Here is a 72,089-nt window from a genome sequence, read left to right as displayed (position 1 = left end):
CTGTTTACAAAACCTCAGCCTCTGACCCATTTCTATGTGCACACTCGGTGAAATGCCGGTGCTGGATTGGGTTTGGGTTTCTGCGCACTCAGGACCCCACTGTGTCATGAGCTGGGCTTGTCCAGTATCATGTCTGGACTAGTCGATTCAGGGGTCAGCTGGGCACAGAACTCCCCTGCCCTTATTTTTTTTTTTAAATCTCCATGCATCCTCATTGGTCAAGACTCCCCACGAAGGCTGGCACTCCTGTGTTGCTGAAGCTGGTCCACATTAAACCCACCTTAGAAACGTGAACCTCTCCAGCCCCCAGGATCCTGATGGGTGACCTTCCCATTGAGTCAGTTAATGTAAGAAGTCTTTGGACAAGGAATGGTACGGTGCTTGACCAAAGGACTTTTGATGGCATTTCCGGGTGAATTGGCTTGGGTAGACTACTGACTAATGGATTAGTAACAATAATACAAATGATGATGATGATGATGATGATGATGATGATGACGACGACTATATGTTATAAAGCTGCATGGTAATAATACCAGCAAGTTCTGTCACTTTTAAACATTTCCTACATGCCAGCTACTGCATTTATCCCTTTTCATACACTGGCATTAAAAACCGAAACACTAGTCCTGTGAGGTTCCCATTTGACAGGCAAGGGGTCCAAGGTTCAGAGAGGTTGAGGAACTCCTTGAAGTTAACACAGCTCGTCCAAATTTGAATCCAGTTTTGTTTGATTCCCAAACCTCTGCTTTTGACTCCTGTACCATATGTATGCTTCAAAGAGTCAAAAACTGGGGCAGCCTGGGAGGCTCAGCAGTTTAGCACCAACTTCGGCCCAGGGCGTGATCCTGGAGACCCGGGATCGAGTCCCACGCCGGGCTCCCGGTATGGAGCCTGCTTCTCCCTCTGCCTGTCTCTCTGCCTGTCTCTCTCTCTCTCTTTCTCTCTCTCTCAGTCTCTCTTTGTGTCTCTCATGGACAAATAAATAAAATCTTAAAAAAAAAAAAAGTTGAAAACTGGAAACCACCTAAGTGTCCATCAATAGGGGAGTGATGATATCCAAACCATGACATAGTAAGTAGCTGCTTAAGAACGATGCGGGCTTGCATGTTGTGCTATGGAATGATTTTGAAGACAGCAGGCAAGTGAGAAAAAGCAAATTCAATAAGATAAGCAGAGAAGAGTTTCATTTAAGTAACAGTCCATGCACGCAACAGGCCTGTGGAGCATTACATGGTCATGCCTGGGGAGAGAAATAGGCCCAGGAACTTGTGCCACCTGGGGAGTGAGCTTTGCTCTGGAGAGGGAAGTGAATCTGGGGGCCAAGCGTTCTTTGGCTTGATCTGCATTTCTGAGACTTTTTAGATGAACTTGGCTTCCTGCATTCCCCGCATAATTTGAGAGGAAACGTGTCCTGGAGTCAAACAGGAGTTTGACTGTCTGGGTTGACATCCTGGCTCTGCCATTATGAGCTGTGTGACCCCAGGCAAGTAGGTCACTTATCTGTAGGTTTCTACATCTGTAATATGAGAATAAGTGCCAGGCATTGAAACACCCCCACCACCATCAAAACAACTACTACTATGATAATAATAATATATATACATATCTCATAGGATGGATATAGGGCTTTCCCATCATGGCACCGCTGACATTTTATGCTGGCTGATTCTTTGTTTGGAGGGGCTGTCCTGTCCAATTTGGATGTTTAGCAGCATCCCTGCTTCTACCTACTAGATGCCAATAGCACCCCCTCACCATAAAAATGTCCCCTGAGGGCCAAAATCACCACAGTTGAGGAGCACTGGGTTAATGTGATGGTGACATGAGTTAATCCATATAAAGTTCTGATGACAGTGGCCGGCACAGAGTAAGGCCTGGATCACAGGGAGCTCCTGTTGACTCAAGGAAGGGAGAAGATGAATGGGGTGACTTTCTCATCTAGCCAAGCATGGGTATAGGGGAAGAATTCTGGGCTGGAAGTCGAGGTGCCTGGGGTCTGCTTCCTCCCCTGCCCCTCAGTGTTGGGGAGCTTCTTGGTCACCTCTTGGGGCCTCAGTTTCCCCATGTGTGATGAATTCCCATACCCAGGGAGCCCTCCTCTGTCTCTCAGGGCAGGAGGCAGCGAGGGATCAGCCCCCTACCCACTTCCCTCCCCGGCCTAGGCTGCCGGCTGTCTGGGAATCCTGCTCAGACAGTCGCCCCCTCCCTCCCTCCACAACTGGGGAGCAGATGCTGTCCATGAGGCTGTTGCCCAGACGCAGGTGGTGCCACCTGCCACAAGTTCCTTGATTCTTGATCGTCCTACAATCACTTTTGGCCCCGAAACAATTTGCCGGGTGAAGGGAGAGGAGAGCCTGGAGGAAAGGGAGGAATAAAGGGAGGGAGTGGGGGGTGGTTCGGGGTTAAGAGTGGCCTTTGAAGTTTGCAACCATCTTATATAAAACATCCTCAGTCATTCTCCATTTGGATGATGTCAGGAGAGCACATTACCATCCCGAGATCAAATGCAACAGCAAGAATCACTTGTTGCTCACCAGGCTACAGTCATATATCAAGTATTCCAGGCACACGCAATTCGTAACTTTCCCCGAAACAGATTGATATTTTCCTCTTCCACTTTCTGGGAAGAAGACATCTGACTTTGCTTTGAGCTCAGTTTGGGAGGCGGTGGGGAAATTAAACCAGCGCCCATTGTCTTTGCACGATGCTGGTCATGCAGCTGACAGCTTGATTCTACTTCTCTCCTTTGTGTTCCCTTGGCGATAGGCGGTTTGCTATCAGAGCCACGCAGAGGACAAGAAATCCAAATTATTTGCTTAGGCTCTCCAGAATGTGACCCCAGTGATGAAGAGAGCAGGGAGTGTTGTTTATGATTTTCTTTTTTGAATCTCCTTCTTATATGTTCTTGTCTTTTCCTTTTTGATGATCTTGAACTTGGATCTTCCTTGTGTAGAGGTACCTGGGTAATTAACTCCTTCCTGAAGATACAGGATAACTGGTGGGGATGGTTTTTGGTTTTTTCCTGGTTTTGCCCCCCTGAGAACTGCAGGTTGTCAGCACTGGAAGGCCCCTTATGAATCCCCAGGGGCAGCCCTTCTGTGTCTACAGATGAGGAAGTTGAAGCCCAGAGAGGGAAAATGATCAGCCGAGGTCACACAGCCTTGACTTGCCCTCGCTGGACGCCACTTTTCTTCTCTGCAGACAGGGATAGCTGTTAGAGCTCCTTTCACGGAGGCGGGTGTTGGAAGCCTCGGGAGAGTGGAAGGCCTTCCAGCAACTGTGATGTGCTGCCCAAAAGCAAGGCACTCAAACATCCTGGTTGGGAATGGTTGAGGGGCTGAAATGATGAACTGAAATTGAACCGGATTTACCTACTTTTCTGCTTTCTGGGTCTCTTCCTTGTTCTACAAATCTGTGAGAACTGCCTGGAGTCTGACTTGGAAGCAAATGAAGGCAGATTTCTGCAAATCTTTTGTGAGCTGGGGTCACCACATGTCCAGTGGAACGGGGCAGGCGGGGAGAGTCAGAGGCAGGTCGTGGTCCCTGAAAGCAGCATGAGGAAGAGCACAGGCCAGCTCTGACCTCGTCCCAAATGCTTCTAGCATCGGTGTCTACAACAGTCTCCTTACCGAGAGGGACGGGTCATTGATATCAGTCCCCCTGTGCCCTGCAGTCACACGTGGGGATAATATTTGTTGCAGCTCTCGAGGCCGCCTAGCACACAGCAGGCAGCAGAGCTCAATGGTTTGCGTGGGCTCTGCAGCCGATTGCCTGGGTTCATACCCCCAGCGTGGCTGGTTACTAGCTGTGTAAACCTGGCTAACCTATTCAGCGCACCCCCCCCCTCAGCATTTAAGTGTTTTTTAGAAATGATAATTTAATGCACATATAAAAGAAGACATGCAACATGCAAGTCATGAATCTCTGAGAACTCACTTCCCAACCTAAAAAGTACTCCTTTCCCAGGATCTTTGTGTCATTGATGGCCCTCTTTCCCTTATAAGGGTTCCCTGCCTCCACCACAAAAATAACCATGATCCAGAAACGTGCCTACAGCTCTAGTTTTTAAAAACAAAAACAACTTTTTTTTATTATTTATATATGCAACCCTAAATAATGTATAGCTTCTTTTTGCTTGTGGGTTTTTTTTTATTTTTGGTTTTTGTTTGTTTGTTTGTTTAGTGTTAGAAAGCTTGTATCATACTCTAGGAGGTCTGTGTAACTTGCTTGTTTTTTTTTTTCCTGCTTGAAATTGTATTTCTAAGACTCATCCTTGTTTTTGTGTGAGGCTGTGTTTCATCTATTCCCTTTGCTAGACACTATCCCATTGCCTGACAATACTACAATTTATTTATCCAGTCTCCTTCTAATGCACATTTGGGTTTTATCCATTTTTTCCCCGCAATTATGAATAGTGCTTCTATGAACATTTTGGTGTGCGCCTTCTCTTGCACACATGTATGAGCTTCTACAGGACAGGTCCACAGAAGTGGAATTGCTGGATCTTAGGAAATGGAGATATTCAACTTTATGGGATAGCGTAAATTATTTTTTCAGAATGCTTGCACCCAAATCCTCCATTTTTCATTTGTAATGTAGAGGCCAATCTCATAGGGCTGGTGCCAGAATTAAATGCATGCAAAACACATAGAACATTTATTTAGCACAGTGCCTGAACATGGACAGGAGGTGTTCAGGACACAGTATCTATGACTGGTTAGCTCCATTCTCCAGCTGAGTTGGGGAAAGAACTTACCTGTCTTCAGTAGCACATTTTTCTGCTACTCAATCTGAAGACTTTACTGGAGCATGCCCTGTGACTCTCACTCGAGGGCTCATAAACCACTGTGAGTTTTCATGTCCACACAGTCTTGGTGGATACTATTGCCCAGTGTTTGTCCCATGGAGCTCTCTTTCTCACTGCGCATCAGTTAGAACAGCCCCTGCAGGTAACTTCCCAATAGACAGACCAGTGCTTCTCAAATTTTAATGAGGATCTTCAAAAATGTAGACTTTGATTCAGTAGGTGTAGGGCAGCTTGGAGATTTTGGATTTCTAACTATTACCAATAGAGGTTGACACTGCTGGTCATGGGCAGTAGGTGGGAAAAAGGGACACCCAAGCTGAGCCCTGGTGGAAGGCCTGGGCCAGCCAGGCTATGGCACCATGAGATATGGCCAAGCCAAAGAGCAAGCCCTTGCAAAGGAGCAGCCTATGGGTTGGTAATGCCCATGACATTGTGTAGGATCAACTGTTCCTCCAAGAATTCTTTCAATGACTTTATAAAGAGTTGCTCCAGGTATTATTAGGAGGTCATCTGAATTGGGTGGCCGTAACTGTCTGGTGTGGTCCCTACCAGGACGTTCCAAAGAAAAATGTAGGGAAGCAGCTTCCTGCTAGTCAGGACTCTGGTATTGGGTGTGACTCTCATTTTTCTCATCCATTCTATCTCGGAGCCCAGGAAAGCACTTACCCGACTTAACTTCAACTCCTATGTCCTGCCCAGGAATTCCCAAGCTGACCGGCAAGGAGCTAGTGTAAGGGTTGTGCAAATGTATGTCTAGGAACACCCTTTTTCTCTTACCCTGAAGCTACCTCCTACCCTGACTCGAGGTAAAATAATAACTTTGCCTTTCTATTTTTTTTTAAGATTTCATTTATTTATTTGGGAGAGAGAGGGCACAAATGGGGGGGGCAGAGGGAGAGGGAGAAGCAGACTCCCTGACTGAGCCACCAAGGCACCCTGATCACTGTGCTCCTCAAAGCCAAGAACTTCTTGGAATATTCTAAGCACATCACATGTCTTCAGAACATACATGTGACAAAACTCTTGTTCTATTGTGAGTTCAGCATGTTGGGCTTTCAGAGATTTAATTCTTTTCTTTTCTTTTCTTTTAATTGAAGGCTGATCCTTTTTCCTCAACACCATCTTTGCTGTTGACAGCCAGACACCCAGGAAAGCGTGCAAACACAGTTATCCACGGCTGATTGCCAAAGATATTTATCACTTTTCAGCACTCCACGTGACTCCTAAATGAGACACCCAAATGCACCTAAATGAGGCACTTTTTTCTTCCTGTTTGAAGTGAAAATTTCCAAGCAACATCTGACGTCAGGATAACGATGACTCAGATTTTCTGACACTTAAGCCCAGATCCACATGTCCAAACATCTCAGATGATGCTACGTGATATGTGACTTCAATTCTGCATCTGACTCCAACACGATGCTCACCTTGGGGCATCACCAAAACCCTTATATGGTGCTGTGGTTCTTGAGGTCTTACATAAATGCTACCTTAGCGAGGGTGAGCAGAGGGAACTCTAAACTAGAATGGAAGAGCTCAATTCTAACCCAGAAATGCCAACAAGTGGCTGTCCTATCCCAGGTACTCTCCTCACCTCTCTGCATTGCAGTCTGGTCATTCGAAAAATAATCAGCAATTTGCAAACATTTTGTAAAGCAAAGAACCCTTTGGCCAAACAAAATTTTAGATGGAGTAAGTATATAGGAGGCCCAGATTTCCACTTGCTCTTCTCTGATTCAAAGAAGCCCCTATAGTCACTTAGAGAACCACAAGGGTTCTATGGAACACAGTTTGAAAACTACTGAACTAGTTAAACCCCCAAAGTCCTTTTACCGTTGATGGTCTATAAACCGTGCTTTCAGACTTCTAACCTCCAGTACAATGAGAAAATAAATTTCTGTTGTTGAAGCCACCCAGTCTGTGGTCCTTTGTCAAGGCAGCCCTATGAACTAATATATTAAAGGCAGGGGGATCAGCCCTTCCCATACTGGTCACCATTTTGAGGAATTCTATTTACCCCACTGTATAATGACTAGAGAACACTGTGTATTGCCTCTCAGAGGATCTGAATCCATGTTCTTTACAGGGGGGATGTATCTCCTCTTCCAAGGAATGCATCCCAGCCTTTGGAGGATAAATGGCATGTTCTTGAGTTTGGCCATGTCTGGTCAGGGATCCGAGTACAGCAGGCAGCCACAGGCATGGTGACGGTAGGCATGGTGACCAGAGTCTCAGGAAGACCTCCCTCTGGCTTTTGGTCTGTGAAGGCCTGGCCACAGGAACATTTGAGACCTGCTGTTTTGAGACCAGGTTTTATTTTTTCCTGATCAAATTGTGCTAACCTAGCGCCCATAGTAATAATAGTCATCAGTGGTAGAGCTGTGTGAAACTAGCAATTTTCACTTCACAGGAATTTGTCTGAGAAAATAACAGTTTTTCACCTTTGGAAACTGCCATTTGGTTTCATGAAAAATTCAAGGTGAAAAGAAATGTAGGAGAATATTTTCCATGTCTTAAACTGGATTTTGGCAGAGGTGGGAAGCCTCTTCAATCTCGGTGGTGAGAGGGTCCACCATGGCATGGGACTGGAAAAGAAGTGAGGGGTGGTGGAAGATGAAAGGGGTGTAGAGCATCCACGTGGTACCACTGATGTCCTTCCAAGAGCCTCTCTGGAGAAGGGGTAAGGCAGGAGTGGCACCAAGCTCTGAGAAGACAAAGAAGGACATAGGACTTTGAGACAAACCACTGTCTTCTTTGACATCTTGCCACGAATCCTTTGGATGAAAAGGTTAAGCTTATTTATCACCTAATTTACAAAGGTCCCCTACACTCAAATCTCACTGATTGGCCATTTGTATCTGGTTTATGCCTCTTTGGGGTTTTAAACATACGGGGTTGGGCAGCCCGGGTGGCTCAGTGGTTTAGCGCCGCCTTCAACCCAGAGCGTGATCCTGGAGACCCGGGATTGAGTCCCATGTCTGGCTCCCGGTATGGAGCCTGCTTCTCCCTGTACCTGTGTCTCTACCTCTCTCTTTATGCCTCTCATGAGTAAATAAATAAAATCTTTAAAGAAAAAAAAATAAAGAAAAAAATAAACATACACTACGGGGTTCATTCATTCAGCCACCTATCTAGTTTCCCTAAGTACATGGCACATGTGCAGTCACAATAGACATTGTGCAGGGGTGTGTGTGTGTGTGTGTGTGTGTAGGGGGTGGGAGGGAGATGGCAAACTGAGGGCAAGGTATATAGAGGTAGAATAGGATGTTACATCTTTATACTTGTGGAATTGGAAGTCTGATAGAAGCAACAGGGCTCCTGTTCAGGAAATATCTGGCAGATCAAAATTCAAAGCGTAGTTAAAAATAATTGTCTACTGAATTTGTCAATATGAGCCTGAAAACTGTAACTGCTCTTCTGAGAAACTGTCCTAAGGAAATAATCAGAAATGCAGTCAAGGACATCCGCACCAAGATCTGCTCTGCAGACTTATTCATAATAGCGCAATGGTATCCAAATTTGGTACCAGCCTAGGCTGTAACAGTGAGAGGGATTGGTTCACTAAGTGATGATCCAACCCATAGGTCAGTAATCTATGGCCCTCAGGCCAATCTAACTCTCAGTCGGTTTTTGTAAATAAAGTTTTATTGGCACACAGCCACGACCATTCCATTATGTATTGTCTGGGGCTGCTTTGGCACTACAGTGGCAGAGTTGAATAGTTGCCACAGGGACCACATCATGTGCAAAGCCTAAAATATTACTATCTTGCCCTTTAATAAAACATGTTCTGATTCCTGATTGAACCATATGAAAAAATGCCAGGCAAACATTAAAAATGATATTAATAAGGACTTTTTTTTTAGGACTTTTTTTAAATTGTCGTGAAAAAAAATGCGTGTCATAAAGTTAGGTAAAAAAGTAGGAGGTGAAATTTTGATATTAATAATAGTAACTAACATTTGTTAAGTGTATATGAAGTTCTCAGTACTGTTAAAATGGTATTTATAAGGACTTCTTAATAACAGGAGAAAATGTATAGGGTATAATACCATGCAAAGAAAATCAGGATATAAAGTGTTGATATTAGCAATAATCGTATTTATTAGGCACATGTTAAACTCTAGGCACAGTGCTCATCACTTTATGTATCCTGGAGACCTGGACTCGAGTCCCATGTCGGGCTCCCTGCGTGGAGCCTGCTTCTCCCTCTCCCTGTGTCTCTGCCTCTCTCTCTGTGTCTTTCATGAATAAATAAATAAAATCTTAAAAAAAAAAAAAGAAAGAAAGAAGTAACTTACTTCCAGGAACTACCTGGTTAGGGAAGGAGCCTGAATTCAAAGATGGGTGTGTGCCTCTACACAGAGAAAGGTCTAGAAGGAAATGGGGCAAAATATTAGCATGTGTATGTGGGTAGTGGGAGGAGAGCCATACAGTCAAGGTTGTGGCTGGAGGTAACCGAGAACTTGGACAATCACAGCTCCAGCAAGTGAGGTGTGGCTTGCTCGTGGACTGGAAGATCACGGGGCGCGGGGGGAGGGGGCAGCCAGTGCTGGGTTGGAAGCTCTCCAACCCCACAAGAAACCTGCCTACGACCAGCCTGAGCATGGGAGTTTTGTCCTCGGGCTTGTCACTTGTGTCTCAAGGTGGGCCCCATCTTGTGCCCCACTTGGTGGGTCATTTCCTGCAGAAAGAGGGGTCAAGGCAAAGAAAGGCCTAAAGGTGCAAGTTGACCAAGTGGCCCCTTTATCAAAGGATTTTCCTCTAACTTCTCAACAGTAGCTGTCGCTTGTGCCTCCTTGGCCAGAATGGGGTCACATGATTATCCGTGGTGACAAAGGATGCCAGGAAGGAAAAATTTCCAGCCTGTCACACTGCGATTTTTGAATGAAATTGGGATTTTGTGAGGAGGGAACAAGGGGAGAATGGATGATTGGGAGTCAACTTGCAGTGTCTGCCACATGGATGGTCACTAATTTATCCTTCATTCTTTCCTGAATTTTCCCTAATAAATCTTGCTGAATCTGAAGGCATTGGACTGAGGAGAGGTGGGGGCTGGGGGCTAGAAAATGATGGGAGAGGCATGGTTGTCTTAGCCGTTTGGGCTGCTATCACACAATACCATAGACTGGGTGGGTTATAAACTAAGGAAATTCATTTCTCACAGTTTGGAAGGCCAGGAAGTTCAAGATCAAGAGCCAGCAGATTCGATGTATGGTAAGACCTTCCTGATTCTTGGTCGGCAGACTTCTGTGTCCTCCCATGGCCGAAGGTGTGAGTTCTACGGGGTCTCTTCTTATAAGGACATTAATCCCATTCTGAAGACTGTGCCCTCATGACCTAATCACCTTGCAAAGGCCCTAATTCCAAATACCACCCCACTGGGGGTTAGGTTTCACCACAAGAATTTGGGGGTGGGGGCACACACAGTCTATGGCAGGCAAGGAAATCAGGGGAGACTTTGAGGAGACACGTTGATTTTACGAGGTGACTGGTGAACTAGGGAGCTTCCAGCTTCCTTTGTTATGCAAGGGAGCCTCAAATTTTGGGGGCGTCTATGAGAGAAACCCTAAGACGGTCTGCTCCATTGGCTTCTCCCGCCCTATGTGAGAGTGTGGAGCACTGGGGTCAGCCCTGTCTCGGTGCAGGCCTGTGGGCGGGGCCACAGCACAAGGACTCAGAAGGCCACTGAGGCCCACCGAGAGAGCCAGGAGTTCAGGAGTCCACTCTGGCAAAGATGGCTTTGGGGACGGAAGTGGGTAGACTTTCACATGCAGTGAACAAGAGAGAGGGCCTTGGAATACCCAAGTTCAGCAAGGTCCTCTGGTGGAAGCTTCTGGATTTGAGTCAACTCTAGGTGCTTGCTTTGCACGTGCACCTTCAAGACGGCATCCCAGCCCCTTCCTACCAGATTTCAGCCACCTGTGCCCTATAGACCCTTTTGCATTGAGGTGTAAATGGCTGTTATTAGACCCTTTCTTGAAAGCAGGTGCTGAAAGAGCAAAGGTGGGGGATGAGGAGGGAGAGCCTAGAAGTTGTTGCTTTTTGAGGGGTGAGAGGCCTGGCTCTGACACTCGCCAGTGGTGTGACTTAGTATTCCCATCTGTCAGATGGGAATGATGGCTAACGAAAGACCAGAGATGGAGACAGCCTGAGACAGCCCGATAAAAGTAGGCACCAAATACGTGTCCGCTCCCTTCCATCCTTTGCCTGAAGGGAGCAAGAGTGGAGGGCCTGATTGTGGGGATAAGGGTCACTGGTCCCAAACTCAGCAGACTTCCCAAGGGCTGACCTCACCGATGAGCTTCGCATTCCTTTTCTTTCTCAAAGCACCAGGTCATCCGGGCTCACCACTGACTGAGGGGGCCCTGCAACCTTGTAGGCCAGGACCCACCTCTGGAGGGTAGGGGGATCTCACAGTTCCGGTGACATGGCCAAGTAGCAGCTTGGAACACCCTGGTTGGCTGGTGTTGGCTGGGCGAGCCCCGCTGCCTCAAGGCTGCCAGTGCAGGTGAGCGAGACTTCGTGCGCTGTCAGCGAAACTCGAGGACTCTTCTCATCGCCCGGGTCTCTCATTCATGCAGAAAATGAGACATGATATCAGAAGCACATGGGGCTCAGAGGTATTAGGCGGCCTTTATGGGCCTGTCAAGTCCTGGCTCTGAGGGGCGGAACCTCCTTTATCTGATACCTGTAGTAACTTTCTGATGATTAGGGTTCCTGGGGCCCCAGCCCCGACAGCTTTTCCAGGACACAGTAATACCTCCCCTAGATGGGGCCAGGAAGCTGGTCCCTTCTCTGGGGTGGCCAAGTCTGGAGGGCATCTAATACGGAGCTCTCACCCCTACTTGGTCATCATCCAAGTGTGTAACAGTCTCCCAGAGCGTGGATATGTGGAGAGTGCCCGCTCTGCCACTGGGTGGGGTTACACCCCATCAGTCGTCCTGCTCCTGGCACATCCCCTGTAGACGAACATATTGATCAGGACACGTTTCGGGCTCTATTTCCTGCTTCTCCATCTCAAACACTGGGGGCCCAGCCTCCCTGGGACCTAAGGTTGAGAAAAAACAGCCATTGGGAATGATTTCTGTCGGAGTCCCATGAACCTTATCAACATAAGTGCTGAACTTGGCAATGTGAGTCCAGGGCAACAGTCGCTTATGGGGTTCGCCTGTGTGCCGGGGTGGGATCTGACCTGTTTTCTCTTCTTTTAAGACCCTTAACCACTGAACAAGGAGATGTTTGTGCAGAGGGTACCAAGGCTGCTCTGAAGGGGTGGGGGTGCTGCACTGCATTCGCCCAGAGAAGGGGTACATTCGCACACAGCTGGGGTCCTGGGTGGCACTCTGAGATGTTAGCACAAAGGACGTTACCTGAGGAAACCCTGGTAGCTAAAATCCAATGTGCACGCCTCACCGTAAAGCCCTTCTGTCAGCAGCAAGCAGAATGACAGGTCACTCTTAGCTTTGCCTCCACTTCTAAGATACTGTCTGTTGAGCTCCACCAGCGTGCTAGAAAGATATGCTCTTTAATATGACTTCTTAGTTCCCAGGTATTTTCAGATTAAGATAGTTTGACAGATAAAGAAGCTGAGGCTTGGAGACTCTGTGTAGCTTGCTGTTGTTGGGGGTCAGGATTCGAACCCAGGACTGTCTGACCCCAAGGCCAACTTATGGGAAGTCTTGGGCTGGCTGCTTTCCAGGGTCCCTTGAACATACATGGCTCACCGATGATGGGTCCACCTTTTTAAAACACTATAGATATATGTGTACATGTGTATATGGATGTATATATAATTGTGAAACATAACATACATATAGGAAAAGTACAAAATTCATAAATTTGCATGCCAATGAATTATTGTAAGTTAACACTCATGTAACTTCCACGTAGGTTCCGTTATGCACACCCTAGGAGCCCCCCACGCTCCCTCCCAACCGCCACCACAGCACCCTTGTGCAGCTGTGAACCCTATTCTCTTAGAGGAGTTACTTCCCTGCTTTTTGTTTTGGTTTTATCACCTAAGCAGATGTACCTAAGCAGCATAGTTTTGTTCTGCCTGGTTTTTGAACTTCACAGAGCTGGGATCATACAACATAGATTCAGCTGTGTCTGGTTTCTTCTATCCAACAAGGCATTTGTGAGGCTCATCTAGATTATCAACAGTTTGTTTATTTTCATGGTGCTGCACTGTTTTTTTATGTGGCTGTTCCACAATGTACTTGTCTACTCCTCTAGCGGTGGACCTTTGGGTTGTTTCCAGTTCAGGTATTACAATGGTGCTGCCGTGAGCACTGTTACACCTGTTCCTGCATCTCTGTTCAGTATAAACCTAGAAGGGAAATCTCAGCATCATGGTCATGCAGGCCTAACCTTAGTAGATATTGGTGAAAGTCATGCCCATTTACACACCCGGCAGCAGAGTGTGAGAGGTCCAGATGGACCACAAATTCACCAACACTTTGCACATCAGTCTTTTTAACTGTAGCCATTTTGCTGGGTGTGTAGTGATGTTCCACAGTGATCTCAGACATAATTTTTTATGATTCTATTTGTTCTGGAGGAGCACAGATTAGTTTTCTTCTAGTAGATGGGACTCCCGTGATATCGAGCGAAGCTTCTAGAAAAACTTAGCGGTTGGCCAGCATCCGGGCACTTGGTATCACTCCGGTCTACACACAGGAGGAGACGGCTGTTGAGGATTTCCCGGGCTGAGCTCCCTGTGACTCGAAAGGAGAGTGGGCTTGAGAAGTTGTCTTGTGGAAACCGATGTGTCTTGTGGAAACTGATGTGGGTGTTTGGGCTTTGGGATCAACAGTCAGGTGAGCACCTGGGCATGGGTGACAGCCTGGCTCCTCTGCTGGCTCTCCACCATCGCTCTGGCCTTTCCTGTCCTTTTCTTTTCCAGATGCCCTCAGTTCCCTGAGATTTCTGGGGGCTTCCACCAGGCAGAGCTGATACCTCCTTGGCATCTTTCTGGGCTTCAGTTTCCCTAGTGGAAAACTGGGCTCCTTGGGGGTACTGATAGGTGAAGACACATGCAAGCCCCGCCTCCATGCCCGGCACAGAACAGGTGCTTGGTTCTTGCCTGGGCTGAGGCTATGATGTGGCAACATATATATATGTGATGCAAACTTTAAGGCCCACCCTCAGGTGCCACCCCCGTACCTGCCTGACCCCGAGATGAGTGCCTCTGTACGTTTTCATCCTAGGCAGCTCGCTTACCTCCTCCTAGTCCGGGCCCTGCTCAGTGGTGCGGTGCTGCTGATCCCCGGACCCCTGCCTCCTGCAGAACCTACTCTAGAGAGTGCTTTTCCAACTACTCATTATGAAACTTCAGCGGATTCTAAAGCAAATCTGCAGATGTTGTGCACGGCTCTCACAAAACAGGTAGTGGAACAGGCTAGAACATATTAAAGTTCATCCTATGTAATAGGGCCAGGTATTGACTCAGGAACTAGGGCTCCATTGTACATATGCATGGGCGTACCAGGTCATGGTGTAAAATGCATCGCTCACCACGGGTCACAGTAAAAAGGAATTTTGAAAAGTGCCACACAATCACCTCTACACCATTGACGGTGCCCAGAACACCTCCCACTTCCCCTCTGCCCTCCCCTTACCTTGTTACCCCTGCTTCTCAGGCCTCCCCACCTGAGCCCCCTCCCCTCTGAAGCCCGCCCTGACTTTCCCAAGCAGAGGCCGTTTCCTGCTGCTTGGTGTTACTGCCATGCCTCACACACAGCAGGGCAGGGCAATACTGACAGCAGAGCCCGACCTCCTGGGTTCAGATCTCAGCCTGCCTCTTACTAGGTATGTGATTGGGGCAAATCATTTGTGCAGCCCGTGCCTCAGTTTCCCCATTTGTAAAATGGGGATGATGATAGTGATCCTTATCTTATGGGATCGATATAAAGGATCAAATGAGTTAATACATGAGGAGTGACTGGACCAGCCCCTGGTGGGCTCTTAGGTGCTCAGAGAGGGTTCACAGTTCTTGTATTTACAGCTTGGTCTCTGGCCTAGTGGTCATTTCTCTGCTTTTTGCTGATTTGGTGTCCTGTCTGCCTGTCCCCCTGGACTGTAGTTCATGGCAGGAAGCGTCTGTGCCTGAGTAGTGCTCACAACCCCAAACTCCGGGCCCGGGACACAGGAGGTATAACCCAAGCCTCAACCTTCTTGATCTTGAGTTCTTTCCACCCAGGATACACTGGGCAGCTCAAAGTCTGCCTCCTGTCTGTCTCTCCATGCTCTGGGTCCTGTCCTTGAAACCTCTGTGCACCTCAGTGATGGTCACAGCTTGGCACTCTTGGGCCATGAGCCTTGGCAGGCTGAGGGGCCTGGAACCTCTGGGGTGTGAGAGTGAGGCAGAAACCCACAGGCTTGTACGCCCTGCGACTCAGTCACTTGATGCTGCACAGCTGGGCCAGACTTTACTGGAGAGATGGGAATAAGTGACAGGAATTACACCAGAAGGGGAAGATGCCCAATTCATGGGATTCCCACGAAGATTCTCCAAAAGAAAGGCACAAAGGTGACCATCACCACAGGTGTGAGCTCTTAGCAGGGGTGTCCCAGTCCTGGGGGCTCTCTCTGTCCTAAGAGTCTGCCTCTCTTTTGAACCTTCTAGATGACTTTCTACCCAACACTAGGGAAGCTCCATACTCTGCTTGGAGGATTGGCCTGGCCCTGGAATTCATCCACTCCTTTAGACAACTGGTCTTCAAGCTTCTGTAATCCCTGAAGTTCATTTCCAGAAGCTGGGTGATTTGGTCAAGACTGAAAAAGACAAGTGTGTATGGATGTGCATACATGTGTGTGTAGGTGTGTGTGTGTGTTTGGGAGAAGACCAGAGGGACTTGAACGGGACAGTTTGGGATGGAGTTGACCACACTAACTCAGGTCTTCTTCCAGATTTCCCAGTGGGAATGGGGTGAAGGGATAGTTCTTCCCAATCATCCAATGGACAACTGGTGTATCATCCCCCTCAACCCCCTGAAACTAAATACAAGTGCAAATGAACACACACTGATACACACCCACACTGCAAACATAACCACAACAACATATGTATAATAGATGCACGTGTCACACATACATCTCTACATATGCAAGGCCATACACATGTAACCACATGTACACAAACGAGAACATAAGCAAACCACACATACATACACACACACTTACTTATGTCTCTTTCAATGACAAATACTAATTCTCAGAGATCAAACCGTCTAGAATATACTAAGGAGTAAAGACATCTTCCCAAATGCAACCTTATCCTCACAGGCAAAAGCCTTTAGAGTATTAATCAAGGTGGTCTCTTTCCTTTAATCCTTCCTTGGCCAGTCCCAGGCTGCTTGCTCCGATCTGCCTGTGTAAGGAACTGGTGCCCATCTTCGAGCCAGCTGCACTTAAAGCTTCACAAAGACGAGGTGGAAGTTTTGAAATGAACTCTAATTTGCATCTTAGAACAACTCATCTCCTGAGCAGGGTATTCTCCTGAGAGTGGAAGAGAAGGAGGCAATATGTGGATTTATGATTCTCCTGTACAGGCAAAACCCTGGGATTTCTGCTTCTATTACACAGATAGTCATTAAAGCTTAGATGAATAAATGAGTGAATGAATCATCACAGAGATTTTGGAATCCAACAGACGTGGGCTTGAATCCTTGCTCTGTATTTGTGTGAACTTGGGCAAGGCACTTAATCTTTATGAGCCTAAGTTCCCCCGTCTGTAAAACAGACATAATAATACTGCAATAAAGATGAAGCTGTTGTAATAAAACAAAGAAATGTCAAAATACAGTGGCTCAAAAGAGGATATGTCTACTTCCCTCTCATGTATTAGCTCTGGGTGAATGACTGAGATTGGCAGGCAGTTCTGTTCAAGTGGTCATTCCAGGACCTAAATTCCTTCCCTCTTGTTGCTCTGCCTCCCCTGGGCCACTGTTCTCAGGCACATAATCAAAACCAACATGCCGGGATGAGAAGGAGAGAGGGGTAAGTAAGCAGCTTGCCTTTGGAGTGAAAAAAAAAGGACACAAAAATGGCACAAATAGCTTGCAGTAACATCCTATGTGTCTAAGTATAGTCACATGACCACACTACCTGCAAAGGAGCCTGGGAAATGTAGTCTGACACATGGACACACATCCATGTGTCCAGTTACAATTTTCTTTCTATGGAAGAAAGAGAGATTACTCTTTGGTGGATACCTAGTTGTCTTTCCACAAATAGCTATGTTAGATGGCTGTGGTGAAGACTAAAGCAGGTAATGTGACTAACCTGCAAAGCACAGGGCCTGACATACAATCATGCCTTGAGAAAGGAAGCTATTATTTAATGATTTCAAAGGAATTCTTTTAAAATGAATGTTATACTCATATAATCGGGATGCCCATTTTCTTGGTCCTTTGGTGGGACAGAGTGGTATGGAAAAAAATAAAAGGGTCCAGCCACAAATGCTTAGACAAGACTCAGGAATATATGGCCCAGAAGGCAAAAGCCCTTGTAGGATATGACACCTGCCTCAAGTCCATCTCAAGGTGGAGTCTTCAAAGAGTATATATAGACAGCCTAGAGATGTTGTTCAGATAGGAGGGTATGAGGATTTGGCAACTGCAGGAAGCCACTGTGAAGAACGTCCGGCAACGTGAATTTGTTCTCATGCCCCCAGTGAGCACTGCTTGTCACAATCAGATGTGAGTTTTCAGGAGGCTGAGGGAAAAAGTCAGCAGGACATGTATGTTCATGGGGAAGGCTGCACAATGTAGGGGGATACCCATGTTCTGGTAGTTTCCTTGCTGGGCAGATCGCCTCACCTTTCTGAGTTTCATTTTTGCCCAAAATGGGGACCCAAACGATTCTTCCTCTAAGGGGTGGTTATGAGGCCAAAGCAAGATAATGGGTGTGCTGTAAACTCTGAAAGTCTCTACAGATGTGAGGAATTAGGGTAATTAAATAAAAGTGGGGGAAATCCATCACCCGCAGTCAGGTGTGTCCCCAGACCCACTTGGGCTCATGTGGTGGGTGGGTGGAGCCCGCTTACCTGTCCAAGAGAAATGCCTTCCCGTCCCCCCCGGGAGTGGCAGCAAAGATGTCAGTCTTAATCAGAACTTCCTTTCTGGGAGCGGCTTCCTCTGTGTCACAAACTTGGCACAGTTCAAACCTCTGCTTCAAGAGTTATTTTCCTTGGGTTTCACAAATCCTCTTTTACCCGGAGGAGACAGAAAGCTCCACATTTCTTTCCACCTGGAAATCACCACGGTTCTAAGGCTGTCCTTGTTTCCCTGCTAAAGACATATTTGTGCGTCTACACCCCGCAATTTTCCCATGTAACTTTCATTAAAGTTAATTGGCGTCATAAGATTAAGGCAGGCAGCAAGAGACAAAGAAGTCAGCGCCAAATTGTGGCTGGCCAGGGTGCCAGGAGAGTGACAGGCTTCTGGGGGCACAACACCAAGTGGGAGTCCCAGGCTTTGCTTTGGGGGTTTCTGCAGAAAGGGCTGCAGAAGTGCATTGTGGGAAGAGCCATGGCTGGAGGTTCTTGTGTGAGGTTAAGACTGGAGACTTCTCGCTTAACGCGAAGTGGCCTGGAAGGTTTTTGGACCCCTTTCTCTTTTTTATGGTGATTGGGAATAGTAACTTATACTACAGTTGTGATAGCAACCATTTATTGGGTGTCTACTGTGCTCCTCTCTGGGGTGGGGGCTGCTTTTGCACTTGGAGTCTCTCTGCAAAGTCTGCAAAGTCTCTCTTGACTTTGTGAAGGGCATGTCTATCTGTGTGTTATGGATGAGAAAGTTGAGGCTCAGAGAGGTTTCACTATTAGCCTGAGCTTACACAAAGAGTAAAGAGCAGAGCTAGTGTTCTAGTCATTGTCATCTGACTTTATAGCAGGACACTGGACTGAAAGTGTGGTGGGTAGGAAAGCTTTCCTGCCACATCATGTGGAGAGACCCTTCTAGGCCATCTTTGGGCTGGCTGGACATCTGGGACCCATTCTATGCAGGGCTGACACTTGCAGGGTCTGTGAAAGCTTAGTACTGGCCTGGTGCTCCCAGTGAGCCAGGGCTCAGTTTCCTCTACCTTCTGCAGCAGGCAGTGGGCTCCCTGTAGCCCAGAGTCCATGAAATCCATCAGTTCCAAACCCTTTTGCATACAAGGACCCGTTTAATGTAAAAAAAAAAAAAAAAAAAAAAAAAAAGCAAAATATTTTTAGTATCTGTTAATTGAAAAAAACCAAAATGATAAAAAAATGATGATACTCCCGATTTAATAATATTTGGAAATATTTCTGTATTTTATTTATCACACCTATGTAAATTAGTAATGATGCAGATAAAATAGACAATTCCCAGGGAAAATACAAATGGCCAATACATATATGAAAAAATGATCAATCTCACTAGTAATCAGGGAAATGCAAATTAAAACAACAATGAGAATCATCTCACTCATCAGATAGGCAAAATTAAAAGTTTGATGCTATCTAGCATAGTCGGGTGTGGGGAAACGGTTACTGTTATCTATTTTCTGTTCACGGGAATATAAATCAATGCAGCTAGTTTGGAGGGGGGTTGTTAAAATGTATGTGCCCACACATGGGGTGCGCGCGCGCGCACACACACACACACACACACACACACACTGGTGTTAAGCAACTTAACTTCTTGGTGACTCTAGCACACAAGATGAGATGAAGAGTAAAGCACTATATGGAATAGCAAAACATTGGAAATAAGTTAAATGTCTATCAATGGAGGGATGATTACACAAAAAATGGAATGTTTATATAATGGGATACCATGCAGCTATTAAGTGGAGTTAGCAGTTCAATATGTACCGTGGGGGAAAGAACTGTTGAGCAGAACAAACAAGGAAGCTACCGAATGCTAACCCTCTCTGTGATATTATCTGGTGGCCACGGGTAAGTCTCACACATATTCAAGTGGAATCATTGATGGAAGATCCCAGTTGTTGCACTTTTAAATCCATCCCTGTATTTGAGTCAAGGTCATGCTCCCCATGGGTTGCTCCCCTGCAATGACCGGATATGGGTTGAGTACTAGAACAAAGCTGTTCCTGGGAGAGATGGGACTCCGTCATCGGCCAACTTTGCTCAAGGACTCCCTTCAAGGCCATCTAGCCTGCTTCCACCTACCTTTCTCTTCTTCCTTCCTTGACCAAACTTGCACTGTGGTCTGATGGTTTTCCCAGCATTCCTCCTAATTTCACATCTGTTTCTTTTCTATCATGCCTGCCCCTATATCCTCTCATACACGGATCTCCTTTAATGAAAATTGTACACGCTTAGCCCTATTTTGGTGTCTACTCCTTGGAATACCCACTGCATACCATTAATGCAGTGGTTCTCAAACTTCAGCATGCACTGCAGTCACCTGGAGGACTTGCTAAAACCCACATTGCTGGCCCCATCCTTGGAGTTTCTGATTCAGTCTCTCTGGGTTGGGGTCTGGGAATCTGCACTTGAATGAGTTTCCAGGCGATGCCAATCAATTGCAAAGGACCACACTCTGAGAACTACAATTTAAAAAAATATTTTTATAGGTTGTCTGTGTTTGTAAAGCAATGAAAAATATCTGGGAAGCACCACAATGAGGCGACACTAGTATCTTTCTCTGGGATGGTCAACGGGATTCAATAGGATTCAATGGGATAGAAGCATGTCGTGGCGGTTAAGAACACAGCCTGGGTTGAGATCCCAGTTTTACAACATGCTAGCTGTGTAACCTCAGGCAGGCCCTGAACTTACCTGGGCCATGAGTTTCTTATTTGTAAAAAGTTTATAATAATAGCAGTAATCTTCAGGGTTGTCTGAAGGAAAACAGAAGTTAATACATGTAAAGTACTCAGAACAGTACTTCAGACAAGTAAGTACACAGTGTTATTTTGTTCTTTTAAAATGAAACAAATGGTTAAGGGGTCTTTATTTTTTTTAAATATTTTTTAATTGGTGTTTAATTTGCCAACATATAGAATAACACTCAGTGCTCATCCCATCAAGTACCCTCATCAGAGCCCGTCACCCAGTCACCCCCACCCCCCGCCCACCTCCTCTTCCCCCACCCCTTGTTCGTTTCCCAGAGTTAGGAGTCTCTCATGTTCTGTCTCCGGTTAAGGGGTCTTTAATTCGGAAAATTTTGCAACACGAGTTGGGCTCATTACTTGTATAATTAAACATTTTCCAATAAAAAGTAGAAAAATAGTTGTGCATATATGTGTCCGAGGCATATCCTGTATTCAATCTGTATGCAATGTTTTGCTAACAATTAAACATGGAGATTTCTTGCAAGATTTTCACCTATCCTCTACCCTCTGAGGACCCCAAGCCCTTAAGTTTTGAACCTTCAAATAAGGCAACGACCATCCCCTTATCAGCCACATTAAAAAAAGATTTTATTTATTTATTCATGAGAGACACAGGGAGAAAGAGAGAGAGAGAGGCAGAGACACAGGCAGAGGGAGAAGCAGGCTCCCTACAGGGAGCCTGATGTGGGACTTGATCCCAGGACCCCAGGATCACAACCTGAGCCAAAGGTAGATGCTCAACCACTGAGCCACCCGGGCATCCCTGTCGGCTACATTTTTAAAAACTAGTGTAATCCACATAGAAGTCAGTCCCTATATGACTCAATCTTTATAGGATCATATTAAAGGAGCACTATCCATCAGCCAAAGCTAATTACAAAAGAATTCCAAATTTGACCTACATCATCACAGAAATGTTAAGGGAGATCCACTGAATAACCTCAATGACAGGTCTTAAAATGCCCCTTCCGCTGCCCTCTCCCCAGGGAAAGCCTGGGACGGCTTGCATGTTAACGGTTAACAGTGTTGGTCCCTGTCACACTAGATTCATCAAGAAATCAGTTTAATTAAGCCTGAGTGTTAACGGCCCTCCTGTTTTTAAAGCGAGCCTCTGCTACTATAAAAGGTTCCCTTTCCGTGGGCACATAATCCTATTTGAACATTGAGCTGTTGGCCATTAGGCCTTCCTGCATTGGGGCAGATTATCAAGTGAATCATGTCCTACTCAGGCAAAAGAAGGATGATTGTCAGGGGGGTGAAAAGTTAGAACAATCTTTCCTTTTTTCTAAAATTTTTTTAGAGATCCCTGGGTGGCGCAGCGGTTTAGCGCCTGCCTTTGGCCCAGGGCGCGATTCTGGAGACCCGGGATCGAATCCCACGTCGGGCTCCTGGTGCATGGAGCCTGCTTCTCCCTCTGCCTGTGTCTCTGTCTCTCTCTCTCTCTCTGTGTGACTATCATAAATAAATAAAAATTTAAAATAAAATAAAAATTTTTTATACATTTATTTAACCTTATTTTAGACACATTATATTCTGGATCTGAAGGTGGAGGATATACATATATGATCTTATTTGATCCTTGCTACTCCACCTATGAATTAGTAAATTATTTCCATTCTTCAGAGGAGCAAACTGAGGCTTAGGCAAATAAAAATTCACGAAGGTCCCTGAGCTCAACAGCGGCTGAACTTCTGTGATGTCTTCACTATAGTAGCTCTTTTGCTGAACTAGAACAAGCTCACCTATGCCATTCACTCTTCGTATGAGGTCGAGAAAGTTTCCTAACACCTCTGAGCATCGGTTTTCCTGACTGCAGATAGGATTGTAAATACCTAGGGGATGGGATTTTTGTGGAAATGAAATTAGATTATAGATGTGTTGTACTATCTCACCACTTATACACTGTAGGTGTATTGTGAGCCTTACAGTCTATAGGTTCACTTTTAAAAAAGGAAAATCAGGACCGATTTTGTAGATGAGCTTGATGTGGGACTTGATCTCAGGACCCCAGGATCACAACCTGAGCTAAAGGATCCTGGGGTCCTGGGATCAAGTCCCACATCAAGCTCATCTATTTATTATTCATTGCAGCTCCTTTCTAGCTTATTTGTATTATAGATGCTATAGAGCTAAAAACAAAATTAAGTTTCCCAGATTCTCTTGCAGCTAGGAATCTGCGTATGATCTGAATTCCACCAAGTGGATGTGCCACCTGGATCCTGGAAGTGAAGAGAGCACCAGAAGTTGATGGCCATGTACAGGAAGACCACATGTGCTGTCACGTGCAGTGTAGGCATCTGGGTTTGGAGCTGGCTATGGTGGAGGTTATGGAGTTCATTGTTCGATAGTGTAGGTTCTGATCAGCAGGTTTGACAGTACAGCAGTCCCATGGTATGGTGGTGGTTTCTTCTAGCAAAGAGATACCTTGGCTACAGTATTTCTTGTAGCATTCAAATCTGGTTCTCTAGCCCTCCTAGAGGTTCTGTGGACTACTTAATCTTCCTTAATAAATCCCTTTCTGCTTAAATTAATAGAGCTGATTCTGTTGTCCAGTAATAATATTCAAAGGCTGACATAGCAATCAGCGAAGTGTTGTAAATGTCAGTTTTAGTGTTCAAGTTGTTCATTGTCATGTGGCCAGCTCTCTGCACGAATATAATTTTAAATACCTATTATGTCTCCAAGTTGCCTTATCAAGGAAAAGAATAAGATTGATGAGGAACAGAGATAGTTTCTGAATTTTCTCTTGATTTTTTTTTTTATATAAATGATCTTGACAATCTGTAGTGGTTTCAAACTAATGGTACTGATTCACTATGAGATGTAGACTGCAAATATAACATGGATATTATAAAATTTAAAAACCAAATTATAAAATAATAAAATAAAAACCCAAGTTACAATTCTACAAAAGAGTGAAGGACGTTTCTATGTCCCCAAACAGCAAATCATATGTATAGTTAATCTTTCATATAGTTCTAATTGCTGGTTTCAGTGAAAAACCAAAGTCTGATATTTGGACAAGACTGACTAACAGAGATTCTCTGTGACAAAGACATAGTGTGAAACATCTCACAATAAGTGAGGGCAAAAGAGAGAGAATGGGTTACGCTGTCAATCAGCCCCGGATCCCAACTATGCCACATCCTGGGTGGCCCTGAACAAGGACAGACTATCTACATGGCTTAATTTACCTTGTGAGAAGAATTAAGTGAGACAATGTAAGGGAATGGGCTCATTGCATAATAAATACCCAACTCATGGTGGATCCCTCTTCTTGTCCTCTTACCTATTTCTGTAAGTAGAGAGATACAACACAATCAGTTGCTACACTTCTGAAATGTTGTATGTGAATTGAATCTTGGAATATCCAAATCATCTTGACATATACACACACACACACACACACACACACACAAACACTTGCAGTTGTGGAAGTTTTTTGTTTTGTTTTATATTATTTTGTTTTTAGCTTCAAGGAATTTAAATAAATATATGCTAAGCAGTGGACCTTCCACCTCTACATGTCTGGAAAGAGTCCTTGTCACTGTGTTAGTCCCAATCCGTAAGCCTTCACATTGACTCCTAATTGGCACCTTTCTGCCCTGCTAATCCGGGAGGCCACAAAGTGAATGGATTGGCCGATGGAGTGGCCCCTTGAACAGATCCCCCACTCTGGGTCTGGGATGCTTGGAGGAAGGACTGCCTGCACCATATTTCTTCCTTAGATAAACAGAGTTAAGTCTCTGTCATTGTCTCTACAAGGTATTTTTAATGGCACCGCTATGAAGGGAACATTCTGAAGGGAAATAAATAAAAGAAAGAGAGAAGGTCGGGGAAAAAGTCATAGAGATGACCACATTTTGCTACTTAGAGGTTACCCTGATTTTGCAAAACTCCGTATTTCCCATTTAGTTAGCTGTTTCTACGCTGGAACAAACAGCTCTTTCTAAAAAATAAAAGCTGAGTAAGAAGCTGGCTGAATTCTTAGGCCCAAGTTTTCCATGGGTTAGGTTAGCTATAAATTAACCAGTCTGCAAAATATATAAATAAATGAATTGCTTTGTTCCGAGCTATCTCCAGTAGGGCTCTGGCTGCTTGCTATGAAGCCTGGTGGACGTTCCACTGCCCAGTGCTTTTATAAATACTAATGAGTGACATATTGAGAAAAATTGTACCTACAAAAGCAAAGACTTCTTCCATGCAAATCAGGCCCCAATTCCCCACAGATAAGGATCTTTTTGATGGAACACATGCAAAATCTCCAGCTCTTAATTCTTTCATTAGTATTCCAGGCAGATGGCTGCCAAATAACAGAGAAAACTGTCTGAATTGCTGTGTCTGAAACCTAATATTGATTTGTTTAATAGTGTCAGGAAGTCAAAATTCACAAATCTCCTGTCGATTGTTTATGAGGCAGTTAGCAGAGAATTGGTTGCCCCTGCTTAATTAATAACTCATTACTGAAATTTGATTATATGCTTGAATGCTTTAAATGGGTTCTAACACGGCGTCTGCAAAGTGGTGTAGTGACAAGGTAAGGCGGCTCAGCAAGCTTCCCTTTTGAGGCTTCTGCCCTTCAAATTTCCCAACAGTCATACGACACAGGCCTCTTTTGACTTTCCTTCCCTGGGCCATCCTCCCTAGGGTTAATATGTCAGTTTAGAAGGCGATCTGGGGCCCTATGAACTGAAGAGAGGCTGGGTTTGAAATGTGAAGTGGAGACATTTCTAGAAAAAACACCGGACGTGAGCCTAATATAGTGGTCACTCAATCAGAAGGGGCATTTATGAGATATTGTCTGTGAAGCGTACAAAATCTACAGGAAGGAGCTGTGGAAGGGCACTATTAACCTGTGGGAAGATCGAAGATGCTCTGTTAAGTGTTGCTGTGGCCCAGAAGAGAAATTCAGGATGGCTAGTTGCCCCATGCAGATAGCAGGGCAGGAGGGCAGGGCCAGGGCCCAGGAGGTCCCGCATCCTCCGGCCTCGTGCTCTGCGGCTGGGAGCGTGCAGGGAGGCTCTGTTGGCCGTGGCCCCATGGCAGGGACACATCGGGGAAGATCAAGAGCCAGTTGAGGTAACATCAGAGCCTATGGGGGTCTCTGCTCTATCTCTTGATTAAGATAAGGAGGTGACACGGGAGATGACACGCCTGAAGGCTGGGTTTGGGCAGCCACAGAAGGCATGTCCCAGCCGTCCGACTACTGGCTCGGCCAGGGGCAGGCTCTGGCTGACGACAGTTCTCTGAGCTCTCTCTGCTTTTGTTTCAGGTGCAACCAGGCTGGCCAGATCTGGGGGTGCCAGCGGCAGCAGGGGATTCCGGGCCTTGCCCGGGTGTAGCAGCCTGCCAGCTGCTGTGGCAGGGCACGAGTAGGGGGACGTGCGGGGAGGGGCGTGTGCTGCTCACCGAGGCATTTCCCTTTAGTGGGTAATGGGGGTCAAGTTCCGAGGCTAGCCCATGAAAGTTATTTAGCTCACAGTGGATTAGCACTGTTAACTGGTGTCTGTCTGTTGAAAGCACAGCCGTTCGGTTCTAGACAAAATAGGACTCTGCGGGCTAGCCTGGGGCCTGGCCCCTCCAGAACGGGATCGCCTCATTTAAGAACATTGTTATTCTGGAAAAAAACGAAAGGGCACATTCTGAATTCCAAACAACTGATTCACAAGTAAACTTAGAGAAGCCAACCCTTTGTCATCAAGGGCTGCCTGTTTGCGAGGCCACACGGGGCTAGAAAGGACCATCTGCAGGCATCAGGACAGGCTCACAGACACCCCGTTGGGCTGGGAGGCTCCCCAGGGAGGGGACAGTCTGGTTGCTCGTAGGAAGGTAAAGAGCCGCTGAGGGCAGATGTCTGTGAAACGCTGAGTGAAGGGACACACAGGGTGGCTGCGAGGTTCTGGGGTGGTGGTTGGAGAGAGAGGTCACGGCCAGCTGGTAGGGCCAGAGAAGGCTTCTGGGAGGAGGTGGGCACGGAATAGGGCCTTGAAGGGTGGTCAGATTTCATGGTGGAATGCTCCACCGGGCAGGCACAGGAGTAGGCTGGTCAAAGGTAGGTCTTGGGGACGGCAACTGGCCAGACCAGCTGGAAAGGAGGGTAATATGACCGGCCTGTCTCCTGCCTGTGATCTTAATTGAACCAGTCAAGCTTTCAAAATGAACAGTTGATCATTTGATTAAGAAGGGCCTTTGACTCTTTCAAGACCCACGGAGACTGATTTTTATCAAAGTGGATCAGAATGGTTTGCATGGAGGAATGCTGACCAGATTCAGGAGGGGGTTCCGTGCCGCTCCCAGGGGAGCCTGGGACTGAACTGCTCCTGCTCACGGAGTGGCCCTCGGTCTGGTGGGTGTTGGGGAGAGGCCGGAAATTGCCATCCCGCTCGGGGTGACTGAGTCCCTGAGCACCCGCTCCTCCTGCCAGCCACAGCAGCTTTATCAAGCCCTGCTTCAAAGGTAAGACCTGGGTTTCTCCCAACAGCCTCCAATCAGGAATTCTCCAGACGGCCTGGGCTCGGCTTAACCAGCTCCAGGGTGAGGCAGGTTCGCTGGTGTCTGCCACAAAGCTGATTTGTCAAAGTGCTACTAAGGATTTTTTCGGTTATCCAAAAAAAAAAAAAAAAATGGAGTCAACTTTTTTAAAGTTCTAATTTATTATGCTTGATTACGCAGCTGGAATGGGAAGGTAGCTGCTGTTTGTAGTTAAATAACTCCTCACAATTTCTTAAAGAAATGATCTTCAAAGCTTTAACGGGTCAGTGGCTCAAGTACAAAGGAAAGATTGATTTTCATCCTCCCACCCTTTGTTCCCAGAGTTTAAAACAGACACGTTTGGGTAAATTAGTTTGTCTATGTTATTAATGGAAGAAGTTATTAAACTCCCATAAATATACGGTGGTATCTCGCTGAAGACGCCAAATTTGCTTTAAGGAAAAAAAAAAAAAAAAAAGAAACCCTCAAAAAGAAAATGTGGAAAAGCCCAGAAGGGCCTATTAGTTATTTTAAAATTTCATTTCTAGATATGAATTTGGATCAGGAAGCTGGAGAAGAAGTCTGGCTCCAGACATTTCCCCGAGTAGTGGGATAAATGCCCAAGGAAGGAGACCCCACACTTTTTTTTTTTTTTTTTTTTGAGGAATCACTGAATTTAATGGAAAACATTCAGAGGCTGGATTGCAATAGGAGTAGGGGTGCATGTGGGTGGGAGGGCGCCGGAAAGGTTTTCTTTCCACCAGGAAGGGGATGATAAAGGACTAGCCAGCTCAAAAACTGGAGGGGCTGGAGGACATTTGATGGCTACACAGGGGGACCTATGTTTTTGCTGCTCAAGGGACCTTTTGGGAGGGGTTCAGAGAGAACTCACTTGAGTGAGGGAGGTAGCCCCCAACCCAGATTCTGGGCCAGAGTGTAAGGGAGAACACGGTCAGAGGGCTCGCTCTTGGGGGACCCTGCTCAAAGAACTGGAGGTTCAGGGCTCCAGTCAGCTTATACAGGTAACCCTGCCCGCCTTGGGTACAGCTCTTCACAGTTTAGAAACTCCTGTGTTCAGTGTCTCCTTTAAACCTCACAGCGCCCCTGGGAGGGATATTGAACAAAGCTTGTGATTCTGATTTTGCAGGTGATGAAAGTCAAATGTAAAACATTCCCACACCCCTGAGTAGAAAAGTAAAATAAAGAAAATCATTTGAAAAGTAAAGCATAAAGAAGAAAAACAAAATCACCATCAGATGATATTTACCATTTTAGATTTTTTCCTTTTGGATTCTTCTCCATTGCCACACACACTCACATGCAGGTACATGCATGCACAGTTGTACACACTCACATGCAGGCACACACATACACATGCATGCATACGCACATGCAGGTACACACACATACATGCTCACGCAGATATACACATACACATGCATGCACACTCACATGCAGGTTCACACACACTTGCATGCAGGTATTCACACATACACGCTCACATGCAGATACACACATCCACATACGTGCACACTCACATGCAGGTACACACACACATGAATGCTTGGTGTGCCAGGCACTATTATAAGGGCTGGTTACATGTTAATTTATTTATTCCTCAGAACAACCATATCAGGTAGGTACTACTATTACCTTCATTTGCAGATAAGAAAACAGAGGCTTGCCCGAGGCCTCTCAGTGGCAGGTGAGAGGTAAGGTTTGAGCCGGGACAGACCCTACCACCTGCCCCGTGTTCTTAACCACTCCGTCCTTGGCATTCTTCTACATCCGTGATACAGGTGAAGCATGCCACAGCTAAGGTTTTGCCTCCTGTCTTTTTCCCCTTCAGTATTGCCCTGTGAGTGTTTCTGATGCCTTCACAATGGACTACGTGATTTTCAGGGCCGCACCACCAGAAGGAGTAGTTTTGGCTAGCTAGAGCCAGCTATCTAGTGTGGGGGGTCCCACAAACCAGGACTGGAACTGGGGTTTGCGGGCTCATAGTTCAGCACTCTTCCCATTGTGCACAGTGTGGACATAGTCACAAAATGAAACAGAATCGGAAAGCAGTCAGGGTGCGTTATAAGATTCAGAAGTGACTCTGCAGGGGCTACTGAGGCAAGATGGACAGCCCTGCGGTAGGACTATTTTTCCTGTCACCTAGGGTCCCTGTGTGAAAAACTGAGTTTTTAATTCAAGACTAGGAAGAGCTCTGTATTCCCCCAAGAAGCTAAAACACTTCTTTGCTTTCCTCCTTCATTCCCTTTTCCCTTTTGCCACCAGGAGGCTCAGTGTTCACTCTGAAGCCAAATTAGGGCAACTATGTGATCCCATATGACCTGCATACGCCTCTTTTGCTATCCCTAGTCTTGATGGTCTACTCTTATTTATATTTTCTCTGCTTCTGTTTACATGTCGCCATGACAAATGTTACACAGTTTCCTCCAAAAGCAACCTCCCTTGTGCAACCTTCATCTGCTCAGGACTGGCATCTCCACCCTATGGGGGGAGCTGAGAATAATAATCTCGGACATTCTAAGTGAAATAAGTCAGAGGAAGACAAATACCACATGATTTCACTCATATGTGGAATTTAAGAAACAAAACAAACTAGCAACGGGGGAAAAAGAGAGAGAGCGCGACAAACCAAGAAACAGACTCCTAACTCTAGAGAACGAACTGATGTTACTGAAGGGGTTGGGTGAGGGGATGGGGGAAATAGGAATGGGGATTAATGAATACACCTATGATGAAGAAATAAAATAAAATGATAAATAAATCTCAAACATTCAATTTTCTGCTGTGTCATTCTTTATAAAGCTCACAGACACAATCCCAATTAATCAACCTCCCAAGCATCCTGAGGGGGAAAGAATGATCATGTTTAGCCTCCTTTTAGAGCTGAAGATATTGAGGCTTGCAATAGAAGTGGCCAAGCCAAAGCCACATCCCACCCCTCCCTCCACTCCCTGGGACTTCTCCGAAAGACACCATGGAGCCTCAGCACAGAAATGAGAATTTCTTGCCCTTCCTCTCTCCCAGCTCACACTTCCCTGGGTGTGGGCTTTCCTCATATACACCATGTGTCGTGCTGCTGGCGTGTGAGTTGACTGGAGGTATCACACTGAGGAACATTTTTCTATTTTGAAGGTTGGATATTTGCTTTAATGAGTTCTGGTGAGTGAAACTGGCTTTCCATTTCCAATACTAATGTGAAGTGTTCTTTTACAACAAACGTAATTAAAGTGATTAAGAAAAAAGCAAATCAATGTAAAGTACAATTTTGAGTAAATAATAAAGGCCAGCCACATGGAAATGGCCAAACCGGTGGCATGGCCTTATTCTCAGCTCGCTGCCAACGTCTGGCCACATTTGTAGTTAGGGTCCGAGTCTCACAGATAAGACTCTAGAAGGCCAAATTGATCTCCAGATCCATTGGAATGAAGCCCCAATATGAGAATTTCAGGCCAGCAGCAAGTGGGGTCCCTTAGGTCAAAGGCAATCTATGCTTCAGATCAAATATCCAAGGACCAGGTAGTGTCAGGAAGTACAAGCTAGATGCCTCTTGGCCACCGAGGCAAGCCAGTTGATCTCACCGCACCTCCATTTGTTCATCTGAAAAATGGGCGATCTCTGCCTGGTGAGGTCAGAGTTGAGGCTACTTCCCCGCAGATGGCTCACACTTGCTTCCCCAAAAGTTGCAATATTTCTCCCCTTCTTCCCTCTCAGCAGGCCCAGTAGTTGCAAAGGGCCAAGAAGAATGAGCTGTGTGAGGCACTGTGAGCTGTGTACGCACCCTGCATGCCTGGGGGAGCTGTCGTCTGAGCCTCAGTTTACTCATGTCTATAGTGAAGGGGGAGAGACTAGGTCAGGTCTGGCAAATAAGTAGGAGCAGCGTGGAGCATTGTGCGCAGAATTTCGAGGCCACACCAGGGCTCTGGAAGCAAGGACCAGTGAGTGACCTGTAGCCTACAGATGACGGCGTGATTGTTGACATGGAAACAGCCCCCACAGGCAGGATCCTCGGGGCCACTCAGGTCTTGGGACCTATGACCGTGGTCTCTAATTCCAGTTGTTTCTAGTTGTTCTAAAGGCAGTTTCTGGAGAAAGCCTGCCCACCTGTCTTCCCTCCTTCCTTCCTTCCTACTCCCTTTTCCTAGTCCCGTCTCCATGGTGATAACGTGATCTCCATCTCTTAGGAAGGCTGCTGGGCTCATAGGAGCCATTTGTCGGGAGCATGCAATCTAGAGTACACTCCGAGACACCGGGGAGATCGGAAGGCCACTCTCCATAATTCCCCTGGGCCCACGGTTGTAAGCTGGGGCTCTCCTGCAGAACGGGCATTACTTAAGATGGGAGTTCTCGAACTTTACCAGGCAAAGGATTGTTGGAGGAGATGGATGGGCCCCACTTTCAGAGATTCCAATTCAGGAGGGTTAGGGCCGGAGAATTTGCATTCTAACTGGTTCGCTGGTGATGTCGATGCCGCAGGTCCGCGGACCACACGTTGTCCATATTTTTGAGAAGCCTGACTTGGAGCATAGGTGCTTGACAGTTCACACGGCTGATTGACAACATATTGGTCCAACATTCTAATGGAGCCTTACGAAAAGCCCAAGAGGCCTGGAAAGTTGTTATCCACGCTAAGCTGAGGAACTGACACTCAGAGAAGTTAAGTGATTAGCCCAAAGCCACCCAGCTGCGGGGGAGAAGCCCTTTGCCAGCTCCCAGGCTCTGCTTGGCTCACCAGACGCGGAGCCTCTCAGCTCAGGAGCATGTTCAGAGCTGAGCTGGTCTCTCTGGCTCAGCAGCAAAGCTTCCTTCTCAACAAATGCTTCTTGCCCAGATTAAAACTCATTCTTTTTGCTTTAAAACACACTTCAGGGCAGCCAAGAGGTCAAGGATTTGGTGTAAGGAATTATTCTAGCAATTCTTTTGTCTAAATTTTAATTAATATTTTAAGGTTTTAATTATTTTGATGTATTAATCATTTTTGATGTTTGAATAATCAGATGTGCATTAGAAGCTAGATATTTTCTCTGTTCTACACCCTTGAGATGGATATCTATTTTTAACACATCAGTCTATCACTCAGTACCTTCCATGCACTGAATTTACATGGATGTTGTCAGGAACGTGGTAGGGACTGCTTTGTATAATTTAACCTCCCTAAGCCTCAGTTTTCCCATCTATAAAATGGGACACAGTAATAGTGCTCTCATAGTAGGATATTTGTGAGTGTTAAGTGAATTAATGCATGTTAGACTAATTGGAAGAGTGCTTGGCAAGTCCTGAGTGTCTGTAAATAGCAGCTCTTCATTTTTTTATTCTCTGGGGGACATTCTGCTTTTTGACATCATTTTTCTTTTTTATACCTACCCGCCAGGGTGCTCTTTTTAAGTATAGGCCTCTTTCTTTCCCAGCTTTATCCCTCCCAGTCTTGCTTGCACACAGTAGGACAAAAACCTACATATTGAATGAATGTGGAGTATAAAGTGTATAGGGATCTCTGGAACTCACCTCCACAGAGCAAACCCATAAAACCCAAAGTACTGAGCACTGAAGCTCTGTGGAGTTTGCTGGAACAGCCCAGCTTGGCCATGACCCAGCTTCCAGAATCTCACTTCCAGCTGCATGGAATGTATTGTGGGCTCTGCAGCACTGCTCCAGACCCCAGGCCCTACAGGGTTTCCAATGCGAGTTCCACTCTGGGTTTGGGAAGGCCTGGAATCCATGGATCCAATAGGAAAATGGAAGATAAGTTGGGTGAAGACTCACCCAGCCCTGCTGGCTGCTGATGGGTCTGGGAGGGACTGGCATGTGCTTCTAGATTTCTGGCTATGAAAGGAAAGAAAATAAAGGCAAGCATCTTGGTGGATGTGGGAGGTTTTGTGGTTTGGTCCGAAATGAGAACCAAAAGTGGGAATGAATCTCAAGTCCAATAGCCTCTGATTTTTAAATAAAATTTCTCATTTGTCAGCTGCTCAGCAAGCAGATATTTCATGATACTCAGGGAGGGGTGATAGGAAGAGCACAAGAGCACAGTTGACACTTGCCAGGTTGATGGGTTTTGGGGTCTCTAGCAGAAGTTCTTACATAGCCCTGAGAGATAACCAGTCAACCAAAGCAGTGAAGATTACAATATGAGTAGTTCTTAGGCCATAAGAAAAACCATCCAGCTTAGAGGGTGTGTTATAATTAGCACCTGCTGTGAAACAAGCCATTCCCAAATATAGTGACCTAACCACCACTTATTTATGATTTTATGGATCAACGGATTCGGTTGGGCTCAGCTGGGATGTTCTTCTTTCCTGAATATGCATGCTCATGTATCTGTGGTGAGCTGCAGGTCACTGAGGTGGCTTTGCTTCTGGATGTTGGCTGGCTATTAGCTGTGCATTGGGGACAATTGGGCCATTTATTTCTCATTATCTAACAGGATAGCCAAAGCTCATTTAGGCGGTAGTGTCAGGATTCGAAAGGATGCGATGTCTCAAGACATACTCTCAGAAGTGGTAGGTTGATGGTTGCCTCTGCCACATTTTACTGGCTAAAGCCAAGTCACAAGACCAGCTTAGATTTAGAAATACACTTTGCAAAATACATCCTAGCTCTTGAGGAAAGGAGCTGCAAAGTCCCATTGCAAAGGAGGAATGGATATGGCGAAAGGTGGAAAATTGGGCCCAGTTTAGGAAGCGCTATAGGGGGTAAGGGCTGGTCAATCCATAGCTATCAGGGAGTGAAGCAGATAAGGAATCCCATGCTGACAATGAGACCTGCTGAGCATTTGGAAAAACCAGGCACTCCACTGAGCTTCCTGGATGACTATGGGGAGCAGAGACATCTCATACAAGGCTAATAAACAGGCCTGTGTGGGATGGTGAAGGGTGTGAGGTTTGGATCCTGATCCACTGCTCATGAGCCATGAGGCTTTGGTGGAGTCAGTGAGTACATCTTTGCCTTAATCTTCCCATCTGTAAGATGGGATCACAGTTTTCGCCTCATAGCATTGTTGTGAGGATTCAAGATGTAAGTGGCCTGGCCTGTGGTAGCTCTCGAAGAACAGCCGTAATCGGGAGTAGCATAAAATATCAGTCAAGCAGCCAATAACAGCTTCTATGTTGAAATATAATGAATAATTAGAATTTCTTCCTAGCTAATGAGACTGGAATCTCTTACCCTAGAAGGCAGAGTGGCATCCCAGGTTTATACAGGCAAAGGCTGGCATCTCCACGATGCAAATATTAATTTGGCTAGCAGAACTAGCCACTAGCCACGTCGAGGCCTCCATGGCCTCAGGCATATTCCAGGGCTCTGTGGGGCCTGGAGCCTCTGTTCCTCACAGCTGGTACCCACTGAGCTCTGAGTGACCCACTCAGCCCGAGGCCTGACCTTGACCCTGCACAAAAGGCCAGGTATAGTGAGGAGAGGTCTTCCTGACGGGGCGAGGCAGCCTCTTGATGGGCTCAGGGAAACCTCTCTGATTTTGTGCTTAGGTGCTGCTAAATGCCACTGTCTCTGGGCGGGAAAATATCAGGACCGAAACAGCAAATTACGTAGAGTTCTAGACCAACAGTCTTGAACATATTCTGTATCCGCACTATCCAAAATGGTAGCCACTGGCCACATTTTGAACACTTGAAATGTGGCTTGTGCAACAAGAAACCTAATCTTTCATGTTAATTATTTATATGGCCATTTGTGGCTGGTGGTTACCGTATGGGACAGGGCAGTCTAGATGGGTGAGCCTCTGAGTGGGTTGGGGGCATGGTCTGGGTCTGTGTTGGGAGCTCCAGGCAAGGGTCCGGGTGAGCAGAGGTCCTGGTGGAGCCTCCAGGCATGTTGCCTACGTTCCGCCTCCTTATTCCTGAGTAGGGCTGAGAAAAGAGCGAAGCTCATGACTGCAGAAATTCAGAATCCAGTCCAGGCTTAGCCTCTTGATCCCCCTGGCTCTGTTCTGAGTGGCCCATCGGAGCTCCCAGAAAGGCCACGGTTCTGTGTATTGCCTCACCCTTTCTTGCGCCAAGGAAAACCAGACCTCAGCTGTCCAGTTGAGGAGAGAGGAGGGGACCTCCCAAGGAGGAGAGAAGGGGCCTTCCCATATGGGGGTTGCTTTCGAACAATAGGGCCTGCATGGTCCAAAGTGGTTTTTGAAGGTATACGTTAGTTCTTGCATGCAGGCACACAGACACACAAATATATGTGTATACACACACACACACACACACACACACACACACACACACAGAGTTTGACTTTTGAAGAGTTGGGACTGGAAGCCCCGGTGTGCAAAAACTGGAGGTTTTGCTTCCGCTTTAATTGGGTTCAAAAAGATGACAACCTAAGTCTGCCTCCGGGTTTGCTCTTGAAACTCACACTGGAATTTATTTCAGGACCTTCCCCCAAGTCACAGCAGAAGCACTGCTTGCACAACCAACGGATTTTGCCTAGACTTTTTTTTTTTTTTCTAATTGCCTTTCAACTCCTGCAGGAATAAATGGCCCAAACCAATCACGGTCTTTGTACAAAAGTGGGATGCAAAGGCTGCTCTCTGCCCACCTCACCAGTCTCTCAATCCCCTGATATTTCTTTAAGTTGGGACTGTATCGCAGGCAGGCGTTGGAGTGTCCTTTAAAGCGTCGAGTCTTTCCGGATCCTTCGATTAATTGACTGTGGTGGATACCAGCGGCTCCCGCATGGGCTGTTTGCAGTGGCGTGGGCAAGATTCGTTTTCTGCTATCACCATGATTTACAAGGCTCACATAACCATGTAACGACTTGGTGATTACATGGAAAAGATCGTATAAATACATAGTAATTACAAGTTCATGCAGATTACTTGCTATATACATTTGAAGTTGCCGAGGAGTTCAAAGATTAATTAGCCTGTAACTGGCAGTATTTAAATCATTTTTTCTCATAAACGAATACATTGAGGCGGACTTCAAGGCTGGCGAGGATGGGGATGTGATGAGTATGATCTGAAAAGAAAAAATGAAATTTGACAGGCATGGATTATTTAAAGCATGCATATGTGAGCTGAGCAGCCACTGCACTTTGATGCAAATCGTAGGGGAAAGAGCAGGGGGATGGTGTGTAGAGTAAGGTGCTGAACAAAGTAAGGATTTCCTGCTGGCGACTTGAAATTTAAACAAATAATCATTTAAATGGCGGCCCGGCATTACGTTCCGAGTTGTGTGCATTAATGTCAACATCTGGTACCAACATTTTGACAATTCTATTAAAATGCCCCAGCATTCCCTATCTAACACCTGTTAGCTCTAATTTTCTTTCCTGAGAAGCACACCAGTAGACAGGGTAGATTCCAAATCATTTATCACTTTTAAAGTGCTTCCATATGCGTGTTGGACCCAGCCTGGCCCTAGGCAAACGTTTTCTGAATGCATTAAAATTCAGGACGATTTTTTTTTTTTAAGTGTAGACACCAATGTTTCATTGAATTCATGTCTGGTAATTATTAGCTTAAATTATGGCTCACACATGACTTGACAAAGTGGACCATGAATTAAAACACACACACACACACATATGCACGCACGCACACACGCACACACCCGAACTCTTCAATAGATGCACCCAACTCCTCCGTTGCTCGTTATTGAGATGTCAGTCAGTAATCATTAGGCAAACACTCTTCATGGAGGGAACTGCTAAGAGGCCCAGGAGTCCCAAGAGACGATCTAAAAATGTCAAAAATGTTACAGTATAAATGAATGACACCAACAAGAGAACATGTGTTAGAGATGCAAGCAATTAGTTAATATATTACAAGTTTCAACCTCTGAGCAAAACAGGCAACAAAAATTTCCGCTTGACAAAAGCCTACAGATAAGATCAGGTTAATTCACAGACAATACAATCTCCCTGAATTGGAACAACCCTCCAGCAGGCTGGGAGGGAGGGATGATCGGGGGATTCAGGGGGTGTGCAGGGTTGGAGCCCCCAGACTAGGTCCTGCTTTGCCTGGAAAAGACTGGCTTGACTACTGAGCTCTCACAGTGGAGAAGTGGGGTCTGACATGAAGGAAGATATCCTGTGCTCCATGGATCCGGCTCCCGAAGCTAGCTGCTGGCTCCTTGCTGGAGCTTCAGAATGAAATTTAGAAGGTCGAAAGACATCATATCGCTGTTTTCAAAGGAAAAGAGGTGCCTGCAAAAGGTGACAGGGGTGGGGGATGTTATATGGGCAAATGCTTTCTCACTGCTTTTCAGAGACGTCAAAAACTAAATATTGTATGTTGCGTAGTTTCCCTCTTTCACTCCCCCTCTCTCTGATTCTCTCTCTCTCTCTCCCCCCATATATATGTATATATGTATATACACTACACATACATACTAATACAAACACACACACACATAGAGAAAAGATGTTTGAAACAAAAAAAAAATCCTCCCACATATAGATATAGGCATCCAGAACATACGTTTCAAGCAAAAATACGCACGATGTGCACTTGGACTGAGGATCTGAATAGGTCCCTTAGAAATCCCAAGGAAACATTGAGAACACAAGAAAAGAAGGAATGAAAACCTGAGTTCACCAACTCTATAAATGTAAAAAAATTTGTAGATAGTTAAAAATGTCCGCCCCTGTACACACGCACACCTACACTTTCACACTTCCTCTGTTTACTAAATAACATTTCAGCACAGTTTTCATCTTATAAGGAAAGTGTTTGAAACTTGGAATAAGTGCACTTAATTAAAGGAAGGCTGTGAAAATGTGCACTAATCTGATATGACTAATAGCAAAGTGCATGAAATTGCTAATTAGAATTTCATTAAAGGTGCTGCTTTATCAGACTGTGAATATCACAACCTTTAAAATTCTTTCAGGAGAGCTTAATTCCTTTTCAAACAGAAATATTCTTTAAAGACATTTGATTTGTTCTGAAGGAATTCATGGCTTAGGCTGGAACTTAAAATGTTCCCGATATTCCACGAGGTGATATCAGAATAGGAATATAGATCAGGGACTTTGTTTCATTTGCCTGATGAATCCTTTCCTCCCCCATCTCTATGGATTATTCTTCAAAACCCCAGTCATGAAAATAGAGTTGAGTCCTTGGTTTGATCCACTTGTAATTTGTTTTCTGCTGAAGCCAAACGGTTCTTCTCTCTCTCTCTCTCTCACACACACACACAAAAGGAAAAATTACTTACAAATTTTTAAGTCACTAAAAATCAAAGTGAACATTTTAATTTTCACACTCATTAAAAAAATAAAAGGGAACAGACAATAAAATATGTTTTCTTTACAGGAAAAGGCTACTCGTTAAACAAAAAAATCAACTAGCAGCTTTCACTTTAAAAAACAAAAAAAACCTCTTAAAATACCGATAACATTTCAATCACAAAACTGCATTTTTGAAAATTAGGAAAATCCAGTGTTAGCAATAGCAAATGTGTTTTTACTCCTTTTCTGACTGGCTTTTCTAGGTTGTAAGTTTTCTTATTTCACACTTTAATTATTCTCTGCACTAAATCTACATTTCAGCTACTTTTTTTTTTTTTTTTTTTTAACCACTCAGATTTTAAAAACTCTACCTTTCTGGTCGTTCATCTTTACTAATTTCAACCTTATTTTCCGTCACTTCTCTTTATTTTCATATGCAGAAAGTTGCTCTAATATGTTACTCTCCCTGCGCAGACACAACTCTCCCTGTTACCAATTGTATTTTTCTATTTGCTGTTTTTCCTGCTGGTTCCAGAGTTCTTACAATTAGTAACTGGGTTCCTTTTAATATTCAAGCTTGATTGAACAGTTACATTTTGTTACTGAAAAACTATTACTGCTAATGGAAACTACAGCTCACTCAAAGCAGCAGTTTACTTTTACAGAAGTTGTTAAAACCCAGCCTGGCTTCAAATTTGCTGAACACACAGGTTCGCAGTGATGTAATTTTGCAGAATTGAATATTTTAAGTACACTTGAAAAACGTTGGCTTAAAAGCTAATCACTCGTGTTTACCTGATGACCGTAATCTGAAAGGGGAGAAATGAGAACAGAAGTAACTTTATTGGAGAAGCAGTGTGATTTCTTTGGACATTTAAACAAATCTCAAGTGAGTTAATTACAGTTTGCTCTCCTTTTAGCTCCAGCAGGAGGAATTTTCGTGGCGTTTAGATAATTTATCAACTGGGCTCCCTAACAGATAAAAGGTTGCGTTTTCCTTTCCAACATTTGGGAGGTACATTTATGCAATAAATGCGACGATTTTAAAAGATCGGTCTAGACTCAAATGGATGAAAATTATGCTCGTTAACTGTAACGTCTGGAGTCCGAGGTGGGGTGTCAGCCGTGCCCATCCGAGGGCCACCGCAGTCAAACAGAGCTGCTAATTCGAATGTTTTAAGTTTCGAATTGAGAAATATTGTTCTAATATGGCAACAATGGGGCTGTTGTCCTTCCAAGCACTCTGCGACGCCCGGCTCCTCACAGCTCGTTTTATGCAAAACGAATGGCAGGTAATTGTGATTTAATTCTTTTCAAGTAAATTACAGTGAGTGCGTGACACAAAGCCGCGGCGGACCCTCCTTTCTCTGTCAATAGTTGAATTAATGATGGCAGGAGTAAAAACAGCAATTGTGCACAACAGCCCTCCCCGGCGTCCCCACCCCTGCCAAGGGGGGACCTGCCAATCAGGCCGCGCCACCGCCAGGCCCGCCGACCTGCGGGTGCAGAGGCTCGGGATGGGATGGGACGTCCCGAGTCGCGGCGGCGCCCGGGTCACGGAGCTCCGGGGGGGCCCCCTGGGCTCGGAGGGCCCCCCCCGCACCCCGCCCGGGGCCGGCCTAGGGGCAGAAAGGGCCTCCCGGGGGAGGCGCCCCAGGGGCTCCCGGAGGAGGCGGCGCGGCCGAGCGAGGGGCGCGGGGAGGCCGATCTGCAAGCGGGGTCTGGGCCCCGCGCGTCCGGGGCGCCTGCGCTGCGAGGGCCCGGGAGCAGGGCCACTCCTCGCCCCCAGCCCCCCGGGTGGAAAGGGGGTCCCCGGGGCGCCCCGCCGGGGGTGGGCGCGCTGGCCTGGGGTCCCGACCCCCGACCCCCGCGAGCTCAGCGCAGGCAGCTGGAGCGCACGTGGGGGCTTGGGGCTGGGCTGGGCTGGGCTCCCCAAGGGCCATGGAACCGACGTCTAACACACTCTGGGAACCCGTCACTTCCCCGGGTCCGGGACCCAAAGCGGAGGAGCTCCTCTCTGAGGCTCACAGGGGCTGCATCCTCCAGCCCTGGCCTGGGATCTGCGCCAGGGACCTCGGGATTTGGGATTTGGCAGAGGGGTGCAGGGGTGCGGGCTGCAATCCTGCCGGGCCTGCCCTGGGGGTGGGGGGCGGGGGTAACTCCGGGCAGGCTCCTTAACCTCTCTGGCCTACATTGGAGTCGATAGTGGAGCCCTACTTTCAGGGGTCCTCACGGGCACTTAACCAACTGCCAGTCAAGTGCTAGAAGGGTGCCAGGCACAAAGTAGAGGGCCTGCAAGCGTCAGCAGGTCTCGGGCGCCTCAGAGCCACACGGTTTCCTTTCCTTGGACCTCCCTACCACAGTCCCTGCCTGCCTCAGGGCCTTTTGTGCTTGCAGGCAGAGCTCTTCCCTTGTCCCCATCCTGGCTTCTTTTTAGGCTTCAGCTCAGCTGTCACCTCTGAAAGATCTTCATGACCACCACCTGGCTCTCCCATCCCACTCATCACTCTAACAGAGCTCTTTATTTCTTCCTCATATTTATCCGATCCAAATATTCACCTCTCTTTGTTTTGTGTTTATTGTCTATCTCCTCCCCCAAATCTGTTTTGTGAGATGGGGACTTGCTTCCTCTTGTTCTCTGCAGGTCCCAGTGCTTTGATCATTGTCCACTAGGTAGTAAGTGCTCAGTAAAAACTGTAGGTGGATGAATGGAGTCTCATCTTCTGACCTATATGTCAAAGTGGTGGAACCATATCGCATCTAAGTGATGTGAAACCATCAGCATGGAATTTATATATATATTATATATATATTTATATATATTTTTTTAAGTAAGTAGACAATTTCCTGAAAGAGAGGAGGTTTTCAAGAAAAGTGTCATTTAGAGACTTTTCTCGGTGTCTTGGTACACTGACTCGTTTTGACCATGAGGTTGGAACCAGTCTTTTCTGAGCCCTCCCATGATCCTGGGAAGTGATGGGGGGCCTTCCGGATTTTCTTCCCAGTCTTGATTTCTCCCCTAATTGCCCAGGGGCTCTGTAGACCTTCACCCCGCAGAGTAGCAATGCTACCTGCTTTCCAGTGTCACCTTCATCCCCCCCCCTTATAGTGACGACATCACTGGGCGCCCACCTTTTGTCCTCAACCTCCCCAGCCAAGACTTTCTGCTCCTTTGATTCCCCTCCTTGGCACTCATCACAGATCACACCTGCTTTTCCCCCTCCCCAGAGCCAGCTGCTTCTATTAGACTGGCTCCTGCTGGGCTTGCCAGGCCATGTGAAGGAGCCAGTGAGGGCTGAGAGAGGCTGGGTGGGGCTGCCTCAGCAGTTCAGCTCATGTTGGGGTGATGAGTCAACTGGCTAGGGTCACTGTGTCTTTGTGCCCAAGCTGGAGCCAGGGACAGAGTATTTCTGGAAGGCCTGGCCTGGCTCCCCATCTCACACTATTTATTTACTCAGTGAGGCCATTATAAACAATGAGTATCTCAGACACGGTCACCATCCTGGGTGGCCAACTCCCATCCCGGGGTCGTATCTCTGGGAAAGAATTTGAAGACCTCTAGCTATCCAGAGAACAAGAAGCATAAATATTCAACTCATTCATACTTCCAAAACCAGTTGCTTAGCGCCTTTGGACCGAGCCCAGTGGTGGGTGCCGGGGACATAGATACAATAATAGCTAATACTTGTTTAGTGCTTCCCTTGTGCCAGGGACTGTTCTAGATACTTCATGTGTGTGACATCACTTAATGGGTTATAGCTCTCTGAAACAGATTCTATTATTATCTCCTTTTCTGCAGAAGGAAATAAGCTCAAAGCACACATAGAGTTCACCAGGGTTACACAGCCAGGGAGTGATGAGGTCTGAACTTGGAACCAGAGCCCGCACCCCAGACCCCCACGCCGCCCTGACCCTCTATCTCCGTCTCCAGGATGGAGAAGACACAGCGTCGGCCATCCAGGGGGTACGGAGCATCAGAAGCAAACAGAGAAGGTAGGTGGGCGGGTGTGGTTCCCCACACAGGGTACCAGTAGTGATGCCTACTGGCTCTTTCTGTAGACACGGGGCCCTGTTTTAATTGCTTTACACGCATCACAGAATCTGAGGCGAAGGAAGTGGCATTAGCTCCATTTTAGAGATGAGATAGAGAGGTCCAGCAGCTTGGGGACAAGTAAGGTCTCTGGGACAGTAAATGGCAGAGCTGGGACTGGAACCCACAGAGTCTCACTCCAGGGCCCATGCTCTTATCCTGGCGCCCGCCTGCCAGGCCTCAGGCAGCCAAGAGGGTGCTGAACCCCATCGGGGTCACCAAAAACACCCTGTGTTTGGATCCAGAGGACCTGGCTCAGAGCCCCTGCACTGCTACTTTTGCTAAATGAAACCCTTGGGGCGTCTCCATTTCCTTGCCTGTAGAATGAGGGTCATGAGGTCGGCTCCACCTGCCTCCCAGGGCCATGGGGAGGATTAATGAAGATAACGTCCGGGGACGTGCGCTCTCAAGTGAGAACTGCTGACTTCAGAAACATTCAGTTCTATGGGCACTGGTCCGTGCTGGGCCTGGGAGAGCAGGGGACAAGCCACTGGCCCCCTCCTTGATCCTGCACACGGCCCAAGAAAAATGAAGAGGTGTTTATTTATTTATTTATTTATTTATTTATTTTTATTTATGATAGTCACAGAGAGAGAGAGAGAGAGGCAGAGACACAGGCAGAGGGAGAAGCAGGCTCCATGCACCGGGAGCCTGATGTGGGATTCGATCCCGGGTCTCCAGGATCGCGCCCTGGGCCAAAGGCAGGCGCCAAACCGCTGCGCCACCCAGGGATCCCCAAGAGGTGTTTATTTTAATTGCAAAACAAATGACTATAATGAGGTGTCTTGTTTGGCGATACAGGTGATTAGACGACTAAGTCTGTTACTTTTTGTTTGTTTGTTTCTGAGAGGCCTGTATTCAAAGGCCCCTGGGCCAACACTTGGATTCGGCTTCCCTCCAGACCTTGGGCAGGGTGCTCCACATGCTCAACGCCCCAGGCCTTCCCATAGCCCTGTGAGGTGAGCCGGACATTACACCCATTTCATAGGCCGAGAAACTGAGAGGTGAAACAATGGGGCTAATGAATGGAGGAGCTGGTCCCGAGGGAAGTCTGGCTGACTCGGGTCCTGGCGTCTTTGCCACAGCTCCACAGGTCCTGGTGCAGAGCTGGCATGTGGGGGCTGCCCTCTTCCTTCCTCCCAAAGCTCTACCTTTGTCTGAGTGTCCCCCTCCCTCGACCTCGGTGCTTTTACATCCCCCACCCACCCCTCTGACTTAGGGATCCACCTGCACACAGTACTTCTGTTGGACTGAGGGCTGATTCTGTGTCCCTTCCACATGCCCACCCATCAGTCTGCTGCTTCTGTATATGAGCTTGAGGTCAACATCTTGGCTTTGTTCAAGGCGCAAAGTGAGGACACATTCTCCATCCCCGGACCTCACCCTAGGTGAAACCATCCCTCCGAGGGCCAGGGTGGGTTGAGGGAGATGTTGTTGCCTTGATTCCCCTCCATGTTTACCCCAGACTTGCTTCTGGCTCTTCACTGAATTTATTTTTGCTTAAATGATGCAGTGGTTGGAGATAGTAAAAAAAAAAAAAACTACCTTCATAAAACCAGCAGGCAGATTGAGTGAGGTTGTAAAGGGGACAGCAGTCACCCTGCATGGGCTGATGGGCTCTGTCATGGTGCTCCCAGACAACAGGTGGCTGGTGACTCTACTGGTGTGTTGACACGTTCTTGAGAGGACTCCCACTGTCAGGCTATGACCCCTGAGACAGAGGGGCAGGACTGGGCTGCATGGTGGGGGCTCGAGGATGAAGGATATGTGTTTTCTATTTGCCTTGATCTCATGGGGTGACCTAGAGCAACTGCATGAGTGCATGCATAGGTTGGTGGGTGCACTGCATACCTATGGAACTGAGGTAGCCACCAGGGGTAGAGTCCCTGTTCCCCTACTTACTAGCTGTGGGGCCTTGGGACAATTGCCTAACTTCTCTGTGCCTCCATTTTCTCATCCATAAAGCTGAGGTAACAGCTAGATGCATCTTATAAGGTCAGTGGGAGGAGTTAATTATGCAATACATGGAAAAGCATTTTAAGCGGTGTCTGGCACAGAATAAACAGTCCACAAATGGTAGCTGACCCTAAAATACAAGCTCAAAACTATCTTCTCCATTTATGTTTGCTTTCCCCCTCAAAATATGTAATACCCAAAAGTCATAAAATGGAGAACCTTTCAAACTGTATGTTGACAAGAGTGAGGTGTATTCTGGGTTCTACCATTCACTACCGTGTGATCCTTGGCAAGTGACTTAGTCTTCTGAGCTTCAGTTTTCTTATCTATAAAATGGACATAAAGCTAAAAAACCTACTACTAGTAGTGAGGATTAAATGAATAATGTACATAAAGCAAATAGTATTTATTAGTCTTCTTTATACTCTGCTTTTCTTCCCCTGTACAAGTCCTTTTTGGTTTTTTGGTGGTTTTTTGTTTTGTTTTGTTTTATTTTGTTTTACAAGTCCTTTTTGAAGGGCTGTGAGATATCTTCTCCAAACCAGTTTTCCTTTCCTCCTGGGTACATAGGAAGACTACATTTCCCAACATCCTTTGCAGTCCAGGGCCCCATGTGACCAAGTTCTGGCCAGTGGAATGTGAGCATATGTGTGGAAACAAATGCTGTTTCCAGGCCTGACCCCTAAAGTTTCTTGTAAGATCTTTTATGCTCATTTCCTCCTCCATCTGCCAGCTGAATGTCAGGGTTCATGGTGACTTTGGAAGCCACATTTTGGAAGTGGAGGAGGCCCTGCCAGCAGAGCCCTGCTCTTCACCCCTACTCCTTATCAGCCTGCTTGGACTGTGACATGTTGCATTAAGCCATTGAGATTGAGGGGTTGTCACTGCAGGGAGCAGTTAGTCTATCCTGACATACACAGAATCTTCTAGAACCTCTATGTAGTGTAACTCCCTGCACACATTCATGTAAGATCTTGCACATATTTGAGAGACTTCCTGGGGCCCTGACCCCTTAAGCTCATCCACATGGCCCAACGTCAGGACCTCGACTGCCTTAAAAAATAAGATCCAGCACAATGTGGGGCGAGACAGTCCTGGGAACGCCATCCTGGCTTCAGGACCTCCCTGCAGCAGGCCACACCTTACTTAAGGGATTTGAGTGACCGCCGAGACTCTGAGGGAGAAGGTCTCCTAAGAAGGCATCGCATCCAACAGATCTGATGGATCAGGTCACAGGCTCGGGCAGTAGTAGCCTCTCCCAGCTGAGTTCCTGGGACTTTGCTCAGGGCTCCCCATGCATGCGGTCCTGCCCTCCTCCTGCCCTGGGGGAGATCAGCGCTTTCCATCCTGCCTCCCCTGTTAATTTGAGTGCCCCCTGGAGGCGGGGGGCTGTGTGGCCTTTTCACAGTCTGCTGCAGGGTTTGTTTTGCACAAAGCTGTTGATTCCAGGGGTCAAGGACCGTCTTCATGGTGTTCTAGAAAAGTAAATATTCTTAGCTTAGGTGGAGGTTATATTAATTAAAAATAACATACTGTTATTCATATACTGATTGTCTGTTCTGTTCCAGGCCCATCTGTTATTTCATTAAGTCCTTCCCCGTAATCCTATCAGGTGAGTTTTAAATAGCCCATGTTCCAGGTGAGGAACTGGAGGTGTGGAGATGCTGGGCCCAGGGTTCAGAGCTGCAGGAGGTGGTTTAGAGACTCCACTGGGGTCAATCCAATGGGAATGACAGCAAACTTTTCCTAAGCCCCTAATGTGTGCTAGGGGCCATGTGCTTTTGAAGCGTTATTGCACTTAGTTTTGATAATTTCCTTATGGAGTGGGGACTACTGTTATTTCCATTTACAGGTGAGAACCCCTAGCTCAGTGAGGCTAAGGTTGCATGGTTGAAAGAGGGGGTGCTTGGAAATTCAAATTCAAGTCACCCTTTAGAGCTTGTGCTGTCACTCACTTAGCACCTAGCGCCTCCTTCTACTCCTTTGAAGTACAAGAGGGACCAGGTAGTCTTCCGGGGCCTGTGACTTTGGGGTGGGGAGCCACCCTGTGGTCAGACTGATGGCCTGCTTGAGTCAACACCTACTGTGTGCAAATCCTGAGCCCTGCAGTGATACAAGGGAGGCCCTGACTGTCCCAAGACATTGATATCCTGGTACAGAAGAGAGCCATGTACCTACACTTGCTGCCTGAATAAGTCAGTGCAGTGGAAAAGTGGACACTGCAAACCTCAGAGGAGAAAGGCCACCCAGATAAAGGCAGGAATGGCTTTACCAAGGAAGTGAGATTGAGATGAGCTTTGTTTACCTGCATTTAAATCCCAGGTAGCCAAGTGATTTTCGGGAAGTAAGTTAGCCAACTGGCCTGAACCTCAGTTTTGCCATTTATAAAATGCAAATAATAAAGATACCTATCTTACAGGATTATGAATACTAAATAATCATATTTATAGTTCTTAGAATATAGGAACCTCTATACTATGTACTTATTTACTCTTCATTATCAAGGACTAGTAGAGTTTCAGTAGATGAAGAAGGGAGATGTAATGCAGCAAGTGAATGGCATGAGCAAAGCTTGAGAGTTAAGAAAGCAAAAGTGTTTTTAAAGAATAGCAAGTAGCTCCATCTGATTGGTTGATATGGGGGCAATAGGAGATGAGGTGGGGGATCCCTGGGTGGCTCAGCAGTTTGGCACCTGCCTTCAGCCCAGGGCATGATCTTGGAGTCCCGGGATCAAGTTCCGGAATCGAGTCCCACATCAGGCTCCTTGGATGGAGCCTGCTTCGCCCTCTGCCTGTGTCTCTGCCTCTCTCTCACTCTCTCTCTCATGAATAATGAATAAAATCTTAAAAAAAAAAAGGAGATGAGACTAGAAAAAGGATTGGGGCTCAGGTTGATGAGTACATACTTAATAGGCAATGGGGAGCCACTGAATGTTTCTGAACAGGGGAGTTTCATAGCCAGAACTAGGTTTGGCTGCAGAATGTATGGTGGATTGGAATGGGGGTGATGGGAGAAGACCAGTGCAAAACTATTGTCTTGGCCAAGGAAGAGGGTGGTGACAGCTGGCAGGCCAAAGAAAGCATGAATTGGCACGTGTGGTCGAGGGAGGTGTGTTAGACACACCCTTGGCCAAGGGCAGGTGTGGCAGTGGTGCCCATCCAGGTCCAATTGAGTGGCTGGGAACCCACAGCAGGGCTCTCCCTTTGCAGGCCTGGGCTTGGGATGCAGTCCCTCTGGGCATCGCATCATCAGTGCCATCTTTGTGCCAAGAAAGACATAAACGAAAAGTAGATAAATGGGGCACCAGCCTCCTTTAGTCCTGAGAAGCCAGGGCACCTGGTATCCCCAGGGTGCACAAGCTCTTTGATGGCCCCAAAAACAGGTTCCAGAAGACTCATTTGGAAGGGAAAAGGGAGGCAGGCTCCTTTTGGGTTTTCATCTAGATTTTTGAAGAGCAAAGCAGACTGGTGAGAGCTGCCTGTCTGAGGCGTGTTTTATCTTAACCTTTCCATGTAATCCTGAAAGCCCACCTAATCAATTGAAGATCATAAAATATTAGACTTAATGCTGCAAAGTGCTGCTTTTTAATTCACATAACAAGCTCCTAAATAATTCAAATAGCAAACAGACCCTGCAAGTCAATGGTGGGAGGCTGCTTGGATCAGCGGGAGAGTGTCAACACATGCCACATTTCCCGGATCGACTCCATTTCAAGAACCCTATTAAGTTAATTGCCGGTTTCTGACAGCAGAGAGCATGCTGGGAGCACAGCAAGCTTTATTAGCCTCCGTGGCATCTGGAGACATCAGCCATTTTGCCCCTACTTGCAGGCACTGGGAGCAGCATGGAAAAAAAGTAAATCGAATTATGAGACAATAAATGCTTTTTGGCAGCACATGGGCATCAGATCCATTGGTGGATCCCAAAGAGCTCGAGTGTCAGTTGTTGGCCTGTTAAATTCTTTACAGCAACACCGTCCCTATATTGCAGAAGTCTCAGGATGGAGCGGTGACCTCCTTTGGCACCGCGTGGTTGACACGGGTAAATGACAATGCCAGCGAGGGTTCCCCACCTCCTAAAGACACGGCCGGGGAAGCAGAGTCTCTAGAATGGGAGAGTTGGGTGAACGTTTGGAGCACCCCCCCCCCCCCAGGCATCCCAAATATTCAATGTTACATGTTGGCAAGCAGATCTGCCTGGGTTTGGAGCCTCAGGAGGCACCCATGGGGCTCCGGAGTTGGTCAGGGGAGACCTGTGAAGTCGGGGGGCCCGGTCATCTGCCCATCTGGAGGTTCCCAAGAGGGCCCTGTTCCACGGCTGTGTGTCTCCCCTTGGCAGCCCAGGTATCTACTGACCGCGGAGTGGGGCGGTGCATCCCCCCGGCAGCTGGGAGATCTACCGGCAGGTTCCATTCTGCAGAGTGGGGCTCTGATCTCTCCAGGGCCTACCTTTGACGCGTGAGCACACACCGGCAAGGAGAGATTCTGGGACTGCCCCAAGGTCACACACACAGCCAGCCGCTGCCAGCAGATTCTAGGGTGACATTTTGTTCTTTTCCCTGGCATGATGCTGCTTCTCTTTCAGGTGTGATGGTGTGAGGGTGACAGCCTAGGTAAGATCAAGATTAGTATCCTGGTTCAACCATTGCCCGTCAGTATGACCTCAATTTGAGCAAAATGTGTAACTTTACTGTCCGCCGACCATACTGGCAAAATGAGGACAGGAGTGCTTGCCTGATGGGATTCTTCTGGAAAGGACGGAATTAGTGACGGATGTTAACCATGTGGTTAAGGCCTCAAGCTTGGTAGCTAACACTCGGCCTGATTTCCTTCTCATCATCTCTGCATAACTCATATGAACAAGACTCAGATGAGCAAGGTTATTTGCATTTCTAGATGATTCTTTTACAGAGAATCTTCCAGTTTATTGGGTTCACATATCTGAATTTTTTTCATCAAGGTTGCATAAAGGGATGCAAACTACTCTCTCAAATCTCTTCTTACCCCGTCCTCAGATCTAGCCTTGGGGGCTGCAGAAATGATGCTTCTTCCTGCATCTGGTCTCCAAAATGGTACAATTGGAAAGAAATTCCAAGAATAGCTGGCAGGGGTGAGGATGCTGGAGGAAAACCAGCAACAGGTACAAATAGTGCAGGTGACTGGCTGTTTCGATCCTGGTTCTCTAGTCTTTCTATGTCATCAAATTGCTGCACTCTGATGCTAGAAGAGGTCTCAGACATGGAAGCTGGCATCCTCATTTCATGGGTGGGGAAACTGAGGCTCAGAAGGAGGCAGCAACTCACCTGAAGTCATCCAGCTAGTTAGCGGTGAAGCCAGTGACAAGAGCTGGGTCTCCTCCTTCCTGGTTCTGTCTTCTTTCTAGTTTTCGAATAGCTGGGAGTGACTTTTGTGGCATTAGAGCAGATTTCACTCCACCTGGGAAGCATGGACCACTGCCATTGGGCCAGAGTCTTGCTCCCTCCTGCACTTCCAGAAAGAAATGTACAAAAAAAAAAAAAAAGAAAAAAAGAAAAGAAAAGAAAGAAAGAGGATGTGCCTTTGCCCCAAAACCTCTTTCTGAAAATGTCAGTTCATAACTCATCTATAGTAATAACGGCTACGGCTATCATTTCTTTTCTAAAAAATATTTTATTCATTTATTCATGAGAGACACACAGAGAGAGGTAGAGACACAGGCAGAGGGAGAAGCAGGCTCCCTGCGGGAAGCCCGATGTGGGACTTGATCCCAGGACCCCGGGATCATGACCTGAGCTGAAGGTAGACACTCAACCAAGCCTCCCAGGTGCCCCAACAGCTATCACTTCTGAAGGCTGATTTCCAGGCACTTTGTTGACCACAATGCTTTGGGGTTAGGTGTTACTGTGACTCTCATTTTTCTGAGGAGGAAACTGAGGCCCAGAGGTGAAGTAGCTTCACCAAAGTTACACAGCTGGTAGGTCAAAGGTAGGGCTTGAACCAGAGTTCATTCCGACTTAGGCTCTCTTCCTGTGGCAGCCCGCCCCCCGTAAGACTCTGGCTTAAGCTAGGGGGCTCCGGAAAGTGACACAGGGAGAGATGGAACCTGGGGTCCAGCACTAGCCAAATTTGGTAGACACTAGACAGGAGGTGCTGTTGGACCCTCATCCTGCACCATGATGTTCCGTCCCCTTCCTCCCCACCTTGCACCTATGTCTCCTGCCAAGGACAGATTGGTAGCCAGGAACCCAGGGCTCCTCTTTCACACACCCACAAGCCTCTAGTAACTAAGTATACTTATTAGGATTAGGGTCAGCTGTACCTAACATAAAACTCATAGAACAATGGCTTAAATGCATAAAGGTTCTCCCACCCCCCCACCCACCCCCCCCGCCGCCGATGTACAAGAAGTCTGAGTAGGCTGGTGTGGTAGCTTCATGATCATCTGGGGCCTAGGCTCTGACTCTTCCCGTGCTTTGCCATTCCCCACATTTGGCTTCTGTCCTCAGTGTTTCAAAATGCCTGCTGCAGCTCCAGCCATCATGTCCACAATCCACAATTTTCAGAATTCCTTTTATGAGTTTCTCTTGCCTCAGTGGCCAGAACTTAGTCACGTGGCCACATCAGGCTGTAAGAGAGGCTGGGAATCAGATTCTGTAACCAGGCCCATCACTACCTCAAGACTATAGTGCTTGCGAGTGTGGGAGAATGGGTACCGGGGAAGCAGCAGGCCGACTGTGCCCCAGCACGATTCTGTGCCACCTCCCCTGCCTGCCAAAGTGCTGATGAGGGAGGAAGGTGGCATTTTGAATTAGACGAAACACGAGTTATCTTTGGTGAGAATTTTACAACACTCTGAGATAATTGGAAATGCCCTGGGATGCCACAGGCCTAGGGTTGGACCCACTGTGCTTTCTGGGGCTGTTTGTTCTGGGGATGGCAACAATGATGAAATCAACAGTAATTCACGCTGTCAGCCGCTTTCATCCCACATTGTCCCTTTTTCAAAGTATGGATCGGTTTTATTTCTCTGGATTTCTTCTCCTCGTGACATATTGATCCTGTGGGTCCTCTGAGGTTGCTTGGGGGATGTGTTTCTTGCCCTGGAAGATTCTGATGACCAGTGGGCCATAGAAATAAACACAGATGCCACGGAGCCAGCTCTGCAGGTGGCAGGTCACACCAACCTCAGACCTACAGCCAGGGGGATTATGACCCCATTTTACAGATGCAAAGTGAAGACTCAGAGAGGTCCAACAACTCGCCCAAGATCACACAGTGGTGCTACGGGCCGAGTGTCTCTGTCTCCCTTCCCCTGCCCAGATTTCTATGTTGCAGCCCTAATCCCCAACGTGGTGGTGTTTGGAGGTGGGCATTTCAGGGGTAATTAGGCCATGAGGGTGCAGCTCCCATGATGGGATTGGTGCTGTCATAAGTGGGTAAGGGGCGCAGAGCTCTCACTCTGCCCGATGAGGACAGGGTGAGAAGGCAGCCAGCCACAATCCAGGGGAGAACCTTCAGCGGAAACCTTCGCCGGTCACGCTGGCGCCTTGACCTCGGACTTCGGCCTCTAGAGCTGAAAGAAATAGATTGTCTGCTGCTCCAGCGTCCAGGCTGTGGCATCTCTGTGATGGGGCCGAACTAGGACAGCTGGTAAGTGCGAGAGGCCGAGGTGGTGCTTTCCACCGCCCTGGGGGCCCTGATGCTGGGGACATTCCCCACCTTCACCCTCAGTCCCCGGGCAGGCAATGGCTCCTGTGACCAGGGGGATGGGCCTCCCTGAGACCTGTCATCCTTGAGTTCCTTCTTGTCCTCGCCTCCCCCTCCTTCCCCCTCCTTCCTCCTCCTTCTTCCTCTTCCTTCATCCTCCTCCTTCCTCCTCCATCCTCCTCCTTCCTCTTCCATCCTCCTTCTTCCTCCTCCATCCTCCTCCTCCCTCCTCCACCCTCTTCCTCCCTCCTCCATCCTCCTCCATCCTCCTCCCCTCAAGGTGCTCCTGTAGTCTTGGGAAGACCCCTGGCGAAGTCTAGCCCCGTCCCCCAGCCCCCTTGGGGACTGGGGGTGGGGGCAGTGACCCCTCCTTTCTGGGCCCCATGTGGCTCACTCCCTGGGGCCAGCCCCCTTCCCCCTGGAAACCATGGTACTCACCATGTCAGGCCCCACAGCAACCGCTGGCTAGGACCAAGGTGCAGAAATGGGAACAAAACAGAGGCTGTCCTGGTCCCCTGTCAGTGAGTGAAGCCACCAAATCAAGGACCACACCAGAAGCCCTCTTCTCCAGCCCCAAGGGGCGGGGGAGCCGTGCGTGCAGCTGCGGCCCTGCGGCCTCCTGGGCTTCCATATACATAATCTAAATATATGCTTTGCAAATTGAAAAGCGTTCACATATAGAATGTGGCTGTGGGGAGGGAATGCTCTCTTTGAACGTGTCTCTTTAAAGACAGAATTTGCCAAGTGTTTTCCTGCCCTTAAGGAGACACTTGAACGTGGCAGCAGATGTAAAATGGAAATTGAAGTGTCTCTCCCAGGCCGCCATACGTGGATAAAACAGGACCGTCTATTCTAAGCGCTCATTAATAGCAGCTCTCCCAGGGCCCCGGCAGCAGCCAGAGGATTGTACTCATTAAAAAGGTGACGAGGTAGCGTTTTGTGCCTTCTCTGCTTGTCACGGTGTGATCCTGGCGCTCAGATGTCGCCAGCCCACCCCGGATGAGCGTCCCCGGCCTGGTGGCACGGGGGACTGTCTTCTGCAGGGTTCGGCAGCGCCTCCCACTTGTGGAGGGGGCGGGAAGCCCCTGCTGCTTATCGGGTGGGTCCGTGTCTGTTCCGAGGCAGGTCCAGGACCACGGTATCTGGAGACAGGAGCCACAGGAGAAGCTTTAGCTCATCAGCTGATCAAAAATCACTGGCTATGCCCAGCACGGCCCTTTAGACGCTGTGAAGGACCCAGGGGCTCCGGCGTGGTCTGGGGCAGGGGGGCTGGGGAGGGGCTGGGGTCTTCAGAGAGGTCTGGAAGGGACCAGACCCTTGTGATCAAAGGCCCTGGCTGACAGCCACCCCTGGGTGTCGCACAGCCCAGCAGCGGCCACTTGCACAAGGGCCACTGGTTTGTTTTAGAAGAAGGGGGTTCTTGGCTCATTTTTTACCCCTACTTCTTATTTGCTCTTTGTTTCGGGATCCCACAGTCAGGACCACTGTCTGGTCCTCTTCTCCCTCTTGTGAGAGAGGAGTGACATTGGGTTGTGCCCGCAGGTACATGGGCGGGGACTCTGAACAGTCCTGGAAACTGCCTTTCCACCCTAAAACCTCAGGTGGAGGCAGGCATCCTCATGGGCCTTTATACTCCTGCGTCTTCCAGGTCTGCATTCTTACCTGTTGTGTTGTTTCTTTGCTTTATGCTTCCCCTGCCCTTTCTGTGGCCAGCTCAGACATCACCTCCTCTCAAAGGCCTTTCTTAATATGACCGTCTCCTCCTCCCCCTCTGTTCATCGTTAGTTAGCAGTTTGGAATGACCTTGTTCACTTAGTAACTCCCTTGCTTACCTGTGCTGTCAGGGTAGGTCAGGGGCGGGGGTGGAGGCAGGAGCCTTCTTTGTCTTGTCCACTGCTACCCCTTACTCAGCACAGTGCCTGACCTGACAGGTACTTGATTTGCTGAATGGGCCAACAAACAAAGGATGCATGAGGGGTTGTCCAATCCCAAAGCCCGGCTCTTGGTCACTCCATTAAGAGCAACCCTTTGTGGATTTTTTCACTGTGACACTTAGTAGCTTCTGGGCCGTGGCCCCAGTTCTCGGGGGATTCCTTACTGAAGTGCTACAGGGCTGCCCCGTGTCACACAATAAGTCAGGGTCACCACGAGGGCGCAGATCCGAGGAGGTTGAGGTAAGATCATGCCCTCCAGTTCCTACATGGAGTGTTTTTTCTTGTTTGTTTTTACCGCGAGGTATCAATACCGTGTTGAGAAATACATTTATTTTTACTCCTCATTAGCAGGTAGAAAATGATTGTATTACTTATGAAATGCTAACCATAATTTGGGTTTAAATTAAACTACCCTTCAAAATAATGAAGCTCCATATTCATAAAGTGGGTTTGGAGTTGGAGGGGGTGGGGAGATAGGGAGAACATTCTGCAATTTTTTTTTTCTTATGCAGAAGTAAGACACTGGGCTCACCTCTGAGGGGACTTGAGTTGCCCTACAGATGTGCGTCTATTACAGCTTCAAGAGCAGATGAGAAATCCCAGGGAAAGGGAAATTCGGCAGCAAAATCCATTCGACTGAAGGTGAACGACACAGCACATCCCTGGTAGGGCCTGGACACCTTGGACTATGCATTTGGCTCTGGGTTTCTGAGAAGCCAAGGCAACGAGAGAAGTAAAAGCAGTGATGGGATTTGCAGGAAGTCCAAGGCCTCTGGCTTTGGAGGGAAGAAACCAAAAGGAAATAATGGGGTTAACCTTGATTCTTTTTTGGGGAAAAGAATTTCCAATAGCTCCTTAAAAGATCAAAAACTTGTCACTCATGGTTTCCAGGTACCCATCCTGCTGCTGAAATATCCCTCCCCAAATACCTGGACTGCCTAGGGGTGTGTCATGGTGTTCTGATGGCCCAGGGGTACCACTGCTCAAAATCGCCCCCAGCATCTGCCCCAGCATGTGCCCACAATTAGGGCACCCCTTCCTGGGAAAAGCGTATGATTATGCCACTGGGTGATGGAGGGCCCAAGAGCAGGCTGTGATTGGGGTGAGGAAGGGCCTCGGGCTGGGGTGGGGTTGGAGGGTGAGGGTTTGGGTTTGGGGGGATGCTGAAGACAGGTGCACACTGATTTCCCAAGCATGCCCCAGTGGGGCTGGCCAGTGTGGCTGGTTGGTGGGATCATGGCCCAATCATGGCACAACTGAGCCATACTCAGACGTGACCTTGGTCTCTCCTACGCATCAGGTACCCAGAAATGTGACCGGGCCACAGAGTCCTTGGAATCTCTAGATCGCCCTGGCAATAAGATCAAAGTCTTCTCCTTCCTTGGTAGCACTTGGTGGACATGTTTTGTGTTAATCTGCACCTGATAATGACGCTCATCGCAAGTCCCTCCAGTGAGGGAATGAATTGATGATTGAATAAGTGAGTGCCACGACTACCATGGTCCACATCGGGGCCTGCCTTCAGCTGCTGTTCAGGGTCACTTCCACCAGGAAGCCCTCCCTGAGTTCTCATTCCTTCCCTTCCTTATCAAGACCCTCATAGTGCTAGATGTGTGACCAATGTGTAAATGCTTCCCTGGCTGCTAAGAATTGGAAGGTGTTTCTTGTGTTTTCTGGTGGTTCCTCATTCTAGCTGGACAATAAGCACATTTCTTCAACACGCACTCATTCACCTCTTACCACTTTCCCCACGGTGTGCTAGACCCAAGGAATTCAAGAGTAAACTGGACAAACAAGGAGCTTATAGTCTCGTGTTGGGGTTGGCAAACTGCTGCCCATGGACTGGACCCAAGTGCCACCTGTTCTTGTAAATAAAGTTTTATTGGTGCCCAGCCATATCCTTTTGTTCATATGTGGTCTGTGGCTGCTTTTGAGCTACAGTGACAGAATGGAGTTGCTGTAACAGAGACCATATGGCCTGCAGAGCCTAAGATACTTGCTCTCTGGACCTTTCCAGAAAGGGTTGCTGACCCCAGTCTAGTGAGAAAGACCCCTAGAAAAAGATCATTCTGGCATGATGTGTGAGAGACAAGAAAGAACAGGGTAATATGATTGAGCCTGGCAGGCCTGGGGATGCATGGGTTACTGTATAAATAGGGTGGCTAGGAAAGCTGGAGATGTTATGTGAGCTGAGAGATGAAGGGTGAGAAGGCCACATGTGAGTTGCTAGGGAAGAGAGTTCCCGGGCGAGGGAACAGCATGTGCAAAGGCCTTTGATGTGTGGGGGGAATGGACAAGAGCTTGTGTGGCTGGAAATGAAGTGAGCAAGGAGAGAGTAGGACAAGGCCAATGTTGGAGAGGTAGGCAGGGGCCAGATCAGTGATTCCCAAGGGGACGATATTGCCCTTGAGTTGGTTTGGGATATTTGTAGGGGGCGTGCCATAAATTCAGGCACCAAGGATGCAAGACATCAAGCAGTGCATGGAACAATTTGACACAGTAGTGGGCTGTCCTGGGTCCTGCGTGACTTTGGGGTGCCCTCATGGATATTCGTGGAGGTGGAAAGCCGATTTCTAATGTCCTTGCCCTGGACTTAACTCTCCTATTTATATAAACTGAAGATCACTTTAGCACAGAATCAGTTATACATTGAATTGTCTAAGAATGGATCTACCATATAAATTAAGGGAAGATCACACTGTGGTTTTTTGGGAACATTACCAAGTGGTGTCCTCCATGTAAGGAAAATCATGTCACCCACGACAACATCACTTTTGGCGTTCAAGTCTCCCGAACAACACCCCTGCTGTCATGTGTGTTTGTAGCCGTGGCATTTACTGTGACTTTACACACAAAGGCATGTCCTTATGTTGATTAGTGACGTCATGCCAGGGAATCTACCTATTGAAATGCACATTGTTTTATTACAAATTACTTCCTCCTTTCCCACCTTTATATTACAGTTAAGGCATTATGTTAAGACATCAATCAATGTTTTAATGTACAGAAAAACCATACCACCTCTGAATTTTTTCTCAGGCTAGCGGAGAAGCATTACAAAATATTGCCTGATGGAAGCCTCAAGGCTGGATCCCAAAGTTTTGTGTGGATCCTGAATGTGAGTTTGGATTTTGTGCTAAGAAAAATGAGGAGCCATGGCAGGATTGTAGGAAGAGCGATGGGTTCTTTGAGGCAAGGGTGCCGATTGCACGTCCTCTTTTTCTCTTTGATCCTGCAGGCTCTCCCTCCAGCACGTGGCACACCAAGGGTGCCCAGAAGACAATCTGTAAATTAAAGTGCTACCAGCCAAAACAACCTCAGCCTGGTTGCTTAGCAGGCCTCACTCCTCCTTACAAGTGAGAATGCTCTGGCCAAGCGGGGTTAAGTGGCTTGCCCGGCTATGGAATATCTGGTAAGCGGTATCTGGTAAATACGGTGTATATATGTGTTTGGGTTGTGGTGCCTGTCTCCTCTTCCTGCCCCTGGTGGCCCTCCTGGTCTTTTCTGGCTTGTCTGTTTGCTGATCCACCCACTCACCTTGGCCACCTGCCCAGGCCCAGTCCGGCTCCCAGGCCTTCCCCCTCCTGTTACTCTGATGCCACAGGCATCACTGGGTCCCAAGAGCCAGCTTCCCAACCTTTAGACCCCAGGCCAGGATCTAAGAATATCTCCAAGAGTATTCCCCAACACCTGCAACAGATGTGCCCACAAATTACCTGGTCCCAGTGGTGGGGAGCAGGAGAGGAAAGGGCATCGATTTTCTAAAAGCATTACACACTTAATTTGCAAAGTTACATCACACGTGCATGTACAGGTCAGCTCTCTGGGAGCTTCTTTCAAGACCAGAGGCAGGTCAGTGTTTCTGAGCTCATTCTTCCCAGAGAAGACAGCATGAGGGAGGATGTGGAGGATTGTGAGGGTCAGATGCTTTTGAATATACAAGGTCAGATGGGGAGAGATGGATATTTGCAGGGCCCCCTCGCTCCAGAGATGTCATCCCACACCTTTCAAAGACCAAGTGTGCGTTTGCAGCACCCCCATCTCACAGGTGCGGAAACGATATTATGCGTCCTTTTCCGCCTTTACAAGCCATGCACGGGCCAAACGTGAGCTTGAACTCAGGTCTCTAGACTCTCACCGTGTCTTGAGACATGTGAATATGAGGTATAGAGCACATCATATGTGTATAGCATGTAGATGCACATATGCATCGAGGTATACTTTTTTTCAAGATTACTTATTTATTTATTCATGAGAGACACACGGTGAGAGGTAGAGACACAGGCAGAGGGAGAAGCAGGCTCCCTGTGGGGAGCCCCATGTGGGACTCGATCCCAGGACCCCGGAATCACAACCTGAGCCAAAGGCAGATGCTCAACCACTGAGCCACCCAGGTGTCCCAAGGAATACATTTTTTTTTAAATTATTGGATAGATCTGGGTTCCTTATTTGATAAGAGTCACAAAAAGCTATGGAACCCATGTGGGATCACAGCCAGGAATGAATAGAGAGCTGTCCACAGAGCAAGTTTAACAGGAAGTGGTGAAAAAGAATAAAGGTTGAGTTCACTCTTCCATCCATAAAGTCCAGCTCAGTCAACTGGCAAAATAATTGTCTTGGATTTTTGTTGTTAATGGAAGGCTTTTTTGAATATTAATGTAAGGGTAGTTTCAATTGCAGAAGAGACCATCCAGAAGTATTTGGTTTCTAAAATTAGTGTTAGATACATTACAGTTCTTCCTTATGCTTTCAAATTCTACTTATCAATTATATTACCCTATTTATTCTCCTAGTAATGTTTTTCATTGTGGCATAAATATATGGTTATATATGGATATATTAGGATATATATATATGTATCTCCCCAGAGAATGGGGATGATCAGAACGCAGGATAACACATTAGCGATAGATAATAGAGTCTAAATAAACATAATCAGCTTTCCTCTCTGTCTTCAGATCAAAGCTTAATATATATATAATAAAATTTACTGTTTTACTCATTTTTTGAAGTTTAACTTGATCATTTATTTGTGCAAGAAAGCTAGTTTTGATGAAGGAAAATTCAATCCTTTCCTTGTAACCATGAAGAAGCTCAAAAATCTGGAAGGCTTCATGAATTCGCACGTCATCCTTACGCAGGGACCATGCCCATCATCTCTATCATTCCAGTTTTAGTGTACGTGCTGCCAAAGCGAGCACTTTTTTAAACATTTTTCACTGTACAGTCCAATGACATTAAGTACGTTCACACTGTTGGGCCTATCTACTTTTTAAAAAACAGCACAAGAAATCTTTTCTAAAAATTCTAGCGAAGGACAAGTGGATCAAAGCCTCCCTGGAGAAAAAGGAGCCCCACGCGCCACCATGTCCACTTGGAAGCGTGTGTGCTTATCTGATAAGATGAGTATGTGGGCCAGGTGTTAGGGGCGCTGAGACTTCACCGCTTGCTACCGCAGAGATATCTCCAATCCAGGCTGCCTGCTCCTCCCTCTATTTTTCCAAGCAATGTTTCCCCAACCAGATTTACATTTTCAAAAACCCTTCAGATAATCACAGGCCCAAGAAACTTCCACTCCTCTGAGGTTTAATTAGGAGAAACTGTCTTTCCAGTACTTCCATGAGCCCTGCTCTAAATTTCTCAGCGGAAAGAGAAGGTTCGCAGCGGATGAGTGGGCGCCAGCAGGACCTGTGAACAGCCGCCCCCTCTGTCCCCCACTCTCCCTTGCAGTGGAGATAAAGCCATGTTGCAGGTCCCTGAAATCACATCGTGAGTGTGCCCTGTATCATTAGGACCCAGAGAATGGGGATGATCGGAACGCAGGATAACACATTAGCGATAGATAATAGAGTCTAAATAAACATAATCAGCTTTCCTCTATGTCTTCAGACCAAAGCTTATCTATAAATACCCTAATGACGCCCAACCAGCCAATTACTCGTTTCTTGGAAGAGCCCCTTATTAATGGCGTTGCAGTGAGGGAAAAACATTAATTATTGGACACAGTGGGATCTTTTACGTTTCTGTCTGGTCCGGACAGCACCAATTAATGCAACAATTATTATCAACGACCGTGGCAGCATACTGAGTGCAGCCACCCCGGGCTGGCTCGATGGGGTGGGAAGAGCGCGCACACTGGGGGAACATCACCCACGCTCTTTTCATGGGGCCTGCTTCTTCGTCCCGGTGGAAGCTGCTGGAACAAAGCAGAGGGTGGCTGGAGTGTGTTGGTTTTTCTTTTTAAGCCGCGAGATAGTGTTCCTGGAGTGCCAAGTGGGGGAGAGTGGGAGGAGGAGTCAGGCGCCGGTCTGTTGTGTCAGGTTGCTAAGTGAAACCAGGCCGAAGATTGGAACGGAGAAGCCACCTTCAGAGCGTGGAGCCCCTGGCTTGGCTCCTGCCCACTCCTCCAGGCTCTTCTCTCTCACTGGTTATAATGCAGCCCCACTGCTTCTCCTTCAGATCCCCCAAGTCAGCTGTGCTCCCTCCTCCTGCCCCAGGACATTTGCACAAGCTATTCCTCATACTGGAAAGATCTTCCCCTGCCCTTTGCAAAGCTGGCTCCTTTCTGGATGCAATACAAAGGTTCCCTTTGCAGAAAGGGCTTTCTTGAGCCTGAATCCAAAATATACCCTGTCCTTAATATTAATCACTTCTTGTTTCTATTTCTTTTTTTTTTTTTTTGCATGGCGTCCATCACAAATCATGAGATATTTAACAGATATACCTTCTTATTTTATTTGTGCCTGTCTCCCTTACAATATTGCAAGCTCCATGAGGGCAGGGACTTTGTCTTTTTTTCTCCAGCATCTCTATCCAAGAGTTTTGCATTTAGGAGGTGTTCAATAGATATTTGGTGAGTGGATAAATAAAACCATGCACTGTGTGGAAAGTGATTATATCTGAGAGGATCTGTGGCAGGTACCACACACACTAAACCAGCTATTATCTTGCAAAAATTCCCTTGGAAAACAAAACCCCAAACTGTGCTGTTCAGAGCAGTAACATCTCCTGCAGACTCTATGTCAGCTCTGCTTCTGCACTTTAAGGTGTTGGACATGCTTAAAGGGCCTTTGACGGGCCGTGCTGTAAAATATTGGGTTCTATGCTTACTCACATCATGGCCCTTTATTTGAGCTGGCTAAAGATGATCCCGCTCTGCCCACGGTACAAAACTGTTGCAGGAATGCTTTTATTTTTCTCTCCTCGGTGACAAGGAGAGGATCTCTTCTGGGAGGCATTAATTAGAGAGCTCTTTGGAAAATTGGTCCAGTGAAGGATGGAAGAGCTCCCCAGAGCCTTGGTCAGAGCTCTGAGAAGTGGGCATGCCCTTGTGGCCCTTCTGGAAAAAGATCTCCAGGCTATTTGCACTAGAAGTTTCCCTTTGGAGTGTTAAAGCAGTTCGTATGTGTTATTCAAAATCAGAGCCACATTCAAGAAGCTTAGCCGACTTTCCTGAACCTCAGCAATCCGCAGCCACTAACCACATCCAGCCCCGTGCACCCCTTACCGAGATGACCTTCTTCCGAGGTGTCCTAAACCAAAGTGGAACCATGGACGCTCAGAGGCAGTCCTGGGGTGTCCTCAGCCTAGGACTGCTATACAGATGTGGCCACGGCAAGCATTACCATCTCATTTCTTCCAAATAACCATCTCCAGGGAAATACTTAGAAATGACAGGGACACTCGAGGCATCTGTCAGGGCTGGTTTTGCTTTCATCTCCCTGAGAATGGCAATGACCTCAACTCACAATGATCTCACACGCTCTGCACGCCTCTAACACATTTGGTCTCGACCCTGCCATTGGGCTCAAGTGCGGACTGCCCAGCTCCTAGTCTGTTTGGGGACAGACAGGTTGGGAGCTGCTGGAGGGCAGCGTGTGCGACATCTCCACACCCTGCTCAGCTCCGAGCTTGCGGGTGTCCCCTTGGCCGTGTTCCATAGCTTATTTCAATGCTACGTTCTATGGACATTCTCATCTCTTCATCTGCCCCGGGAGGCCAGCCTGGGACCCCTGGAGAGCGGGAACCAGAAACTATGCATCTTTCTCTCTCTGGTACCTGGTGCAGGGCTCTAGCCCCAAAATGACTTTCAGACTTCAGAATGAGCGAATGTGTGGGCGCTCAAATGAAGCTGCCATGAGGGCATTTCAAAGGCCCTTCCTTCCCCTTCCCTCCTGCCCTCCCCTGCCCAGAAGGAGCATTTGGGGTTTCTGTGTGCTTCTGGATGCCCAGCATGAAAATAAAAATGAAACATCATAGTGAGGCATTTCCAAACAACGCGTCTGGCAGATCTGAGTTCAAATTCCAGTCCTGCCACCAACCAGCAGGGGGTACTAGACATGTTCTGGAATCTTCTGGTACCTTAGTTTCCTTGTAGTAGGATACAAATTATGGTCATAGTCTCATCATGCCAGTAGGGTTTTTGACATCTGACTGACGTTTCAGTAGAGTGTTTAGCGTGGTGTTTGGGACAAAATAAGTCTCCAATAAATGTTAGCTGCTGTGGATTACTACTGCAATCAGTGAAGAGCTTTAGAACACAGGAGTGAGGTCTCCAAGGATGGTCAATTGACAGCTTTATACTGAGTGCCCACTGGGAGCTAAGCATTGTCCTGGGCCCCAAGGATGCAACGGTGACAAAGGCTGGTTCCGTCCCAGAGAATCCAGTGCACATTAACCAGATACACTTTCCTGCTGGCTGGAATCTCACTTCTTCTGGAGACCCCGACCCATGTCCTGCAAGGGGACACCTAATGCGGACATGAGGTGTTTGATTACCAAAGAAATGACAATGACCATGGAGTTTGGGCGGCTTCTGACGGGGCCATCGTTGGTGTTTGGGGGTGTATTTCACCACTGACTGTAGTCCCTGGATTATGCTGGACAATCATTAACCATCTTTAAATCAACCAGTGCCTGCAGCCATGTAGAAATGCCCATGGCAGGAGGCTCTAGGTCATAAATCATGGGCTTTAATGCTGATGGCCTACTGTTAGGACACTAAATCGGGATTCATATTTGGAACTACTGTTTGTTTTCTCGGTTTGTGGTATCTCATTATGTTTGGCATTTCTTTACCGAGAGATCATGACAAGGTCCTCTGATTACTACCCACTGCTCAGGAGGATGACTGTCTATTTCTCTGGGATCCCCCTGTAACCCCCCTGAGTGAAATTGTATGTACCACACATCATTGCTATCTTAACCGATCACCCCAAATACACTTTCTATATTTGGAGGAAATCAATGCAGGCATTTCATGCGATGTGGAAACAAACAGGCACAAAGGGATCTTATTTACGTAGGTCTGACGTGTAGAGCCTCTGGATGGTGCCACTTGATGTCCTTGCACTCTCAATCATCCCCCCTTCCTTCCTCCTTTCCCCATTTCCACACCCCACTCTCCCTCAAAGACATAGGGATCCTTGATTTCCTGGAAAGTCAAAGGAAACAGTAGTCATTTAAGAAGCATCAAATCCTTTGCCCAAAAGCACCGTGTCTCTTCCAGTGGTTTCCATTATTGTCCAAGGCAAATGACATTTCTCTTGAATTGAGAGTCCAGGTCATTTCCCATACAACAGCATAATTTCCACACCAGTGCTCAACTGTTGAAGGTGCAGTTGGTGCTTCCAGGCCATCATGGAAAGACAGATGGAAGGCAATGTTCTTCCAGTTTTCTGGGGGCTTTTCCTGACACATAATGGTTCAGGAGTAAAACTCCTCATAGTTTGCTTAATGTGCTTTCCTTTCCCATCGCATCACCCTGCCTTCCTGCTTGCATCTCATGACATTTTGTGCAAGTTCAGTGTCGTCCTCGGCACAGTACCTATCCATGAACCTCGCATAATTGGGGTCCCTCACATAATTTGTGTACCTTATATAATTGCTCTAACCACCTGCCTTATTTAATTGGAAACCAGGAACCTTTGAGCTATCTAATGACATCATATGACTTTTATTAATTTCTGCCTATTTGCTTAGTTGCCAATTTCTAAACTTGTCCTAAATCCTGACGAGGGAGGGAGATGCTGAGTAGGCAGCTACCAACAGAGTTTGTTCAAGCAATAAATGAAATATTAAACGAAAAGAAATGAAATCAGTAATAAAAGAAACCCACGAAAATATTAGGCCACGGTACCGAAGACCTTCTCTACTGAGTCCCAACCACACTTTCCTCTACTGTGAAGATGAGAAAGTCTCCTGGGCTCCATTCGGAGCTGTGGGTAGCGTGTTGGTGGAACCAGCAGGCAGCAGGTAGGGGGACACCCTGGTGTAGCCAGTGGCTAAGAAAACAGGCCCTGAGACCGACTGCTGGCTAGCCACACGATCTGGGGTGAGTCATCTAGGTTTGCGGGGCGTCTGTTTATTCATCTATATAAAAGGAGCCAAAATTAGCCCCCGTATCATAGGGTGGTGCTGGGTTTAAATGAGATAATTCGTGTGACGCACTTAGCACAGTGCCCGGCTCATCGAGAATGCTCTATAACGGAAGGATGAGTTCTTTCTTTCTTTCTTTCTTTCTTTCTTTCTTTCTTTCTTTCTTTCTTTCTTTCTTTCTTTCTTCTTTCTTCTTTTTTTTAAATAATTGGAGCAACTTAAAGATGGCCTGGGCTTCCTTGGGAATGGCAGAGTGAGTCTCCTGCCACTAGAAATCTTGTAAAGAAGGCAGCTGGCCTCTCAGTTTCTGGTGTAATAATCACCTGGGGACAGTGTTAAAGTTCGATCCCGATTTGAATTCTTCGTGAGAGAAGCCTGAGATTCTTCATTTCTAAGGAGTTCCAGGTAATGGTGATGTTGCTAATGACCACACTTGAGTAGTGGGGAGCTAGCTGGTTCCTTGGAGAGCTGCTGCAGAAGGCACACGATAATCCAGGGGGAGCGAGGAGCTAGACCCCTGCTGTCCTAGGGTGGTCTCCACTGGCCACGTGCATCGAGCATTTGAAATGTGGCTTAGTCCAAATTCAGGTGCACTATGGGTATAAAATACACAAAAACTCAGTATACAAGAAAAGAATGTAAAATATCTCAGTATTTCTTATATTGATTACATGCTGAGGTGATAATATTTTGGATATATTAGGTATATATATATCTAATAATTAATCTCACCTGTTTCCTTTTACTTCTTGTTCTAGATGGATATTAGACTACTTAAGGATTTTATGTATTTATTTGAGAGAGGGAAAGTGTGAGAAAGAGACGCGAGTTGGGGGGAGGGAGAGGGAGAAGCGGACTCCCCGCTGAGCAGGGAGCCCGATGCGGGGCTCAATTGCAGGACCCCAGGATCATAACCTGAGCTGAAGTCAGATGCTTAACTGACTGAGCCACCCTGGATATTAGACGATTTCAAATGATGTATGTGGCTGCCCTCATATTCCTATTGGGTAGCGCAGAGCTACTTCATCGCTCAGGTCCCTTTGGAACGAGAGCACCCAGGAGACTGGTTTCTCACTAGGACTCTAAGCTGATGTGCACCCGTGTCCTTGTGTGTGTGTGTTGTGTGCATCGCCTGGGAAACACGTGTGGCCTGTTTCCTCCCGGTGCCGGAGGCAGTGAGCTGGGAGTCCCAGAGCTCCAGGGGTCTCCAGCCTCCTGTCTGCCTGGGTTGGGGCAGAAGATGAGGAAGGAGCTTATGTGTTCTTTCCCTCTCATTCTCTCAGAACTAGCAGGACACAGAAAGCTGGGCCACTACAGGGATAAACAGTCTCTACCCTGAAAATATGATTTCTTGGAACTGCCGCTCTGGAGGGAAGCAAGCTTCTACTTCAGCCCAGAACTCCTCGCTGGATTGACACATCACCACCCAAAGTAAAAGTGGCTGCGGGGGGCTGGGAGGAGGGTTGGGAGAGATGTTTCCTTTGGGAGCTGGGTGTTTAGGGACCCAGGTGGCAGAGGCCCTGGCAAAGCCCTTGAGGCAGCACCGTCTCCTGGAAGGTAGGTCATCTAGTGGATCTGGCTCAAATTCACATGAGGGTCTAGGGAACTGAGCCCTGTCTCTCTGCAAATGACAGGGCCACCAGAGCCGGGGGTTGACCCGTCGCAGGCAGCGGCTAATTCAGATCCTGTGATTGAAGACTTCGAACATCATCTCCGATCTCGCCTACCCATGCCCAGCCTCCTCTCTTAAAAAATAAATATATATTTTTTGTCATGCATGGTTTTCGCACGTTTCAAAGTGAAACCGGAATCTGAGAACAGCTTGCTAATGTCATCGCCAGCTTTTCCACCTTTCCATGTTTGTCCATAATGACAGCTGGATACGAGGTTCTGACTTAGGCGTAAAACCTCGTGTGGCTTAGAAAAGCGGTTTCATTGCATAAGACCCAGCAGAGCAAAGTCAGCATCTTGAATCCAGTCCCTACCCCTTTCCAGCTGGAGACCTCCCACAAGGGATGCAAGGGATGCCTTGGGGTCCTGATCCGGAAGATAGATAGTGATGATGACAACACCTGCCTCCCACTCCAGCCAAGCTGCTGGGGGGATTATGGACTTCATATGGTGAAAAGCTGAGAGTGGTACCTAGTGGTTGGTAAGACTGAACACGTGTGACTGTTATTCTGAGCTAATGAGGGCTCCCTGCATGGCAGCCTCTTTTTTCAGCTGGCAGATTACTTAGAAAAACCCCCAAATTGCACACCTGGTTGAGTAAGAGTCAAGTCCTGGGTGGCGATGATGTAACATACCTATTTTCGGCAGATGTGGTCATTCAGGGAGTGACCCATCTTCCTGTACTCCATCGGAGTCGTTGCAATGGGTTTCATCAACCAGCAGGCTTGGGAATGAGCCACGGGGTTAGAAAGAGCCTTTTCTGCCACTCCGGGCTGCTTTCACCCCCGTGGAGCTCAAGTCAGGGCTGAGAGGGCACGAAGGGATGCTTCCATGGTGACCTCCACCCTTGTTCATAATGATGGCAGCAGAGACGGGCAGAGGAGCAGAGCACACATGCCTCCTTGATTCTCCAGGGGATGTTTGCTGCATCACCAGAGGAGGTGGGAGGATCTTTGCTTTTTTGCTTGGTGTTTGGCCTGATAAAAGGAGGGTTGATCCGTATCCGTAGGACCTTTGGAACACTGAATGACAGCATCCAAGGGGAATACCCGACAGAGGCTGAGAAGGTTCCTTGTCTGTGAGAGGTTCTCTAACAGTCCGAACACAAACCCTGAGAAGACATTCTCATGGCATTTCTGTACCACCAATCCGGTTGGAGCAGGAGACTCCGTTTGAAGGGGAGTCTAGAGAGCCCAGCGAGTACAGAGAATGTAGGGGTTCAAGCCCTCTTTGGAATGAGGCTGAGGATGACTCAGAATGGACAGACAACTAACTAGTTAACTAACTGACCCAGTGTCAGTTGAGTTGCCAGTGGTAGTAGCTGATATTTCAGTGAGTCAAATCAAATGAAATCAATGCTAAGAGCAGAGATTTGGGCCAGATGTTCTTTTTTTAAAAAAAGATTTTATTTATTTATTCATGAGAGACACACACAGAGAGAGAGAGGTAGAGACACAGGCAGAGGGAGAAGCAGGCTCCATGCAGGGAGCCCGATGTGGGACTTGATCCCGGGTCACACCCAGGGCTGAAGGCGGCGCTAAACCACTGAGCCACCCAGGCTGCCCCATGGGCCAGATGTTCTTGGATTAGAATCTTGCACCACTGCTATTGGCTGTGTGGTGTAGATCAACTCACTTCACCTCTCTGAGCCCCAGTGTTCACGCCTGTGAGATGCAAGAAGCTGCTGACCTGGTGGGGTTGTCAGAGCAATCAGACAAGAGGTGGCCCAAGACCTGCTGAACTGCCTGGTGCAGGTCCGGGCTCTGCTGGTTCTACCTGGAGCTTGACTCCCCAGCTGCCTCTCATCTTCTAGGTTCAGCTCAACTGTCACCTCTCAGAGAAGCCTCACCTGATCCCCAGCAGAAAGCCCCATGCCCTTTCCTCCTAATTCCAATGACCCTCCATCACTGCTCCTGGTGTGTTTCCTCCTCAGCTTGTGACAGTCTGTGATTTTCTTGTTTGTTTGTTGTTCTTTTTTGTCTCTTTTGTGTGTTGACTGCTGCCTGTCTCTGGGCACTAGACCGAGGCCACCAAAGGCCGTGGAGTGATCTCTATTGTTTTGGGACGTGGAGTACCTTGATCAGTGCCTGGCTTACAGTGAGTGAGTGGCTGGAGGATTTAACAGAAGAACCCTGTCACCAGGGCAAACTTCGGAGCCCTGTGAGTCCTTGGCTCTTCTGTATTTTGATACCAGTAGCCATTTGAAAGGGTTGTGGTGGAGTGAAGATAAACAGAGACCCAGGGTGGGTTTCACTGAGTACGGGAAGTGACACAGAGCAGGGATCAATAGTGGTAGTGAAGCTCGTGAGATGGCACATGGAATGCTCAGTGTCCCCAGATTACAAACATTTTTATTCTTTTCCCCTCTGCTCTTCTTTCAAAAAGTTCATACTACTTGTTTGCCGATACAAGCCACACAGAATGCAAAGTTTGGAGAAAAAGATGTAACCCTGAAGAATGAGAAAAGGAAAAATAAGAATTTTTAGTATCTCAACTTACAAAATCAATGATTTCATGTATAATGTCCATGGAAGTGGCCAGTGGGTGAATTCACACGTTAACCCATTAACTGACCAAAGAAGTCAGTCTAGACGGGAAAGTTAGCATCTTAGGACTTATTGGTTTATTCTATCCAAAAAAGAGCACCACTCTTTTCCTCTATAAGTTTAAGTAAGAACATTTCTTCATGAAATTGTCTTCTGTAAAAAGGATTGATGTTTCCTCATCCATAAGAACTATGGAACACTGGGTTTCTCTTTTCACCCAGGGTGGTAGGAAGTTCAAAATTAATTTCAACTTTCAATAATAATATTCACTCTCAGGTTGTTACTCCTACTTATTTCTGGTTTTGAAAAGAAGCAGGCCTTAAGTAAATAAATGTATTTTGGCAACATGATTTGCTCCCTAAAAGCCTGAGACTGAGTTTTCTTGGCTGGACAAGCTACTCCGACACTAAATTTTGCTATAGCATTCGCTGAGACATCTCTGGGACCTTGGGTTTGTCCCTCTCCCTTGCTCTGGCCTGCAATTTCCTCAGCTCTTAAAAGAGGAGGTTAGGCCAAGGAGGGTCATTCTGGGCATTTGCAGATTGAAAGAAAATGCTTTCATTGTTTTTATTTTCTTTAAAGCTTTTATTTATTTGACACAAAGAGAGAGCACAAGCAGCGGGAGCAGGAGAGGGAGCCCTACACGGGGCTGGATCCCAGGACCCTGGGATCATGACTTGAGCCAAAGGCAGACACTTAACCGACTGAGCTACCCAGGCTTCCCTGCTTCTGTTCTTTCAGTGTTCTGATGAGCAGAGAAGCTCCTGTTCCTTTTCTGCTGTGTTTCAGTGCAGTAAAGCAGGGATTCTTTTCAAACTTTTTTTTTAAGTCACATTGTCTTTCATTCAAAATAACATTGATGGGGAACAAATACACAAAACAGATCCTAGCAGAGCTACAGTGGTTGAAGTGAGGGGTGGGTTGTATACAAAGAATCCTCACCTTGGGCTCTGCCCCCTTCCATAGCCCCCCTGGCCCCTAAGGCTTCCCTAGAGTCCCCGGGAACCCCGTCTCAAGCCACAGTAGTACAGCATCGCTCAACATAAGCAGAATAAAATTCACTACCTAAATTGACCTGCCCTAAACCAAACTTGTGTAAGGCCCGCAAGGGCCAGCAGAACATGGTGCCTATGGAAAACACAGTGTCTGTCAGAGGAGTGAGAGTGAAGCCGTCTGTTTCCATGTCAGAGGCCTGGCTTGGCTTCTCACATCCCAGAAGACCCCTCCCTACAATGCTTTGTCATCTCTTAAGGCAACGGAGTCTGTGAAGTCTCCGGCCCTATAGAGCTTGCCTTTTGGTTATCTTTGCATCAGAGTGATTTGTGGCATCGTAGGTGGAACTGCTGGTGATGTAAACGTTTCAAAACTTTGCAACTGCAAGCTTAATTTCTATTAAACATTGGGGCGGCGGGTTTTCAACAGTAGCTTGAGTATTAAATTTGCACTTTATGAGAGTTGAGGAGAGGGACGAGGGGGGAGGTGGGAAGGATTTCCCAAAACCATAGGAAAAGATGCAAAGGATGGAAAACACTGTTGAGTGTTTTTTTCTGGGAAAACTGGTTTCTTTCCCCCTTCAGTTGAAATATTGCTTTAAAGCATTGGCAGGCTTACAGAAGTGAAATGAAAAACAAATCCCACAAAAATCCTGGAGTACCATAAAAATAATGAATAAAGTAGTGCAAAATGCTTTGATTTCAGTAATATTTTTCAATAAAGCTGGTACATTCCAAACAGATTGTATTTATCTTGAAGGAGGCCCCGTGCACCGTGGCTTTAGAGTTTATAACAACTTTTTGGTGGTCTTGGTTGTGATATGATAATAGGAAAGTATTCATGTAGTGAAAACAGCATGGACTTTGAAAGTGGGTCAACCAAGGTTCAAATCCCCCCTTCCCCTTTATATGTCCCTGGCCTTTTTGAGTAAGTGACTATCGTGTTGGGGCTGAGTTTGCTCACCTACAAAATTCTGAAAAGGAATGTCTACCTCTCTGGGCTGTGAAGTTTGAGAGGATGTGCATGAAATCTGCAGGGAGGGTGTGTAGGCATTGGACTGCGTTTGAGTACCGATGGTGATTATGTATTTGTGTCCAGAGCTTTGCAAGGTGTCTACCATCCTACACAAAGGCCAGTCTTCCAACTGCACAGGGTGCTTCTGCTCTTCCTCTGTTTTCCCCTCAGTTGCAGGGTTTTTTTTTTTCAGATTATAAAATGAATACATATTTACTGGAGGAAACCTGAAAACTAAAGATGGATGTTAAAAAGGAAAGAAGTTGCCCGCAATCCTGATAAAATTCTGATGTGTTTCTCTCTCTCTGTGTGTATATATAATATATAATTAAATATAATTAAATATAAATATATTTTTCTTTAGTCAATAGTCAATTTCTATTTCTTATTGGGAGAATAGTTTTTTATTCATTGACATTTTCAAATGTATTAGAATAGGCTGTGCCTACCATTTTATTTTATAATTTCTTAAAATACACTTTCTGGAATGCCTGGGTAGCTCAGTGGTTGAGTGTCTGCCTTTGGCTCAGGTTGTGATCCTGGGTTCCTGGGATGGAGTCCCGCGTGGAGCTCCCCGCAGGAAGCCTGCTTCTCCCTCTGCCTATGTCTCTGCCTCTCTCTGTGTGTCTCTCATGAATGAATAAATAAATAAAATCTTTTAAAAAATACCATTTTTTATTAGTACAAGAGTGATACATGTACATTGTTAAACAGAAAAAGTGAAGACATAAGAAGAAATGAAAATATCACCCATGATCTCAATACATAGAAAGTCACTGCTGACATTTAGTTGTATATCCTTCTAGTCTCTTTATATATATATATATGTATATGTATATACATACATATATAAAAACATATTTTTCTATAAATATATAAAACATATATATTTTCTTCCAGTTTTGTTTAGATATAGTTGATTTATAAAATAGTGTAAGTTTAAGGTATATAGTATGATGCAACATAGTTATATATTGTGAAATAATCACCACAATAAATTAAGTTATCATCAGCTCACACAATTTTTTTCTTGTGATTTTATATATATATTTAAATTTAAAGACTCAAACTTGGAACTTCTCAAATGATCTACTGTGGATTACTTTCTTTTACCAAATACTGTATTAAGAACACTTTCCTATATCACTAATTTTTCTTTCTTCTATGTCATCAATTTTAGTGATTGATATTATTTCATTGTTGTATATCATAGTTTATTTTATTAATTACCTATTATTAGATAGATTTGGATATTTTGTTATCACAGATAGTTTTATAGCAAACATCCTAGTAGCTAAATTTGTGCTATGATATGTTCTTTAAATAAGAATGTGATATATTCTTCAAAATATATAGAAAGTGGAATTTCTAGTGGACTTGCTTGGACATTTTTCAATCTTTTGTGAAGTTGCTCTCCAGTAAGTTTATATTAATTTATACTTTTATATATAGTAGTATATAAAAGTATCTGGTAATATCATCAAAAAGAGGAAAACTTTGTCCTGATCTGTC

The 72,089-nt window shown here is 46.8% G+C and overlaps 1 long non-coding RNA gene and 1 other non-coding gene across 11 annotated transcripts; one reads left to right on the top strand and one right to left on the bottom strand.

Moving 5' to 3' along the window:
- Positions 1-26,730: 26,730 nt before the first annotated feature.
- Positions 26,731-66,127, top strand: LOC144301047 (uncharacterized). Of its 10 annotated transcripts, XR_013367783.1 has the most exons (8): positions 36,944-37,294; positions 42,111-42,304; positions 43,252-43,360; positions 45,926-45,969; positions 54,489-54,618; positions 55,277-55,456; positions 57,215-57,388; positions 65,637-66,127. It is a non-coding gene; the product is annotated as an uncharacterized LOC144301047 (long non-coding RNA). The 10 variants fall into 10 exon arrangements; XR_013367780.1 differs by lacking the exon at positions 43,252-43,360 and having other exon boundaries at positions 36,945-37,294; XR_013367781.1 differs by lacking the exon at positions 43,252-43,360 and having other exon boundaries at positions 36,945-37,294; positions 54,489-54,641.
- Positions 59,073-59,177, bottom strand: LOC144301517 (U6 spliceosomal RNA). Its single transcript, XR_013368328.1, has one exon. It is a non-coding gene; the product is annotated as a U6 spliceosomal RNA (small nuclear RNA).
- Positions 66,128-72,089: the final 5,962 nt, after the last annotated feature.

This window comes from Canis aureus, chromosome 29, assembly GCF_053574225.1.
Source record: "Canis aureus isolate CA01 chromosome 29, VMU_Caureus_v.1.0, whole genome shotgun sequence".
Classification (NCBI taxonomy): domain Eukaryota; kingdom Metazoa; phylum Chordata; class Mammalia; order Carnivora; family Canidae; genus Canis; species Canis aureus.
The sequence above is the reverse complement of the archived record's forward strand: the minus strand, read 5'-3'. Positions and strand labels throughout refer to the sequence as shown.